The 72,089-nt window shown below is 39.9% G+C and overlaps 1 protein-coding gene, 1 non-coding gene and 2 pseudogenes across 2 annotated transcripts; all 4 read right to left on the bottom strand.

The window, feature by feature from the left end:
- Positions 1-19,811: 19,811 nt before the first annotated feature.
- On the bottom strand, positions 19,812-54,175 carry HPGD (15-hydroxyprostaglandin dehydrogenase). Its single transcript, XM_047761128.1, has 7 exons — positions 54,015-54,175; positions 53,598-53,721; positions 50,218-50,324; positions 42,469-42,565; positions 24,794-24,870; positions 22,178-22,341; positions 19,812-20,927 (listed from the first exon to the last, which is right to left on the bottom strand). Exons 1-7 carry the CDS (start codon positions 54,105-54,107, stop codon positions 20,789-20,791), a joined length of 801 nt encoding a protein of 266 aa, XP_047617084.1. The 5' UTR covers positions 54,108-54,175; the 3' UTR covers positions 19,812-20,788.
- Positions 34,657-37,099, bottom strand: LOC125116144 (E3 ubiquitin-protein ligase RNF168-like; annotated as a pseudogene).
- A 12,814-nt stretch (positions 54,176-66,989) lies between the features above and the next one.
- Positions 66,990-67,096, bottom strand: LOC125117160 (U6 spliceosomal RNA). Its single transcript, XR_007132518.1, has one exon. It is a non-coding gene; the product is annotated as a U6 spliceosomal RNA (small nuclear RNA).
- Positions 67,097-68,762: 1,666 nt separating this feature from the next.
- Positions 68,763-69,103, bottom strand: LOC125116545 (40S ribosomal protein S26-like; annotated as a pseudogene).
- Between the last annotated feature and the right edge of the window lie 2,986 nt (positions 69,104-72,089).

Genomic DNA, 72,089 nt, shown 5'->3' with positions numbered 1-72,089 from the left:
TTGAACACTTTTGCTTTAGTATCTTCAAGTCTGCCACCAAGGTGTTAACTGGGCCTGCTGTCTCATTTGGAGGCTCAACTTGGTGATGGGGTGGGGGTGGGGGGACCTGCTTCTAAGTTTATTCACCTAATGTTGGCAAGATTCAGTTTTTCGTAGTTTGTGGACCTGAGTGCCTAAATTCCTCTTTTGCTGTTACCTGAAGGCCTCCCTTGGTTCTCTGCCACGTGGATCTTCCATGGGGAAGCTCACGACATGGCAGCTGGCAACCCTAGAACAAGCAATCCAAAGAGGGAGAGGGGTCACCAAAGACAGAGGTCAGTGTTTTCATAACTTAATTTTGGAAATAACAGAGCATCACTTCTCATGCATTCTCTCCACTGGAAGTCCCTCCATACTAGCCCTCCAAGGGGAGGGTGTTACACAAGAAGGTGAATCCTAGGAGGAGAGGGCCATGGGCCATCCTGGAGGTTGCCTGCCATATTTAGCTTGTTGGAGAATCAGACAGTTGAGCTTCTTTTTCTTTTTTTTTATTCTAATTAAAAATTAGAATTAAAGAATTGATTTGGAGAGTTCCCATTGTGGCTTAGCAGGTTACTAACCTGACTAGTATCCATGAGGATGCGGGGTTCGTTTCCAGGCCTCAATCAGTTGGTTAAGGATCTGGTGCCTCAATCAGTTGGTTAAGGATCTGGTGCGACCATGAACTGTGGTGCAGGTTGCAGACATGGCTGGGATATCCTGTTGCTATGGCTGTTGTGTAGACTGGCGGCTAAGTTCCTATTTGACCCCTAGCCTGGGAACTTCCATATGCAAAGTATGCATCCCTTAAAGAAAAAAAAGAATTGATTTGAACTTGTGGTTTATTTATGCTACAAAAAAGGATAGGCTTTTTTTCTAAGGTTGCACTGAGGGGCTTGAGGAAACTTCCATTTCATCATATTTATGAATTTAATATATGGGGTTTACTAGCATAGTTTAAATACTTGAGAAAGTACCTGGGAAAATTTCACCTGTAAGGCCAGGTCAGATCAGGCAACAAATACTTGAATCTTAAGAATGCGGTCTAAAATGTTAAAGACAATTCAATGAACCACTTTGTAAGAAGACTGGTTAGTGAGTTCTGCAACTTGATTTACTCAAATGGGGTTCAAAGACCAATTTGAAAGTGACTGCTAAACTTCACTAGATGTATAAATACAAGTATATGAGATAAATACAATAAAACCAAGGGCCTAAGGGAAACCAAATTCTAGACTTTTTTTTTTACTTTAATTAATTGAACATCTATCTAAGAGAATCCCAGAGGTTACAACGTGTCCTTTCTTTGAAATGAAAAATGAATACCCTCAGAGAAAATAAGACCTGACATTGACAACAGCAAGTCTTCAGAGAGGCAAAGAGGGAGAAGATTTAAACGGATAAGAAGGGGACAGGCTGATATATTGGGAGATCCCAATCCCAGTGTTCCTGCCAGCAGCTGCCTTCCCGCCCTTGAGTTCTGTAAGGCACCTTGAGTCCATACACTTTTTCTCTTGAAACCAAGAGCCTGAACTCATGTCATTGCCTAGAATCTCTTCTGCAGAAATGCATCTTGTGAAAGGCACACTAAAGACACCCCCTTTCCTAGAACAGTAACTACGACGGTCCGCAAAGCTCTCCACCACAGGAATGGTAAGACACAGAATTTCATTCCTGACCTGTCCTCTTTTTTTTCCCCCCAAATCTATCAATTTATTTATTAAAATTAAGTAGATGTAATATTTGAGCCCTGCCTCATGTGGCTATGGAGGAAATAAATAATAAATTTCAAAATGTGTTGAAAAGAATGATTCTGATCCCAAGTTGCTGATATTACAGTTGCACTTCAGTGATCCCCTGGTCAGTTTATTTTCTAGTATTGGGATAATGCTGGCATTCTTTTATAAGGTTCTTACAAGGCTTGGACTGAAGTGCTTGGCACAGTGTCTGGAACAGAGTGAGCCCTCAGTAAATATTATCGATGATGCTGAGGATGCTTTTTTAAACTTTGTGGTTTTTTAAACTTTGAGCTGTCCTCCTTGTCACCCCTCATTTCCTGTGTGGCACTGCTGATTCTGATTCCCAGCTGTGTTCCTGTCTGAGTTTACCTCTTCATCTCCGTGGTTACCGCACGTGCTCAGGTCGCTATCATCTTTCCTATGGAATTTTGTGATTTTTTTCCCACTCAGTTACCCAGGCTTTCAGGTCAGCTTTTATCTCTTCCAATCTGAACCTACCCCAGCAGCATCTTCTCAGACATAAATACATCCATATCACTTCCTCTTAACATCCGTGAAAGGTGCCCTATTGCCAACATAAATGACACACATGATGCCTCCTACCAGCTTTCAGCTCTACATTTTATGCGAAATTCATAAGGAACTGGTTATAGTTTGTTGAACCAATTATGCACTTTCCCTCTCCCTGGAACACCTTCCTCCAGTTTTGTAAAAAGCTGTCAAGGCTGGCCTCCAGTGTCTCCTTTTTATAAAGTCTCTTCTTCCCTGACCCACTCAAGCACAGTGTCCATTATAATTCTCCCATCCTCCTTGTACGTAAGTCTTAGTCTTTGTAATATGGAATTCTAACTTTTTCCTCCACATGTTTTTTCCCCTAAATATGACTGTGAGCTCTGTGAAGGCAGATGTTTCTAGGATTTCTAGGTTTCTAGGGTTGTGCTTGAAACAAGGAGGTTATTCAATAAATGCATGTGAATGGAAGATAGATCTATTAATATTCTTGGAATTTACAATATTAAGTGTAGTGTAAATTTATTAAAAAAATTTTTTTTTTTTCTCCACTGCACTTGCCACATATGGAAGTTCTTGGGCCAGGGATTGAATCTGAGCTGCAGCTGTGACCTACCTATGCTGCAGCTGTGGCAATGCTGCTTCCTTTAACCACTGCATCAGGCTGGGGATTGAATCTGTGCCTCAGCAGAGCCACCACAGAGACAATCCTGGAAGTGTTGAGAGACAATGATATGGGGCACCACAGTGGGAACTCCAATTTTTAAAAATGTTTTGATTATGTATATTTTTTTAATTAAGATGTGGTTGATTTATAATGTTACATTGGGTTTTGATTCAGTGATATATATATATTTATACTTTTCAGATTATTTTCCTTTATGGGTTATTACAATATATTGAGTATAGTTCCCTGTTGCTATACAGTAAGTCCTTGTTGGTTATCTATTTTATATACAGGAGTGTGTATATGTTAATTCCAGCCTCCTAATTTATCACTTCCCCCTTCCCCTTTCGTAACTGTAAGTTTCTTTTCTATGTCTGTAAGACTATTTTGTTTTGTTAATAAGTTCTTTTGTATCACTTTTTTTTTGTTTTTTGTTTTTTTGTCTTTTTAGGGCTACACCCGAGGCATGTGGAGGTTCCCAGGCTAGGAGTCTAACTGGAGTTACAGCTGCTGGCCTACAACGCAGCCACAACAATGGCAGATCCGAGCCAGGTAGACCTACACCACAGCTCATGGCAACGCTAGATCCTTAACCCACTGATAAAGGCTAGGGATCCAATCTGAAACCTCACGGTTCCTAGTCAGATTCAGTTCCCCTGCACCATTACGGGAACTCCTATATCATTGTTTTAGATTCCAAAATAAGTGATATCGTATATTTATTTGTCTTTGTCTGACTTCACTTAGTATGATAATCTCTAGGTCCATCCATGTTGCTGCAAAAAATATTATTTCATTCTTTTCTATGACTGAGTAGTATTCTGTTGTATACATAATACATTTCCTTTATCCATTCATCTGTTGATGGACACTTATGTTGCTTCCAGGTCTGGGTTATTGTGAATACTGCTGCTATGAACATTGGAGGGCATGTATCTTTTTGAATTCAAGTTTTCTCCATATAGATACCCAGGAGTGGGATTGCTGGATCATATGATAGTTCTATTTTTATTTTTTACTTATTGTTAATTTTTTTTTATTTGCTTTTCAGGGCCGCACCTGCAGCACATGGAGCTTCCCAGGCTAGGGGTCTAATCAGAGCTACAGCTGCTGGCCACAGCCACAGCCACAGCAACTCGGGATCCGAGCCGCATCTGCAACCCATACCACAGCTCACGACAACAGCAGATCCTTAACCCACTGAGCAAGGCCAGGGATCAGACCTGCAACCTCATGGTTCCTAGTCGCATTCATTTCTGTTGGCTATGATGGGAACTCCTTTATTTTTAGTATGTATGTATGTATGTATTTATTTATTTTGTCTTTTTGCCATTTTCTAGGGCCGTTCCCGTGGCATATGGAGGTTCCCAGGCTAGGGGTTGAATCGGTGCCATAGCCGCCAGCCTACACCATAGCCACAGCAATGCCAGATCCGAGCCATGTCTGCAACCTGCACCACAGCTCAGGGCAACGCCGGATCCTTAACCCGCTGAGCAAGGCCAGGGATCGAACCTGCAACCTCATGGTTCCTAGTCAGATTCGTTAACCACTGCGCCACGACAGGAACTCCCTATTTTTAGTTTTTAAAGGGACTTCCATTCTGTTCTCCATAGGGGCTGCACCAATTTACATTGCCACTAACAGTGTAGGAGGGTTCCTTAGTATAGATTTTAAATTAATTTAAATTTAAAAATTCACTCAGTAAATATCCTACTTCAGAGCTCTAAGAAAATTATTTAACTTTCCTTACAAATTTCTGGAGAAAGGGTTGTTTTAGACTGTATCTGAGCACTAAATTAAAGAAAAGCAAGTTTGTCTCTTTATTTAGATAGAGGGACAGGGAAGAAGAGAAAAGTATTTTGTTGTTTTAGTTGTTTACATGCAGGTTGAAACATTAACGTAAGATTTGTCACAAATAAGTTGAAACACAACAAGGTTGATTGACTGTGTTTAGGTTAAACAAAGGTAAGATTATGAGGGGCTAGTTTTCCCCTTTATTTACCTTTTGCTTTGGTGTAAGGGGGGAAACACTAGCAGGGATGGATTCAGGGATGCTGACCATTGAGAATTACTATGGGGCTGACTCAGCCTCTTCTCTGTTCTCTAAAATGCTTACGGAGCCAAGAGGAGGTAAATGAAACAAGATACTATCATTTGCCTTAGAAACATCTAAAAATGAGTCGCTTTGTAAAAGAGAAAGTTGTATTGAAAATCGTCATTTCCCTCCTTTCTGGCTTTCTACCCAGTCTGCTTACACATGTCAGTGTGTGAAGACCTCGCCCAAAAGCGCTATTTTGCTTTTTTTTTTTTTAAACGTTTGAATATTTTACAGCAATAACAAAAAAAAAAAAAAGGCATTGCTTGGAGTTTGGCAGTCCTCATGAGTTTACTGACCACAACTTGTAATAAGATGAAAAAGATAATGGGAAGCAGAGATCAACCAGGGTTCTTCCTGTGTGTGAAGCGATGCTGAGAGACGGAGCAACTGAGCAGTCCAGGCCCCTGATACCTTTTAGATGTTTTAGAACATGGGAAGAAGGAATTCTCAGGGATAAGGTCCTGTGGTGGCAATGGGACTCTTTGCATTATGACCGATATCCCCCCACCACTAGACAGCTCCAATGAACCAGCAAGTAATGAGCACTTAATAACATGATAACCACTTAACCAGCAAGGAATTGGGAGCCACAGAAAAGCGAGCTTTTCTGTCTTAGGCACTGTGATTCTATTACGAAAAACTTATTCATTGTTCAATGGAATCTGGATCAACAATGATTATAAGCATCTGTGTGCAGACAATTAGACTCAGAAATTTATTCCTTATGTTTTTCTACTAGGCTAAATATGGGAAACATACTTCTCTGAAATGCATCCAGATTTTTTTCCTAGTGTCTTTGCCCTAAAACTTCCATCATGTCTTCCCCCAACCCCCATTTTAATTTTCTTCCACTTAACAGGCATTCTCTTTGAAGCCTCTCCCCTCCCCCCACCCCCATTCTCCTAGTCCCTTCAATATGGAGGCGATTTACAGATCAGGATGAATGGGAAAGAGAAGAAGCAAAAGCTGGGGTGGGTGGGGTGGACTTGGGGACGCCTGTAATTTGATAAGGATGAGCCAGATAAGGCAGGACTGGTGAGGGGTGTCCTGATTGGGAAAGGTCTGGAACGTCCAGATGGAGACTGGACTTCACGCCTCTGGAAACAGGAGGCAGAAGCTTCTGAGCTGGGGAGTGATCTGGTTAGAGCGTGTGTTAGGTTACACTGACTCAGTAGTTAGGGTTAATTGACCAGGGCAGACACTAGAGGCTTGGAAGCAGTTACGAGAAAAATAAAAATACATTAGCACATGTAATTTGTTATGAGAACTTGATGTGCGGCAGTGGAAGTGGATAAGAGAAAAAAGGGTGGAAAAAATAAAAGATCAGAGACTAGAAAAATCCAACTTTCTGATTCAATTTCATAAAAGGTAGCATGTTCACCGCCTTAAAACCCTAAATATCTGCTTGTGTTAATCCCACAAATTTACAAGATCTGCTCACTGATAAGATACAGGAAGAGGAAGCAACTGAAAAAGATCATTTTTACCATAATACTTCAGCTGCCATCAGATTAGGATGATAAGATTTACTTAAGAAAACTCGGAGTTCAAGTTGTGGCTCAGTGGTTTATGAACCCAACTAGTATATGTGAGGATGTGGGTTCAATCCCTGGCCTCGCTCAATGGGTTAAGGATCTGGTGTTTTGGTGAGCTGTGGTGTGGGTCTCAGATATGGCTCAGATCTGGCTTTGCTGTAGCTATGGTGTAGTCTGGCAGCTGCAGCTATGATATGACCCCTAGCCTTGGAATTTCCATGTGCCACAAGTGTGGCCCTAAAAAGAAAAAAAAAAAAAAAAAAGAAAAGAAAAAAAAATTACTTAAGAAAACGGATGTTCAAAACATCCTCCTTGCCAAGGAAACATTCTCACTCCCATCCCCATGGGCAAGAAGAATGGGGTAGGCCACTAATCCACTAACATTTGTGTAAGACTTTTGTCACAAAACCTGAATAAAATAACCATTGGATTTGTCCAATTTAGGTTTAAATAATTCATTTAAAAAGGTCCGTGCCAGAGGCTAGAAGCAGGCACCTGGCCACATGATGGATGCAGAAGCAGCAAATTCAGGTCACACAATTCTGACAAGCCTCCTCCCGAAATACTTCCTGTATTGAACAGAGAGGGGAAGCCAGACATTTTAAAAAGTTAGAAAGGAAGCAAAACAGCACAGGAATACCCTTATGACCTTTTGTGACTAGGAAGAGTATTATCATGGATGATATTTACTTTGTATAAGACCATCATTATATAGTGCATGGGATAGAAACAAACATCAAAGAGATGTAAAGTTCTTTTGGTCCAGTTTCCCACTTAGCTTGAAATTCTGTGTACAATACTGGCCTCAGCCTCAATGGGCCTCAATGAGCAATGAAATTTCTGCTTCCACAGCAAATGTATTTCCTTTGACATATCCTAATTGTGATGGTACCTTATACCGTATCCCTTCCACTCCCACTTCTTCACAGGTATATTCCCTGGAGAAAACTTTGTCTCTTCTATCCTCCTTGCAATAACTCATGAGAATTTTGTCCTGACTGAATGGGAAGTCGATAGTGGTTGTAAAGAGAAGTGCAGGGTGACAGTTTATGATTTGCTCACTTAAGCATCTGTTTGTGTTTTGTTGGGTCCCATCATTATATGTATTGTTTTTTCTTTTTTCCTTTGGACTCATCAGCTAATTATTATTATTCAAATTTCTTCTCAATTAGCTTATATATGATTTATATATCACCCTTGATTTATTGATATTTAATGCTAATTCATGGTTCTTAACCAAATTTTAGAAAACATAAATACCTTTGAACACTTTAAGTCTCTTTACTCCCTCTTTAACTTTCATATATTTTAAATCCTGGAAGTCATTATTTTCATTGCTTAATAAAATAAATACTTATTTCACTTTCCTCACTTTATTGTCCTTTTCCATTATCCATCATACCTCCCCGCATTTTGCTTCAGCCATCTGGGGATATTTTGTGTGCCTGAAAAAAGTCCTTGCTTTTATTTCTTTGAGTGTAGATCTGTTGTGATAAATTCTCCCAGTCCCCCCCCCCCCCGGAAATATCTTTATTGCACCTTCAATTTTGAAAGTTTTTTTAAACTGTGCAAAGGAAGCTGCCCTCATGGTGCAGTGGTTAACGAATCCAATTCGGAACCATGAGGTTTCGGGTTTGATCCCTAGCCTCCCTCGGTGGGTTAAGGATGTGGTGTTGCCGTGAGCTGTGGTGTAGGTTGCAGACATGGCTCAGATCCCACGTTGCTGTGGCCCTGGCATAGGCCTGTGGCAACAGCTCCGATTAGACCCCTAGCCCTAGAAAAGACTAAATAAACAAATAAATAAAAATAAACTGCACAAAGAACTCTAGGGGTTTTTTTATTTATTTGTTTTTAAAAATTTAAAACATAATTTCACACTGTCTTCTGACTTAGTTTCTGTTAAGAAGTCAGTGGCCAATTTTATTTTGGTTCTTGCTTCTTTTTATCTGATTTTAAGATTTCTTCTGGTCACTGCTTTTCAGTGGGTTTTACTATCATTTTAGTGGGTTTCACTTTACAAATCAAGGTGTGGGTTGTTGTGTTTTTTTTTTTTTTTGCTTTTTAGGGCTTATAAAATTTCCCAGGTTAAGGGTCAAATCAGAGCTGCAGAAGCTGGCCTAGGCCACAGCCATAGCAACTCGGGATCCTAGGCCACAGCTCACAGCAATTCCAGATTCCCAACCCACTGAGCAAGGCCAGGGATCTCACCCATATCCTCATGACTACTAGTCAGCTTTGTTTCTGCTGCAACACAGCAGGAACTCCCTGAAAGTTTTATCTTTTAATTTCAACATTAATGCACTGTTTTGATGGATACTTTCTATGAGACTAAGAAACCACACTTTTATTATTAGTTTTTTATGTATTTTTGTTGTCATAATTAAGAATGTATGTTGGATTTTATCAACATATATTGAGATGATCCAACGCTGGATCCCCAACTCACTGAGCAAGGCCATGAATGGAACCTGAATCCTCATGGATCCTAGTTGAGCGGGTTAACTGCTGAGCCACTAAGGGAACTCCCTACAATAGGTTTTTGTGCCTGTAAATTTTTTGTTTGTTTTTTAGGGCCTCATCCACAGTATATGGAGGTTCCCAGACGAGGGGCTGAATCAGAGCTGCATCCCCTAGCCTACACTACAGCCACAGCAATGCCAGCTCCAAGCTGCTTCTGCGAACTGCACCACAGCTCATGGCAATGCCGGATCCCTAACCCGATGAACGAGGCCAGGAATTGAACCTGTGTCCTCATGGATACTAGTCAGATTTTGTTTCTGCTGAGGCACAATGGGAATGCCTATGCCTGTAAATTTTTAATTGAAATGCTAGACATCATGCATGGAAAAAATTATAGAAGCTTTAACTGATAATTGTTCTCCAGAGAAGGTTTTTATTAGCTTATATGGCAGACAAGGAGAAAAGCAATATATTAGTTAAATCTAATAAGATGATTTCAGTCTGGATTTTAGTCCCTGTAATGCCTGGCCTCTATTTCTGGTTTACCCTTACTTATAAAACGTAAACTTTTAGGGGCATCAATAAAAGACTGGGCTATTTTCCATTCCCTAACCAGCATAATGGGAACTGACTCTTATTTTTCTCTCCCTTACCTGTGATATCGATGAAAGCAATGCATAGCTTTTTACTGTGTGTCTGCCTCTCAAAGCAAGCTGCTTCTGGATTGTTGAATGGTTTGGAAGGAAACTGCTCAGGGCTTTGGGCATTCTCTCCTGTATATCCTTTCTCTCCACAATCTTTTCCTCTCAAATTCGGTCTGTTTACTAGACCTAAACTCCATTCTCCCCCTTCTCCCCACCCCATGTAATGCTTTACCTCTGTTCTACTCTACTTCTCTGTAACTTGGCAGCCACACTCTGCTCACTTTCTCAGAATCTCTGTGTTTTACAAATGGGTGGTACCTCAGCAGAAAAGGAGCACAAACACCACCCTCCTTTCTGTGGGTTTTACTTCTCTTCCAGCATTTAAATTGTGATTGCCCTGGGGCAGCTTTCCTGTGGTATCAGTGAGATGTTTTTTTGTATTCAATCAATCTTTTTTGTTTCTTCCCTCCCTTCCTTCCTTCCTTTCTCCTTCCCTTCTTCCTTTCTTCCTATCCCCCACTCCATTCCTGTTTTTTTCTCCTCCCTCTCCTCTCCCATGCCTCCTCCTCCCCTCCTCCTCTTCCTTCTTCTTCTTTTCCTTCTTTCTTTCTTCCTTTCTTTTTTTTTTAGGGGCACACCTGCAGCATATGGAGGTTCCCAGGCTAGGTGTTGAATCAGAGCTGCAGCTGCCAACCTACACCATAGCCACAGCAATACCAGATCCTTAACCCTCTGAGCGAGGTCAGGGATCAAACCCACATCTTCATGGATACTAGTCGGGTTCTTAACCCATGGAGGCACGATGGGAACTCCTCTCCTTTCTTTCTTAAAGCCCATCAAAGCCAGAGGCTGCTTGGCAAATTTTATGGTATTGAACATCCTATATTTATCTTTTTTCTGTTTTAGGAATTTCTCATATTTTTCTATGATTTTTTTTCAGAGCCTTCCTGCATTAGTTAGTATTTGTTGCATAATAAAGGACCCATACATTAGTGGATTAAAATAATAATTTATTCGTCTCACAATTCTGTGGGTTGGCAATTTGGGCTGGGCTCAGCTGAGTGGTTCTGCCGCTTTGGGTCAAGCTTGGCTCATCTTCAGTGGGGCTCACTCCTGTACCTGCTGCCAGCTTTGGGTGGCTGGGAACTGGCTAAATGGAATGCTTTGGTTCTTCTCTATGTGATGTCTCATCCACCATCAGGTTATCCTTGGGCTTGTCCACGAAATGGCAGGATTCTATGCACAAAAGCAGAAGCAGGCAAAGACCTTTTCAGAACTCACCCAGCACTGGTTTTCCTGCATTGTTCTGACAAAGGAGCTTACAAGGCCAACCTGCGGTCAAGGGTTTGAGAAATAGACTCCATCTCCTGTTGGCAGAAGTGACAAAGAATTTGGGCCATTTTTTTGTAGTCTACAACACTAACTGAAGTCATCATGAATTCTAATAATCTAAATTTCTTGGGCTTTGGTACATTGATAGTCACATCCATTGTAATGATAGCTTTATCTTTTCCTTTCCAGTTGACACTCTGCTGTTTCCTTTCATCACCTGATTGCACTGGATAGACCATTTAGTACAATTTCAAATAAAACCAGACAGTGGCCTTCCTTGATTTGTTCCCAACTGCAGAAGGAAAGATTTTTTTTTTTTTTTTTTTGCTTTTGCTTTTAGGGCCACATCCAAGGCATATGGAAGTTCCCCGGGCTAGGGGTCAAATTGGAGTTACAGCTGCTGGGCTTCACTACAGCCACAGCAACACTGGATCCTAGCTGCATCTGTGACCTACACCACAGCTCACAGCAATTCCAGATTCCCAACCCACTGAGCAAGGCCAGGGATCTCACCCATATCCTCATGACTACTAGTCAGCTTTGTTTCTGCTGCAACACAGCAGGAACTCCCTGAAAGTTTTATCTTTTAATTTCAACATTAATGCACTGTTTTGATGGATACTTTCTATGAGACTAAGAAACCACACTTTTATTATTAGTTTTTTATGTATTTTTGTTGTCATAATTAAGAATGTATGTTGGGTTTTATCAACATATATTGAGATGATCATGTAATTTTTATTATTTTGTTACTATCATAATTTCACTGATTCAGTTTGAATATTAGACCAAATTTAATTACTATGATAACCAACTTTATTTCTACTGTTTTTGATGTGTAATAATTTTTGCTGATTTATTCAGAATTTTTATGTTTATTATGGCAAAAGTGTTATTGGTCTACACTTTTTAAAGTAATGTCTTTGGCATGTTTTGGTGAAAATTAATAAAGAAAAACCTCACTAAAATGGAGTTGAGAGGCCAGAAGGGGGAGCTCTCAGGCAATACCACCTGATGTCAATTACAGGAAGAATTGTCAATTACAGACCCCAACTGAGGAGTCATCCACAGGAAAGAATCATCAGTTACACTCCCAACAGGAAAAGATGCACATGGCTTGCCTACAGGAAATCTGCTATCCCAGCAACTCAGTAGGTGAGAAACGGTTATCACCCTGAACTCTCACTTTTCTCCAATGGCCTTTTGTTCAAAACAACCCCTCCCGACTTGCTTTTTTCTCTATAAAATAACATACCTCTCCATGGTGTGTTGGACTTGCTTATGACTTTTTACATAGCTTGCCTGTCCTAAATTGCAATTCCTCTGCTATTCCCCAATTTTTAAGGTCAGTATTTTGAAATCAAGGTGATAAGTTGGGAGTTATTGTTCTCTCTTTCTGTATTCTGGGAGAGTGGATGTAATGTTGGAATTGCTTTCTCCTTAAATATTTGGGAGAATTAGCCAGTGAACCCATCTGGGCAAAGACTTTTCTTTATGGGAAGGGGATTTAATTATAGATTAAATAAACTGGCTAGTTTGCCATCTCTTTAAAAGTCATCTGACCAATCCAATTTTCTTTGTTTTCTGATCCATTTTAGTAAGTTGTGTATCTCTAGGTATTTGTCCATTTATTGTAAATATACAAATTTACAATTGGAACTTGTTAATAATACCCTATACCATCTCTTCATTTTCTACAAAAGCTGTTTTTATTCCCCAAAGTGTTATTCATGAATTCTCCCTTTATTTGCCCAGTGTTACCCCAAGATTCATCTAATTTAAACTCCATCAACAGGGTGCTACTGAATAAAAGAGTAACGGCTATAGTTAATAGCTGTTTGATAAGTTTAGGTTTATTAGTTATGGTTCTGGCAGGAAATAAATGGCACTTTCAAGCTGGGCAAACTGAAGAAAGTTTAGTAAAATAATTACTTATCAATTTATCTGCAGGGGTCAGGGAAACAGCAAGGGGTAGTGTAGGACCTTGGGGCAGAAACTGCAGGAGTTGTTTCCACGCCTGGACCTGGAGGAGCAAAGGAAAGAATGATTACTAGGGTTGTGCTGTGAGAAGCTCTAGGGAAAGGACTCCCTGACAGATGCTGAAACCAGCATCTCAGGAATGAAGCTGAGGAAAAATACCCTGACCTCACTTGCTCTGGTCCTCCCCTCTCTTTTGAGAGCCTCTTATTTTCTGAACCAAATTGGGTGCTGACAAGCAAAGGAGTAGTTAGTCTTAATATATCAGCAAGCTGGGAGGGCAACTGCAAGATAGTCAACACATTTTGGAAAGTCATTTTATTATACTTCTCAGCAACTGAGAGACTCAGACTGCAAGTGAAAAATAACAAATACTTTTGCAAGAAAGCTGACCTTTCTCTGCTTTCAAAAAAATTGAAGGAGGAAATAACAGAGTTGTCACATAATAGATTAAAAAAAAAAAAAAACATTTTTTTGAGGACAGGTTTCTGTATGCTTTTGGAATATAATTCAGAGGTAGTTCAAAGAAGACTTTTATTCCCAGTTAGTCATTTCTGTGAACAGTTTCTTTAATGTTATGATCAGAATAGATTTAATACAGACACATTTTATCAAGTAATATCTATATTTATCCCTGAATACATGAATAATTTGGGGGAAAGCTCTCTCTCTCTATATTTTTTTTTTCTGGTGCATTGTACTTTTTATTTAAAAATAATTATTTATTAAAAATTAATATACTTGTTATTTTGATCAACTATATATTAATAATTTTGATATTACCAAATCCAAAGGAATTTTTTTTTAGCATTTAGAGTCTTGCAGGCAAACCAAAAATTAACTTTTAAATTTGTGTGTGTGTGTATATGTCTCTATATTCACACTCGTTGCAGAGAGTGATGGTCATACAGTAATTCCCAGGAAAACATTCTTTAGGATAAAATTCTGTAGAGGATGTGAATTAGTGAGTTAAACATTAAAGTAAATAAAGAAATAAAAATTCTGACTGTTAAAAAAAACTTGTTCTTGAATTTTTTTTATTTTTGACATTTTAAAAATTTTTGGCTGCACCCAGGGCATATGGATTCAGTTCCTGGCCCAGGGACTGAATCCAAGCCCCAGCTGCGACCTATGTGGCTGCTGCGGCAGTGCCGGATCCTTTAATATCAGCCAGGAATTGAATCCACACCTCCAAAGTGACCTGAGCCACTGCAGTCAGATTCTTAACGCACTGAGCCACAGCAGGCAGCCCCTTGTTCCTGAATTTTAGAGCAGATGATATGTATAAAATGCTTGTGGTATTTGGTTTTCCCACTGATATTTTTAAAAGCCCATATTTAAAATATGCAAAAATAGGAGTTCCCATTGTGGCCCAGAGGAAACAAATTCAACTAGTATCCATGAGGATGCAGGTCCAATCCCTAGCCTTGCTCAGTGGATTAAGGATCCGGCATTGCTGTTGTGTAGGTCACAGACATAGCTTGGATCCCGTGTTGCTATGGCTGCAGCTCCAATTTGACCCTAGCCTGGGAAATTCCATACCCCTTGGGTGTGGCCCTAAAAAGCAAAAAGAAAAAAAAATGCTTTATAATGATTTACACTTTCACACAATATATTTTAACTTAGAAGTCTGAGAGTGGTGTGGCAAAAATGGCTAGCTCTTCACTGAAGATTTACACTCCGTTTCCAGAGAGTAAAGATATTTCCAGAGAGTTGGTTCTCAGGAAGGGGTTATATTTCCCAGCACGGCACCCCTGTCACTTGCATCTAGGGTGGCATTAGAGCAGGTTTCCAAATGGTTTGTGAGTTGGAGTGGATGAGAAGCAGGTGCACCTGTCCACTCTGTGAGTAGATTCTGAGGCTCTGAAAGATGGAGGAGGGGTAAGACAGGAGGAGCCTGAATCCTTAGCTCCTCCCCTGGATTACTGCCCACTCTACACCTGCATTGAACTCTTGTGTCTGAGAGGAATTCTATTTTGTCAAGCCCCTGCAATTGGGAGATTTATCTCTTACAGCACAGAACATGACCTTGGCTAATTCCCTTGGTACCAGAAGTAGAGCTGCCAAATGCAACAGCAACAAACCAACCTGAAACATGTGCCAATGGCTTAGTAGGTGGATACTTAGTGAGGCTACGAAAACTGAGGGCCCCACAAAGCAAAGATAAAAACTTTGACAAGTATATTGCCGTCCATGACTACTCAGGCTGATTTCTAGATGAAGAGGCTGGAAGACAGAATGCTGGTAGTATTTTCTGGTTACATTTAGCAAGGAATAGAACTAAGAGGTAAGCTCAGGCTGATACTGGCTAGTTTGCAATACAATTGGAAAGAAAAGGAGAAGAGAGAATCCAGAAATTTGGAGCCTTTTGGGGTTGGAAACACAACTGGTTTTAGACTCCAAATATGAAAAGGTAAGATTCAGAAATGTTTTCTGCATTAAAGAGCCAACAAAGCATAGTTCTGCTAAAAATTACAAGGGTAGAGCGAGTTCCAAGCTGGCTGACATCAGTGTAACGTCCCCTGTGTTGAAAGAAGACAAGAATGGCTTAAGGTGACATCCCTGCCAGTGGCTGCCTCCTTCAGGGTTCTAACTTCCATGGGACAGTCCTGCTCTCGAGTCCCAGCTTTGCGTGGCAGCCTCCCCAGTAGTTCCTCTGCTGCTGACACTGAGTCCCACCAGTTCTAGAGGTAGTGGCACCTTCCTGCTGGCCTGGCTTGCTTCATCATCTCTTTTTTGGCTCTTCAATTCTTCCTGTGCCTTTGTAATGAGCTCCCCATATTAGATTCCTTCAGACTTGAATGCTGTTCTCCAGATGGGACCTTAATTAATACATTTGTGTACTAATGGCAACATAGAACACAATGTACAATATAACTTATGTATATAAATTTACCAACAGGAGTTCCCGTTGTGGCGAAGTGGAAACGAATCCGACTAGGAACCAGGAGGTGGCGGGTTTGATCCCTGGCCTCGCTCAGTGGGTTAAGGATCCAGCGTTGCTGTGAGCTGTGGTGTAGGTCACAGATGTGGGTCAGATCTGGCATTGCTATGGCTCTGGCTTAGGCCGGCAGCAATAGCTCCGAATAGACCCCTAGCCTGGGACCCTCCATATGCCTCGGGTGTGACCCTAAAAAGACAAAAGACAAAAAATAAAAATAAAAAAATAAACTTACCAATAAAGTTATTGTTCAGTAATTATTTGTTGAATGAGTGAATATAGGTATAGAAATGTTACTTGAAAACTGAGGGGAAGGACAAATATTTTAATGTTTCAAAGTTAAACCTAGAAATCTATTTCAAAATTTAGTGTAACTGTCACAGAGTCCAAGCTAGCCCTGCTTGCCACACCACAGGAAATGAAGGAAATCTTGGAGTTCCCGTTGTGGCTCAGTGGAAACAAATCTGACTAGCATCCTTGAGGATGCAGGTTTGATCCCTGGCCTTGCTCAGTGGGTTAAAAATCTGGCATTGGCATGAACTGTGGTGTAGGTTGCAGACACGATTCAGATCCTGCATGGCTATGGCTGTGGTATAGGCCAGCAGCTACAGCTCTGATTTGAACCCTAGCCTGGGAACATTCATATGCCATGAGTGGTGCCCTAAACAGACAAAAAAAAAAAAAAGGCAATCTAGAGGCAAGGATTGCAGGCAATATTAAAGCAAGTAGCTTCTGAACCCTGTTTCACTTGGATTCACAATGAGAAATATATTTTAAATTGAAAAACGAGTGCAATCATATATGTGTGAGATGCCTGCTGTATTTTCTATTCATTTTTTCTTCTATCACATCTGCCCAGTTGACACAGTTTGAAAAACATGGGTCTCGGCATGTTACAGGAGCCATGATGGTCTTTGAAACTGTATCCAAAGGATTAAGACATAAATCATCCTTTGTTCCCTCTCTCTCTCTCTGTCTTCCTCTATAATCACTAGCTATTATTTTTTGTTAGGTCAGCATGAGTTCACCTCCTTTTTCCTTGGAAACTAGCCCTCTCCTTAGAGGGTTCAGGTCAGCCTCCTGCCCACCTCTCCTGCCCTCTACCTCTCTCCAACTTGACCAGCTCTGGGGGGGGGGGCATGTCATCTGGTTTTGGCATCTCTCTGATGACAAGGACTGTCTCAGTAGTTGGCACATAAGCCAGGAAAGGCCAATGAGCTCTGTCGCCAAAAAACAAGGTCTTGTTTTGGCCAGACTGGAGCTGGTGAGAATTATTCTGTGGATCCTGGGACCATCACCTGGAAAGAGCTGCCTGGAAGGGCAGCTGATGAGAGGGATGGGATGGAGAGATGATGACCATGTTGTGACCCTGCATCCAGTCACTTTTCCTGAGCACCAGTAATTTGAGCCTTGAAATTCTAATGTAAGAAAAGCTACTTATAAATTATATATATTGGAGTTCCCATCGTGACTCAGTGGCTAACGAATCCAACTAGGAACCATGAGGTTGCAGGTTCGATCCCTGACCTTCCTCAGTGGGTTAAGGATCCCACATTGCTGTGGCTGTGGCGTAGGCCGGTGGCTATAGCTCTGATTAGACCTGGGAACCTCCATATGCTGTGGGAGCGGCCCCAGAAAAAAAGGCAAAAAGACAAAAATAAAATAAAATAACATAAAATAAAATAAATTATATGTGTGTGTGTGTGTATTTTTTTTTTTTTCTATTTAAGGCCACACCCATGGCATGTGGAATTTCCCAGGCTAGGAGTTGAATCGGAGCTAGAGCTGCCAGCTTATACCACAGCCACAGCCACTCAGGCTCCAAGCTGTGTCTGCAACCTACACCACAGCTCAGGGCAATGCAGGATCCCCAACCCACTGAATGAGGCCAGGGATCAAACCCGTATCCTCATGGATACTAGTCAGATTTGTTTCTGCAGCACCACAATGGGAATTCCCTATAAATGATATGTAACTTGTGAAATGACTTAAATTAAAAATGTACACTTTCAAAGGCTGGGGGGAAAAATGTAATTGTAATGTATACATGTAAGGATAACCTGACCCCCTTGCTGTACAGTGGGAAAAAAAAAAAAAAATGTACACTTTCAGATCTCTCCAGGATCCTAACTTTATAAACAGGGCAAAATTAGACAAATCATCACATAATCACTAGTATTTTAAATTGTATTACAATATCTAAAATTATGTTTGTATGGGAAAATTAAGTGTGTTGGATATTTCAATCTCATTATTCAATCTCTAAATCTTTTTTCAGTGCTCGCATATTTTTAGTTTTGCTGCATTGGGGCCCTACTTCATTTATTAACAAAAAAATTATTTACTTTAGGGTTTCATTGAGAAATCGAATTGAGAAAATGAAGGCTTTCCTCCCCTTCCAAATTTAATAATTTATTTTTTTCTCAACCAGTATATAGAGATATAACATTATAGGTTTATTTGAAGCTATTTATAGAAGACACATAAAACAACTTTTAATGACTTATGTTTTTTTAAGTTCTATTCAGTATTTGGTTTAATTTTGGCCAGTCTGATTAGCATGTGTCTCGAGGTCTTCCTCCTTGGGTTTATTTTATGCGGTACTCATGCTTCCTGGATTTGAGTGAGTGATTCCTTTCCCATGTTATCTCTTCAAATATTTTCTCCGGCCCTTTCTCTCTTCTCCTTCTGGCACCCCTATAATATGGATGTTAGTGCATTTAACATTGTCCCAGAGTTCTCTTAGCCTGTCTTCATATCTTCTTTCTCTTTTCTATTCCGTGTCAGTGAATTCCACTAGTCTGTCTTTCACCTCACGGATTCATTACTCTGCCTCCTGTATTCTGCTGTTGGTTCCCTCTGGCGAATTTTTTATTTCAGTTATTTTATTTTGCATCTCTGCTTGATTAATCCTTAAACCTTCAATTTCTTTGCCTAACGTTTCTGGTAATTTATCAATCTTTGCTTCCAGTTTATTTCCAAGATTTTGAAGCATCTCTACTATCATTCACCTTTTTTGTGGAGGTTGGCAATCTCCAGATCACTTATCTGTTTTTCTGTTTTTTGTTTGTTTGCTTGCTTTTTCTTGTTCCCTTATCTGCGTCATAATTCTCTGCCTTTTCATTTTGTATAGATTTTCAGTGTGGTCTCCTTTTTGCAGACAATAGGGTTGTAGCCTCTCTTGCTTCTGATGTCTGTCTCCCTTGTGGCCGAAGTTAGTACGGGGGTTTGCTACAGGCTTCCTGACGGGAGAGACTGGTGCCTCCAATATTTGGGTTAAATGTCTGCACAGTTTGATTCAAAAACAATTCAAAGCACAAAGGACACTAAAGGCTGCCAGTGAAAAGACTTATCCATAAATGAAAAGTTTCAGCTATAGTTTTGAACATTATAGTGGGAAAAAGACCAAGATAAATGATATTCCTCATACCTCTATCATTGACTGGTTAGTTACTGCTACAGGGCATGAACAAGTTTGTGCCTAATTATACAACTTATTTCTCTTAGATGTTCACTTCTCGGTGCTTTGAAATACATTATGTGAAAATCTAGACAACAGTTATTCATATTCAATTTACTCCTTAAAAGTGAGGGCAATAGTTTTCTATGGTAGAATTAAAACAGTAAAACATGACAACCCTCTGGTATCTCTATGACATTGTTATGAACCTCACATGGATGGATTTTGCTCCCACCTGGGAGCTCTGGAGTTAGCAGACAGAGTGAGTGACTTGTACAATATTTCTAAGAAGAAACGATTGATTTGGAAATCTTGTGCTTTCACTATTATTAGCATTAATTATTGCTTGCAAATAGTGTTACCCAAAGCAGGTGCATTTAATGAGTCTATCTTAAAATACCTGACAGGGAAAATGGCAAAACATCACAGCTATTTTTACCACTTTTTATTATGGGTTTGAGCACAAAGAAATATCTACAGTATGTTTCTACAAAACTGCTTTCTTCTCCTCAACAGCTATACATAGAACACTAAATAACTCCTGGAGATTAGAAAAAAAAAATTATAGAAAAGTAGGCACTTTTGAAATTGGCACAAATCAACAAAAAATAACCTGAAAAAAATTACATTTGTATTTATTTCTTAACATGCATGTCCTAATATGATATTTTAGGAGCACTAACTACCCTTTTTGCTGTAACTATTAGAAGCTTCATTCCTGAGATTTTTCGAGTTAAAATTCTTAAAGTTAGCAAAGAAGAAAGAAATGTTTTCACCAGATGGGAGGCTGAGCTGTGGATCAACATCTCAGCCAGTTAATTTCTGTCACTTTTCCATACATTAGGTTTTTCATTTGGGATATATTCACACTGTAATTTATTCTTTACCTACTGGCCCCCCAAAGATGCTACATCTTTCAAGGGCTGAAATATTCAGCTGAAAGATGGTATTTAAGTTATTGTTATGAAATATTTGCCATTGTAGGTAGCTTCTTTCTTTTAAAGTGAGAACATAGAAACAAAATGAGTTTTTTTACACCTGGTTGAGTTAAATAACAATTCAAGTATCTCCTTTAATATGATGCTCTGAAAAACATTAACATTTGTGAATCACAAATTTACATATATTTTCTGAAAGGCAGAATATTCCTGGAATATCCTTTGTTTTAATTATTGTGCAGACTATAAAGATCAAAACCTAGCTTTGGTCCAGGTCATATTTTTGATAGTTTCTAAGTTTTTTAAATCTATATACTTAATTAATCGTTCAGAAAAAAAAATTAACATCAAATGCATGAAGGGAAGCTTCAAATGATAACATTTCATTTTAAAAAGCTACATTCAAATGAAGACATGGTCTGAATATGTCATTTGTTCTTATTTTCATTAAGGCTGACACAGAGGCTGTTCATTGAGTTTTTGTGTGAAATGGGGTTGTATCATAATCCTGAAAATGAATTCCTTTAGAAGTTGTGATCTTCATAATAGCGCCATTTAAAGCATCATCTTCAATGAGTGTTATTAATCCATTGGCGATCATTGATGGGCTAAAAATAAAAGAAACATCAGTGTTTTAAAACTAAAGAATGAGGCAAAACTATCACTTAGTTTTGAGTTATTTCTGAAGCATCTATCGCCTTGACTGTGTAACAGGGAAACATATATCATGAAGCTATTGGTACCTGCATTTTTTTTTTGTCGTCTTTTTGCTATTTCTTGGGCCGCTCCCTCGGCATATGGAGGTTCCCAGGCTAGGGGTCGAATCGGAGCCACCGGCCTACACCAGAGCCACAGCACCTCGGGATCCGAGCCACATCTGCGACCTACACCACAGCTCATGGCAATGCCAGATCGTTAACCCACTGAGCATGGGAAGGGACCGAACCCACAACCTCATGGTTCCTAGTCGGATTCGTTAACCACTGTGCCACGACGGGAACTCCCTCCATTTTTTGTATTCAATTAGATATTAACTACATTATAAATTTAGTGCTGGATTTCCAGATCTAACCTTCTGTTACGTTGACAGGAAGGATCCATAAATTTATATTTATTATTTACATTAAGTACATGGCTAATATTTATTATTTACATTAAGTACATGGCTATTTTCCCATCTTTATCCTGTCTGCAGAATTTAGACTTGTCAGATAGAACTATTATTAGAGTAGAAATGTGAAGAATGGTAGTTAACCTTTACTGAATATCTATTATTTATCTGCTTCTGTTTTAAGTAACTTACATGTATCAACTTATTTCTGGACTTTCCAAAGTCCCCTAAATTTGTCCTAGTATTATCCCCATTTTACATGTGAGAAAATCGAGGTATGGAGAAGTTGATGGATAAGTTCATGGTCAGTGGTAGAACCAGGACCTGTCCCAGATGACTCCGTCCTCTGAAATTCTATCAGCTCTAACTCAGACATGGCTCCCCAAATAGTTGAAGTTAGAGGGCCATGTGAAATTTTGCAAAGGCTATCTTTGGATATTGTTTGGAATGTAGGCAGATAAGGTATCACTGCTTCCAAAGACAACTAAACCTCATCTTTTAAAAACATGACTATAGTTGAAGGATTAATGATGCAATCTCTATACCTCAAAGCAAAATTCATGATGTATAAACAAATGCTATTCCGATGCCCAGAAAAAATTTTTTTCAGAGATGTTGCCCAACCTAAACTTTGAAGCTTGCATTCATTTCTGAAATTTAAAAGATAATTTTTCCCCTCTTTGTTGCTTATGTCTAGATAGCACTTTGCTTCATCATGTAAAGAAAGATAGGTATCTTTTTACTTACTCCAAAACTCCATAGTATTTCATCATATCCTTGATATGGTCCGTGTACTCTATGTATTGTCCCATGTTTTCTTCTTTTTCAATGGACTTGAGGATGGGTGTATTAACAAAGCCTGGGCAAATGGCATTCAGTCTCACACCACTGTTCATGAGATTAGCAGCCATCTGGCAATTGGAAGTAGAGGTTGCAGGTTTCAGGAGTTTTATGAATATATAATATAGGACAAACTGATAATTAAAGCTGGTTAAAAGACCGATGTGAAAAGTATTGGTCAACTATCCTTCTAACTATAGAACAATAACAATAGTAAGGCTGACTACTGGTGGAAAAAGAAGACATTCCTAAAGTGCTGAACTAATTCCGAAAGCCTCATCTAATTACTTTATCTACTGACCACTACAAGAAACTGAAGGCTTCAGTTAAGACGCTGAGGCTTAGAACTGATATCTCAGGTTTTCTTTCCAATTAGGGTTGCATTACAGAGAATGTATAATTAAAAATAATGTTAGTAGAAAAGTTTAAGACTTTGACTGATTCTAGAGACAGTCGATAATCTGCACTATCTGGAAGACAGTTTCGAATATTTTCAGATGAACATTCTTTAGCTTAATATTCAACCTACGGATTTTATTTGAACTATTCATAAAGCAAAATGGAAGCCAGTTATTTGTGGATTCCATTTGCTCTCTCGCTAAACTTTATTCATAACCCCCCCTCCCCCAGCAAAGCACACAGTAGTAAAAATGGGAGTTGCCTGATGCAGACACTCCAGTTAAGATAAAATGAAACACTCTGTTTTCTTGTTTCAGCTCTAACACCAAAAAACAAGCATTCTTTTTGTGCTACTTGGCCATATTTTTCTCATTTTTGTGCTGTTTGTTAGTAATTCTGCCATCCGAAATGCCTCCCAGGAATAGTGCAGCCTATAGTATAATAGTTTAGTGTTTCTAAGTGCAAGAATGCTCTAATGTGCCTTTTGGAGAAAGTCAGTGTGTTAGAGGAGCTTCCTTCTGGCTTGAGGGTATAAATGCTATTGACCATGTTAATACAATACATATTAAACACAGTATGTATTAAATAAGGTATCTCTAAATAGAAATATACACAAAACTAGGCTACGTGCTTGATCAGGTGATCAAAATGTGACCAGAGGCTCACAGGAACTTAATCCTGAATTTCCCCTAGGAGCATTCTCCAATTCAGTATTTTTGGATGATTTTATAGAATGTAATTAACAAATAATGAGCATCAACTCTACAGGTTTCCAGCCTTGTAATTATAAACACAAAATTTCTAGTCTTTAAGATTTACTTTGCTTTGCAGTCGTGTCATGTGTTAATTAGAGTTGAACTAAGATTAAGTCTTTGCAAATTAAATGAAAATTTCCAATCTAAATTTAGAGTGTGAGAGCTGCTTCTCTTGCTTTTTGACTGAACATTCACCATTCACCATCTGCTTTCTCCGTCCCTGGTGCTGCTTGTTACTAATAATGAGTTCCTCCTCATCGGGTCCCTCTCTCTGTCTCACCTAGACTAACCACTGCAGAGGTCTCCCAACTGTCCTTTCCTCTTTTGCACTCATCCTCTCTCAGACATTTTGTAAATAGCAGCCGGAATCCATTTTCAAATGGAAATAGGACCTTGTCACCCTGTGCAGAAAAGAACCACTGATGGTTGCACTTCAAATAAAATTCAAGCTCAGGACCATAAGCTGCCCTTGGTCTGGCTCCTCCTTACATCCCAGTCATTCTTCATTCTACTTTCCCCTGGCTCGGCAGGCTCCATTCAAGCTTCCCTTTATTTTTGGATTTATTCTCACTTCATGCTATCAACACATGTGGTAAATGAGGCCTAAAACATTTTCATAAGCTCTGGACACTTTCACCCTAGGCTTCCATGGAGACAGCATTCTTGTCACCCTATCAGGTAAATGCCAGCCCCATCCCTCCTGCCATCCTCCATGCTCTCACTCATTTTTCTTTTCCTTTTTTTTTTATCGTATCTTCAGTGACAAGTAACACCTGGAACATATTGCATATTCCATTTTTTTTTTAAGCTTGCACTTGTGGCATATGGAAGTTCCCAGGCTAGAGGTCGAATTGGAGCTGCAGCTGCTGGCCTACGCCACAGCCACAGCAATGCCAGATTCGAGCTGCCTCTGTGACCTACACTATAGCTCACTGAAATGCTGGATCCTTAACCCACTAAGTGAGGCCAGGGACTGAACCTGGTCTTCATGGATACCAGTCAGGTTCATTACTGCTGAGCCATAACGGGAACTCCAGTGTTAATAACTTTTAAATCTAAAGTCCAATTAAAAAAATATATATATATATATACATATATATATATATCTTCCATTATCTATCCTTAAGGGTATTTTTTTCAGTAACCTCTCTGTATTATCTACTTCAGTTTTAAAATAATCTATTCTACATTCGGTCCTTTACATGATGTTCAAATTATTTTTAATAATCAGTATTGAAGGATAATTTATTTCTCTGTCTCTAATCCAGATGTATGAAATTCTGACTCTGTTCCCCACTACTTTACAGAACTCCTGTTTCACAGATAGACAGAGAGAGGAGAAGGGCTACTGTTGTTGTTGCATCCTTACCGCCGCTGAGCGCGTGAACCCAATTATGCCGTGTTTTGAAGCACAATAAACAGGCTGTTGTGCAACAGGCATGAGCCCTGAAACAAATAGAAAACAAAAACAATTTTGCTAAAAATAAGCAGAGACCCCAACAATTGCTACAAAAATGAGTGATTTGTGCCTGTTCCATTTTAAGATTAGTTAGAACATACACCAAGATAATCACCAGACAACTCTGTAAAACTCACTAGTCTAGCAGAGTTTATTCCTCCTTTGACCTCTACTATACTGTCTAGAATTTACACTCAGTACGTTACAGCCTAGGGATGCAGCCAAGGGTGATAAGTAAGGTTTTCTGCCTCCCTGACAAAGTCAAGAGAAATTGATGTTACCTAAAATACGGAAAAAAAAAAAAAAAAATCTTGCAATCCAGGAAGTTACCACCTAATTTTCAGTTTTTAAGTCTGGAGTTTAAACAGTGTATATTCTACATTTTTAAAGGCTTCCAAATAGCTGAAGGAGTTTAAATTGCTTAAGCACGATTTAAAGAGGATTAATCCTCTTCCCATAAATTGGCAAGCATTCATCTGTCACCAATTGCACTGAATGATGCCTCTGAGTGTTTAAGAAAATGGAAAGTTAACTTCTTTTGATTCTGATCTGCCTTAGAGGCCTAGATCTTCTCATCCCATGACTGCGGAAAAGAAAACCAGAAGTAAAAACGTATGATCTTATTTTACCTCAAATCATATACTCAACAACAGAATTCAAGTAATTGTAGAACTGGCTTAATTTTCCATATGTACGTAATAGTAACTGTTCAAAAATATGATTAAATTCATGATCTGAAGAAAAAGTCATACTGCACCATGCATAGTAGCATCTTTTCCCCTCTATCTCTTGGCCCAATGCCACCTTCCTTCCCCACCAACCCAAAGAAAGAAAACAAGAAAAACAAATTTTATGGTAGTCATGAATACTTTCCAGCTTATTTCTCCTGACTGATTGATTCTATATCTCAATCAACAGTGAAAAAAAAATTTTTTTTTTGTCTTTTTAGGGCCACATGTGCAGCATAAGGAGGTTCCCAGGCTAGGGGTTTAATTGGAGCTGCAGCTGTTGGCCTATACCACAGCCACAGCAATGCAGCATCCGGGCCACATCTGCTACATACACTGTAGCTCATGACAACGCCAGGTCCTTAACCCCCTGAGCGAGGCCAGGGATGAAACTCGGGTTCATGACCACTGAGCCGCAATGGGAACTCCATGTTCTGCTTTTTTTTTTTTTTTTTTTAATGTATGGTTTCTCTCTGTCAAGGAAGAGGCGATCCCTAATTATTATAATATTAATAATATCAAATGTCATGCTAATAATAGTAAATGATTCTGCTGAGATGTACTCATCTCCGCCCAGCTAGCCAGTCGCAGAACACGCCGACTGTGAGTAAGCCTATTGTACCAAAGTTCAGCGATAAAGGCAAACCTGCACCACCCCCCTGGGTGCCTGCCAGGTCTCCATTTATGAAGTATGTTTGCTCAAGAGCCGTCAAATCCCTGAGGAAGGTAGATCACACACAGTGCGTCCACTCACGGATCTCAAAGTACTGTAACGTGTGGTTGTGTTGTTTCGTTTTTGCTTTTTTTCGGTTAAGTAAAATGTATACGTTAATTAAGTTCATCAGTGTCAGTCAACAAGAATTCATGGTGCCTCACTACAGTATACAGGTGTATTAGGAGGTCCGGATAAAGACAATAAACAGGTGCAGTCATTGTTCTCCCCTCTCCGTCAGTGTTTATGAGACCAGAGTGGTGACTGTCGATGGTGTTCACAGGCTGCAGGAAATGCAGAGTGAACCTTAATCCGAGGTGAGTTCGTTGACAGCGACCAAACACACGAGGCCCCTGTTCACAGATGCTGTCAAACATGAAGGTGGAAAGTATCTTTGTTACCTCTGTGAAGGCACTGAACTTCTGAACCCCAGTGAGTTCAAAGTGTCCCAGCGGTGAAATAAATCAAATAATGTTGGGTTCATTCTGTGAGCGCAAAACACAGAACTTTCCTTTAAAGGTAGAACTGCAAGTGCAATCAGAATGCAAAGGGATTTGTCTGCATTTTTTAAGGCGGCACTTAGTTTTATGAATCTTGCAGCACGCCAAGGACATTTTCTCTGCTCTCCTGCAAAACGGTTCCTTCTGCTTTTACTTTCTGACATTCAATCAAGGGCTGCATACAACAGTTTCGGATATTCAGAAATCAAACACTCTTTTCAAAACTGTTTTTTACAGCTTTGTGGTATAACTGGCGCACAGTAAACTGCATATATTTAAAGTGTGCGGTTTGATAAGATTTGACATATATCTACACCCAAGAAACCATGACCACAATCAAGATACGAACACATCCACCCTCAAAGTTTCTTCGTGCCTCTGTGTCATCCCTTCTTCTGCCTTTCCCTCCCCACCAGGCAACCAGTGATGTGCTCTGTGCCACTATAGACCAGTTTGCCTTTTCTGGAAGTTTATGTAAATGTCATCACACAGGAGAAACTTTTCTGTCTGACTTCTTTCACTCAGGATAATTCTTATGGGGTTCATCCACGTTGCAATGTGTATCAACATCTCACTCTCTTTCTTCCTTTTTCTGAATAGTATTACACTGTAAAGATCGACCTATCAACTGCATATACATTTCTCTTTTGATAGACAGGTTCAGTTTGGGGGTATTATAAATAAAGATATTTCTATTTTTCAATTATTTCATTTAGGCAAGTTGTAGTTAGTTTAGTTAAATAGAATTTTTCTTTATTTCCCCACTACATGTACATTTTAATTGCTGTTTCTTATGTTTTGAACAGGTGAAGGTCTGCAATGTTTTTTTCCCCAATTTGCTAGGTGACTTTCAATGTAGAAACTTGCTATCTCACCTTCAGTTTGCTGCTTTGAAAAGGGAGGCTAAAGGGAGAGAGGAAAGCTTTTTTTTTTTTTGTCTTTTTGTCTTTTTTTAGGGCTGCACCCACGGCTCATGGAGGTTCCCAGGCTAGGGTCGAATTGGAGCTGTAGCCTCCAGCTTACACCACAGCCACAACAACGCTGCATCTTTAACCCCCTGAGTGAGGCCAAGGATTGAGCCTGCAACCTCATGGTTCCTGGTTGGATTCTTTTCCACTGCGCCACGATGGGAACTCCTGTTTTTCTTTTTGACAATGACTTTCAATGGGGTAGAAATGTTTTGCAAAGCCAACATTTTCTACTGGGTCTCATGACCCATTTTACCCTTATAACGGTGTGGCTATTGTGATCAACTTCAGTGCTGGTTAGCCATACTTCTGTTCCCAGTCTTAGACTCACAGCACCAACATATAATGTTTCCATGTGCTTCAAATAAAAATCTGTTTTGAGGCAAGTAATCAGGGTCAGCACAGAGAACGGCACAGGGTGTATCTGGCATGACTCTGGAGACACTGTTTGTGTCTTGACCCAAAGATCCTGCAGTTTACATCCGGCACCAACTATACATGGCAGCCCTCTGTGGTAGAGGATGACCAAGCAAAAGATGGAGAAGGGTGAATCCATGGAGGTAGGGAGAAAAGCTAATCATCATGTCATAGAAATTAAAGTTGGAAGTATTTTAGGGAGCCTAGCGTGGTCACTGTCACCAAGTGTAGAATCAAAGGAGAAGCACTTCTCTTTGAGATATTATCCTGTCTCGAAATCAGTTTCTAATCTCATGTCTTTCTCCAGCTGCCTCTCCATTGATCCATGGCTCACCCTCACCAGACTTTCATCTGACCAGTTCAGTCAAACAGATCTTGTGGAGGCTGCCAATAACTGATGTCTTCTAAGGCTAAATCTCTCGTCTTCATCTTGCTTGATACTTTCCTCAGTAGCAACCAACACTCTTAATTATGCTCTCCTGAAACACTTCCTTCTTGACGCTGGGGTCCGTCTCCCTCACACACCTGGCAGCTCCTCCTCCATGTCCTTTGCTGGCTCCTCCTCTCCTTGACCAGACCCAGAAATACCCAGAAATAGACTGGGGGACTTGACAGCTAGCCCTTGACATCTCTGCTTTTCCTTTCTCCTCCCCTCCCCTCCCCTCCTCTCTTTCTTTCTTTGTCTTTTTACGGCTGCACCCTCAGCATATGGAGGTTCCCAGGCTAGGGTTTCAACCAGAGCTGTAGGTACCAGCCTACACCAGAGCCACAGCAACTCGGAATCCGAGCTATGTCTATTACCTACACCACAGCTCAGGGCAACGCCAGATCCTTAACCCACTGAGCGAGGCCAGGGATCGAACCCACATCCTCAGGGATGCTAGCTGGGTTTGTTAACCTCTGAGCCATGAAGGGAACTCCTCTCTCTGCTTTTGTATGCATACTCTTGCCCTGGATGACCTTACCCACTCCTGTGGATGAAATGCATCCTCTCAATATCTCTCTAATTCTCATTCTCTCTCTTTCTCACACGCACACACAAACACACATGATTTTCAAATTTAAATTCCAGATCTGCAGCCAATATCTCAAGATTTCCCATTAGTTTTCTTCCCTTAAAATGCAGTGTGTGCTAATTCAAAAGGTTTTATAGGAGTAAATTCATTTTAGAAATATGTGTTTGGTACCAATTAAGTGACAAATATAATGAAAACATGTTTTAAAAAAAGTTAGTTGAAATGTATAAAACCAAGGGGAAGGATCATCATTTGACCAGAATGTTATTTTTCTCTTTGATTTTTTATTTTCTTTTCTGGCCACACCCACGGCCTATGGAAGTTCCTGGGTCTGGGATCAAATCAAACCTGCATGTGTGGCTTGTGCCACAGTTGTAGCAACTCCGGATACTTTACCCACTGCACCACAGTGGGAACTCCGAGAATGTTATTTTTTATACTCTTTAACCATTTAAAAAGTCCTTTTCATTGAATTTGTCCAGAGGCTTTACAGGCCAGGAGTTTGTTTGGACTTTGGGCACCAGACAGCCTGAATGCAAATCCTGAAGCCACCACAGTAAGCTCTGCTACCTTTGGGAGGATTACTGCCATGGCACCATGATGCTTGTCTTCTTGAACTAGAGTGGTGGCAGGAGGTATCGTGAGTCTTAAATGAGCAAATTTACATAAAACACTTAAAACTGTGCCCAGAACACAGTGAGCATTGCTACTAACCATTATTTTTATATAAATATAAGTTAAACATTTTTCCTTAAGATGAAACATCTCCAAGTGCTGTTTTATTGATTTATTGATCTGTTTATCCACTTCGTACCATTTAAGGAAATCGTTATCTTCTGCACTACAATGCCACAGACGTGGTACAGTAGTCTAACGTGGTGAGACTTCTAAACCTCAGCAAGCTGTGGACTGTTGCTACTCCTAATTCAAAAGTATTTAGAGAATCGCATTCATTTAAGAACTATGTATTTAGTAACTTTAAGTACAAAGGATAATGAAGTATTTTAAATATGTGCTATTGAAATGTGTCAACCAGATGGGAGAGCCCCTGGTGCAGGAGTAAGAACGTAGAACTTTGCTGGGTGACCAGACACATTACCCCATCTGACCTCACACGGAGAGCTGCCAGTATAATGACTGCAGGCCTGGTTGCTAGCAAAAAAAAAAAAAAAAAAAACCTGGATTTTTAAAAATCTTTCAAATTATTTCCTACATACACAGTTAAATTATTTTGTTTTCACGTTAAAGGATTTAAGAATAACAAAACAAAGGATTGTGACAAGGAGAGAACAGTCTCCAAAGAAACATCATTTTGTTTGATGTTGAAAAGAACTCTTACTGGTCCTTAAAAATAGACACCTTATATTTAAAAAGTGAGGAACAGATTTTAGTACTTACTTAACTCAACCGCAATAAAAGGAGTAAGAAAAAAGCAATTACATGGAGATTGAACATCATGCTACTAAAAAAACCCAAAGGGTCAATGATGGAATCAAAGAAAAGAACAAACACCTTGAGGCAAATGACAATGAAAACAACCGCTAAACAACCCTACAGAATCTATGGGATGCAGTGAAAGCAGATCTTAGAGGGAAGTTCACAGGAATACAGGCATTCTTTAAGAAATAAGAAAAATCTCAAATAAATAACCTAACTCATCACCTAAAAGAATTGGAAAAAGAGGAACAAACAAAATTTAAAGTCAACAGAAGGAAGGAGATAAAAAAGATTAGGGGGAAATAAATAAAACAGAGATTAAAAAATAGAAAAAAATCAGTAACATCAATACTTGTTATTCTAGGCCCAGCACTGTGCAAGTTTACTTAAAGAATTGCAAAACAGCTCTCTTCAAAATATAACACATCTAACTAGTAGCAGGTCTATGTTAGTCAAACTGTAGATTAAGAAGAATAACATCAATAGAGGGAGAAATTGCACCCACGAAACAGAGAAATATTTTCTAAAACCACTCAGGATAATCAGACCCAATGGCACTGGCTGATGAGATTAAAAAAAAAAAAATTAAATAGCTGAAAATGACACACAATTATAGAACAAGAAGTCATTTAGAAAAATAAAACATAATTTCCACTTCCACATTAGCTCTTTTGCCTTTCATATTCTTTCCACCTTTATTTACAAAAGATAATTTTAATATTTACATCTCACAGGAGGTAAAAAGCCCCAAAAGTTTTTGTGCAAAAAACTAAAACCTGCTCAGACAACAATTGTACTGAATCCTTGAACATATTTTCTTTGAAATGGATATAAACCTCATAAAAAAGACTCCCCAGAAGTCCTAGAGAAGTTCAACTTAGAAAATAAATTGAGAATCTAAGGATATTGAACTTTGCATGATAAACTTGGGCTCAGCAGCTGTGCCAAAAAGCAGGAACTGAATTCCTCACATTTTCTTTACAACCAAAGAATAAATTGTCTACCCATTTTTCTTTTTTAAAAGAATTTTAAAATTATTTTAATTTTCAGATACTCAACTTCTACGCAATTTTAGCACTCCCTAAGAAATTAAACACTCTCATATCCCGTCCATAAAATGGAAGGAAAAGTATCAGTACATTCTAATGATCAACAGAAAACATTTACTGGTTTCTCACAAAAATGCATTCATTGTAGGAGTATCATAAAGACTAACTGAGACATTAAAAATTTAACTTGAAACCAACTTTAGGCGGGAAGACTTCTTCCCAAATAAGTGGTTATACATGTAAATGCTAAATACATTACACTATTTGCCCACCTTTTGTTATGGATTATTTCAGGAAGATTTAGTTATATAACCCTTAATTTGAGGGGTTCTAACAGTGTCTACCATAAAATGTAAACCAAAATTGGTCTTAAAAAATATTGCTTTGATGAAATGACAGATTTCAGTCTATTTTAGACATATCTGGTTAGTTTTTAACTACACTTCATTTCAACACAATCATTACTCAGAGATTGAGAAAGAGCAAAATAAACTTTAAATTAGCATCAGAATTCTACCCATAACTACCCAATCAATACTGAAGTAGATCCCATCAAGTATGCAAAGATTACAGAATTTCAGTTATAAAATTTGGAGGAAAAAATCTTAATGCATAAAAATACTGACAAATTTAAGCTAAAATTACTAGCCCTAGGACATTTTATTGTATAATTTCCTTAAAAAGATGGTTAACAAGACATCAGCAGAAATGCTGTTAAAACTGTTGTTTGTTTGCTCAAGGTTGTTCACATTAATGAAACAAAAGATTAGCAGTCTCGGAGTTCCCACTGTGGTGCAGCAGAAACAAATCCAACTAGGAGCCATGAGGTTTCGGGTTTGATCCCTGGCCTTGCTCAGTGGGTTAAGGATCTGGCGTTGCCACGAGCTGTGGTGTAGGTCACAGTCACAGCTCAGATCCTGCGTTGCTGTGGCTGTCCTATAGGCCAGCAGCTGTCCTATAGCTCCGATTCGATTCGACCCCTAGCCTGGGAACCTCCATGTGCTGAGGGTGCAGCCTTAAAAAAAGGAAGAAAGAGAAAAGATTAACAGTCTCTAAGTTAAATTTCACAAAATGAAATTGCCACCTTCTGACTTAACTTTCAGGGGTAAGATAGGGCAAACCCCAAGTATCACACCTCCTACTTTTAAGTATAAACACAAATAAAAGTCAGTATCAATACAAATGATAGCTTGAGGAAATAAACACTTGGTTAGCCAGGTTCTATAACCTAGAATACTGAGATATAATTCTCCTATAGCAATTCCTTTTTTTTTTTTTTCTTTTCCTGGAATAGCAGATTATATACTATGGTATGAAAAGCTGTAAAACCCAAATGTTTTCTGTGTTATTTAGCAAAGAAAGGACGAAGCAGAATTCTTTACCAAACTACATTTGCCACTCCATCCTGGAACCCAGTTGTCTGATTACCCACTCAGTTCCAATATTTCCAAATTGTCAGTCCACCCCACTCCTCCTCATCCCAACTCTTAGCTCCTTTTGCACAGAGTCTAGTTTCCTTTCTGTCAACTAATTCCTGATTTCCAGAAAACTCTCATTCTTCTGATTTCATATTGATCCTAATCCATTTGAAGTCAAAGAAAAAGCTTTAATACTTAAAGTAATTAAAGTAGAAATGGAAATTAGATGACTTCGGTGTAATGGAAGGTGCATTTCAAGTGCTTTGCAAACATATGGGAGAGTTGCAATAAAATTTAGATTTTAAACCCTGCCTGGATTCCTTAACTTACTGTTATATTATAGTGTTGCTTTGATTACCAGTCAGGACAAAAAGGTGAGCAAAGACATTAAATATGCATTTTTTTGGACACACATGAAAATGAAGAGAGTTGGCCAAGGGATTTCTTTTTTTAAAATAGGTTTTCTTTCTTTCTTTTTTTTTGGGGCAATGCCTGCAGCATGCAGAAGTTCCCTGGTCAGGGATCGAACTCCCGCCACAGCAGTGACAATGTCAGATCCTTAACCACTAGGGCATCAGGGAACTCCCTGGCTAAGGCATTTTTATCCATAAGGACTGTCAACTTAATACACCACGGTTACTAAAAAAAGAAAAGATTGGGACCCTTGCTTAAACTGAGTTTGGCACGAACACATTTGTACATTCTTCCCTTATAATCACACAGTCCTTTAAGGATAAAGAATATGCCCACCGAGCAGAATTATGAAAAATTTATAAAGAATCTATGATAGAGAGCTTCACAACCCAGCTTCCCTAGATTATAAAATACTCCCTTTACCTATGCATTACATTGTGTATCTCTGAAACATCTGAAAAATACTTTTCTGTGACCTACTAGGCTGTAGGGAATGAGCAGTTTTAGGTACACTGCAATTATCTTTAATAGAATTTGGTAGCTTTCTTCCATTGAGTGATTCAACTGGATCTTAAAAGAAGTTTGCCAATTTTCATTTTTTGAGCCTCTCTGAGGTTCTGGATGCTCTAGATCAGTTTGTCTTTTTAAGTTCCTATCTTTGGAACTCCTCCTCTGTCCATTTAGCAATTTGTCTGGAGGTGAGGAAGTAGCCGTAGCTGATAATTCATCTGGGGATCCTTTTTGCCAGTTTGGCCTCGTGTGTTCTTGATTCACCTCTTTCTGAAGCTGTAATGCTTAATAAACTGTTCTGTTCTTCTTGTTTATGTCTCTTGAAAAGTAGATGCTCCAAATCTATCAGTTGTTTGTTTTTTTCTGTTTTTTTGTTTTTTTGTTTGTTTGTTTGTTTGCTTTTTAGGGCCGCACCCACGGCATATGGAAGTTCCCAGGCTAGGGGTCGAATCAGAGCTCCAGCTGCCGGCCTATACCACAGGAACAGCAATGCCAGATTCGAGCCGTGTGTGTGACCTACACCACAGCTCACAGCAATGCCAGATCCTTAACCCACTGAGCGAGGCCAGGGATCGAACCTGCAGCCTCACAGTTCCTAGTCGGATTTGTTTCTACTGCGCCATGATGGCAGCTCCCAAATCTATCAGCTTTTGAGTAAAGTTGATTTCCATTTCCTCTTGATCTGAGGAAGCTGTGGGGAACATTTTTCTTCTTTTTGCAGAAGAGCATGGGTCCCTGACGGCTTCAAACAAAGATTTCCTGATTTTTTTCTTTTGGAGATATCTTCATTGATCAGTAGGTGAGACTCTTCATTTGCTATCTCTGGCTTTAGGTCCTTCATGACTTATGACACATAACACTTTCTCATGACTGTTTTTGTTTTGATTTTTCCTTTATGGCACCATTCTCTACCACTGGCACATAACTGAGGCATGGGTGACTCCATTGAAGATTTTGTACCCTGCTCTTGAACTTCAAGGCATATCTGTGGAGAAAGTATTGGCATATCGTCCTCAATTTCCATGTCTTGCCATGTAGAGTTCTTTACATTACTGCCGTCAGCTTCCTTAGACATGGAGCTTTTCCTGTCTTCCTGCACAACTTCAGACTGTGATGCCGACCCAAGTTGAGATTTAGGTGACAAACACATTTGAATAGCTCCAGTGTCTGTTGGCTTGTTCTTACTTTTCTTTTGCGACTTTGTTGTGACTGGATCAGATTTTTTGGAATTCAAGGGTGATGCCAAGACATTTCCCTCACAGAAGTTGTTAATATGAAGGCTTAGCTTTCTTGCCAGCCCTTCATCACTTTTCAGTTGTTCTTCTAACTCCCTTTGCCTATTTTCTGCCTGTCTTTTTTTTTTTTTTTTTCCTCTTCTTTCTCCTCTGCCAGGAACCTCTGTATGTATTCTTCACTGGCTTTGTTTTCTTCTTCCTCATTGGCTCCTCGCTCTGCCTCCACCTTGTTTAGCTCCTCTTCATATTCTCTTCTTAATTCCCCAGGTTTACTTAATAGGCAGACTGGTTGATAGTCAGCAACAATTTCCTCTGATTCTTGCCCAGAGGCTCTAAGCTTGCCTTCTTTTGGATAGTGTTTTTGAACTATCTTCCATAGTTCCATATTGACAAGAGAATTTGTTCGGGCATGGTGCTGAGTCCACAAAGAGACCCAGCGGCAACAGAAGGGACAGAACAAATTTGCCTTTTCGACAGTCCACTGGAAGCATGGTTTACAGAGTGTGTGGTTACAAGGGAGTGTCACAGGCTCAAGTAGAATTTCCGCAAGATCTGGCATTGGCATTCCGACAGGTACAGCTATTTTAATATGCTAAAAAGGCACATTCAGCATCAATACCAGATTGGAAACATCAAATAAACGTCTTGAAGCAAAAAAAGTTTTCTGCAGGCCAGGTACACGGTACAACCCTGGAAGGTGGTTGTGTTTGTCCATGTTTAAGACAAACGTCCGAAAGGAAAACAAAGGAACCCTGGCTGCTCTCAGCAAGAACAGCCTTGCGGCAGGGCTAAGGGTTGACTCCGGCTCTCTGGTGCTGCAGGAGGCACGCGCCAGGTTCCCCTCCTTCCTCTTACCAGGCAAGGATGCTCCCTAGCGCTGCTTCCACCCGGACGCGGAGCTTCTGCAGGAGCTGCACTTCCGTTACCATTGCTGTGGGGCCCCCTGCAAGAGCCCTTCTGGGCACTCGGAGCCTGCCCCTTCCTCTCTTCGGGTCAACCCACCCATTTTTTCTGTTTTTAGCCATCACTTCTCTAATATGAGGGAAAAAAGAGAACTAGTGAGAATCTATTTATCTATGTGTGTGCGCAGAAAGCTGACCAGAGTAACTGGTGGACTTCCTCATGTGATTTTCCACACAGTAAAGCACATTATCTGATGCTGTTTTGTCCCACAGTCTCATGTTTCCATTAACCAGTCTCATGTTTGCTTTTCAAGTGTGACATGACATAAAAAGTGGCATAAACTTCCACAAAACAACATCTTCTATAATAAAGATCTTTCCAGAAAGGTAACTCCAATGCACTCCACTAACACTTTCCAGGGATTGTTAATTCCCAGAAAGCTGCCCCCAATGTTCCATCAAAATCCCCCTTTCTGAAAGTTCTTGTCATTGCTTACGCTGTGAGTAAAGGAAACTGAGATGAGCTTTCTCGGCCACTCCAAGAACGTCCCTGAGCAAACTAGAGGCTGGATCCTTCAAGGGGGGGCCAAGGAGCGGCATCAGAAGTGCTGGACCTACCCTATTACTGAGTCAGACTCTGCCTCGAAACAAAGTCCGTAGGTGACGTCCCTCATGTTGAATTCTAGAAGGTTATTCATTTTCCTAACAGTCTTTTGACCCCCATGGCTAAGAAAGCCTTCATCTTTCATCCTTTCCTCAAAAGGCCAATTTATCAGTATTTACTCTTTCCTATTGATACCCTCTAATGTGTGTCTTCTTAATAATTTTAAGCCATAAAGCAGCAAAAAAACAGACGCCATGAGGACTCTTGTCAGTACTAAATGAGAGGTGGCCCATGTTCTCATAGCCTTTGACATCTGACCAACTAAGACCCATCCATTCTACACGATATACACTAAAATACAGCAACACAGAATTGCTTTTATTACCACTGCTAAGTCTCACCCAATTTCCCAAGTTATGCAGCCTGCTGGAGGTGAGATGCTCAACTATACAATGGAGATAATTAAACTGACTTCTGTTGTAGGGATCTGTAAATGTTCAGTGTGCTAACATAGAGCCAACAGTTTCTCACAATGCCTAGAACTGGCACTTGCTCGTCCTCCTGTCTTAGAGCAAGAATAGCTGCAGAGAGTTGTACCACATGATTTCCTTTCCTTTTCTTTCTCTCTTTCACTTTCTTTTTTTTTTTGGCTTGGAGATGAAGGAAGGGCATCACCTGAAATTTCTGGTCTGTTGTGCTGCTCTTCAGGCAGTGTGAGTCCCTTGCACTTCGCATCATGTCTCTGCTTAGTCTATGCTATGCCAACTATTCAGTTCTGCCATATGACAACAGACACTGACATATGTAGCTCTTGAGGTGGAAACCCTGCCAGTTACTTTCATAGCCCCATTTCCCTTCTGGAAACGTTCAACTTGTTTGGTTAATTTGAATGTGTTACTTAACGTGGTAACTTGAGCCCTTCCACTGTGATGCAAACAGCAGGCCAGTTACACCGTTCTACATGCGACTTAGAGCTCTAGTGAGTGTGTCCCTGGGGGGTATTTGAAACACATTAAAAACTATTAGGATTTTCAAGTATTTTCTTGATATGCTAATGTTTTCAATTCAGACCTCCCTGATGTCACTCACACAATGCCACTTATTTCTGAGGCACAGAGAATGCCCCCTCTTTCTCCCCCCCCTCCCCCAACACCAAGACCTCAGGAGTCCAGCAGGTGGGAGCAGGGCTGGTGAGCAGACTCCTTTTCCTATGACAATTGCCCTTCCTTTCCAGCCATTTGAAGTAACTAACTATATAAAAAGCATCGTTGGAGTTCCCGTTGTGGTGCAGTGGAAACGAATCCACCTAGGAACCCTGAGGTTTCAGGTTTGATCCCTGGCCTCGCTCAGCGGGTCAAGGATCCGGCGTTGCCGTGAGCTGTGGTGTAGGTTGCAGATGCAGCTCGGATGCTGCATTGCTGTGGCTGTGGTGTAGGCCAGCAGCTGTAGCTCCGATTAGGCCCCTAGCCTGGCAACCTCCATATGCCATGCACGCGGCCCTTAAAAAAAAAAAAAAAAAAACGGCATCCTTGATTCCTGTGGGATGTCTTACGGGAACACAGCTGTTTGATTATCTGCATTAAATCAGACCTCACTCCTCCCTGTAGTTCAACTTTCTGTTTTTCAGTAGTTAAGGATGGGTTCAGCAACATGAGTGCAGGTTTGCATATGATGTTTAAAGACAAAAACTTGTACAGAAGAGTCTGTGTGGTTAAGAGGGCTCCAGACCAGAGCATACCTGCCCTCCACACACTTAGGAATCACTCTCCACTTTAACTCCTTTCTGTTTGTGAACCTTATTAATTGCATCTGATACTCGGTCTGCGTCAGTGGTCATTACTCATTAACTTCTCTGCCCAAACCAGTGTGTCAACTTAAGGTTTTACTATGACAGTAAATGATTCCACGCAATCCGTGCAAAAGATCATGAGGATGGACTCTGGCTGGGTTGAATATTACCCACTATTCCTCCAACAGAGGGAGAAAAGAGGAAACATCTGTGAGCAAGGAACCTTTGGAAAACACAGAAGCAGCAAGCACTAGGAATACTTCAGCTACAATTTTACTTGTCCATTATACTTCATATAAGCGGAGGCATTTTTTTAATTAAGAAAGAAAGCAATGACTTCCTCTGGTAACTCCGCACAGACATTTTGGGTCCTCTGACCTCTGCCAACACGCTGTGACTTCAAGGGTATAAAACTGCCGACAGTATTTGAGAGCAAAGTGCGAAGGTTTGAGATGTCCGCATTTATCTTCCACTATTACAAAATCCCCAAATGTTTATCAAACTGATTTCATCATGGGAAGGATAGAAGCCCTTGGTGCGTGGATAAAATACAAGACAAGATGTTTTAATACTTTTTTTTTTCTGAGATGAGGGCACCACAGTGTCAAAGCCCAGGGTGGAAAGAGGAGAGCAGGGTCTGTTCAGATGGGCCAGTGGCCACAAGGAAACGGTGTTGATGTCACAGGTAGGGAAGACGGGCGTTATGAAGTCAAATCGAGTATAATGGACAGAGACAAACGACTCAACTATTATCAATGGCGTCACGCTCTGTCAGGAGGAATTTATACCCATTCATTTATATCCATTCATTGTTTTAGCTGCACCATTAGAGAAAGAGCCACACAGCCTTCCAGTTATGGTCTCTGAGATAGGGGAGAAGAAAATTCACATCCAGGGCTGGGCCATGTGACCAAGAAAGCTCTTAGCCAAGAAAGTCCCAGTGGACGTCTAACTGTCAACCCTAAATTGCTCTTGTCCATGGCCTGTTTTGACTTGCGATGTTGGTAAGTTCCCCAAAGGTTTCCAGGGCTTTACTCTGTGTGTGTCAAATGAGGCAAAAGCTGAAGGTTTAGTACGTCTAGTAAGTAGTCCTGAGATGAAAGTGGTGCCTGGCAGGCCTGAAGATACTAGCAAATCGTGCTGGCTGCATCAAGCTACAGGAATTCAGTTCCTCTTTACAGTTAGGCTAAGTTAGACACAGAAAGAGAGACAGACAAAGCAGATTGGCAAACGAAACCATAGAAGAGAGAGATACAATCCCCTAAGACATAGGGGATCTCATCTCAGGCTGCTGGCATGAGAATTCTAGCACCACTGCTCCCTTGCTGTGTAAGCTCAGGCAAGATACTTAAGCTCTCCTGCCTTGGTCCCCTTATCTGCAAGCTAGAGATGACATAATCTACTTCCCAGGGTGGTTGAGCGTAGTAAGTGAGATATCGCAGACTGGGTGTTTAAAACAGCATCATGAACATCATGAGCTCAATGAACGTTAATTGTTACTACATATTTAAGTATTTTTATTGGATAAAAGGCAGTACTACATTGTATTTCTCTTTTCATGCTCTTTGGGGCAAGTAAGCCTCTTTTGGTATAGTATCTCTCCCAGGGAGTCTGGAAGCCATCTAGCCTTCCTGAGATTGAAATCAGTGCTTCTACTGATAGAAGGTCAAGGGGATCCTTGTACAATGTTCATGGTTCTTCAAGTCTTACCAGCCTTCTTCAATTTCAGAGAGAATTCACGAAACTATCTTTTGATCACCACAGTCTCTTTTTCACATTTGTGTGCTTAATAAACTATTACATATTTCTTAATTCCCTCATCGCTTCTATATTTTTCTTAGGATTTCATTTCAAAATAGTGTAGATTTTGCCTTGACACTGTGTCTTTAGGGTTTCAGCCTCCCAGAATCTAAACTTTGGCCCTCTCTGGGGCCAAATATCTCGTTTTATTATTGCCTATGCTACCACTTTTTAATGCACTCTTACACTTGCAATGCTATCATTTATAAGTAGATGTCATGTTAGAAAGATTACCAGACACCCCTGAACAATCTATAGAGACAGGTCTATAATAACTCTAGGCATGACATTTTGTCTCGAAGCAACCCAGAAAAATGAGATGCTAGTATATTTTTGAAAACTCCTCAAGAGGGAGCTGTCCAAATTTCCATCTGTGCTAGGATCACAGTGGCTTAAGGACCATCTGACAATGATTCACAGAAAGATGAGAAAAAATGCTGAGCTTCAGACACTAATGTGGTCACAGGTATCTTCCAACAGACCAACCCCCCCCCCCCCCCCGCCCGCAATTGCTGCTAGACCTGGAGGGTGGGTGTGGGGCAGGGGGAGGAGGTGACACCTATTCTGCTGTTTTCACAGTAACTGAAACCAACCAGATAACTGAAGAAAGCCTCACACTGTTTTGACTTTAGACTTGCTGTCAGCATTGCTCAGGCATCTAAAGCTTCATGATTTCACTCCAGATACTCGAGAACCATTAATAATTTTTTTCCCTATTGCTGTCAGCATTGCTCAGGCATCTAAAGCTTCATGATTTCACTCCAGATACTCGAGAACCATTAATAATTTTTTTCCCTAGAATTTTCAAAGTAAAGTCTTCTGCTTCATAAGTTCCTGCCAAGGGTTTAGAGCAACTACTTACTGAGTAATAAGATACCAGATGATCATAAATCACGCTGCCCTGAATCCAGCACGGTCTGAATTGCATGTCTCGGCAAGGATCTTCAGCTCTCCGCTGAAATCCATCCTTAGGCACCCAGCTAGACTGCATTTCCCAGACTCCCCCTGTCATTAGGTGAGGCTTGAGGTCAAAGCCCATAGGAAGGTGAGCTGAATGAGGTTTGCTGTTATGCTGACACTTAGGAGAGAAGTTATACCTCCCCCACCCCAGTGTTCTCTTGCTCTTTCTTGTGGAGAGAAAGGAAACCCCTTCCAAGGTTCTGTGTTGACAGAACCTTGGAAGCTCCAGGTTGAAGAGCTTTTGCTAGCCTGGGCGTGAGAGCCACTTTGAGCGAAAGGCACTTGTAAAAGAGCAGGTGCAAGAAGAACAGTCTGATCTCCCTGTTTCTTCCTGAAAGCAGGACGCAAAACTCCCATATAAAAGATGCTGTCCCCACACCAGGAGGAGAGAGACATTCTTATCACCAGAGACGGGAATCCGGGCCAAGCAAAATCTGTTCAAACCTTGTGAGAGTCACTCTTTACCTTCCTTTAGTCTCCCTGCATTTTCAGTGACTTTCCCACAAGGTCTCTTGCTTTGTTCAACCTAGTTTGCACACACTGAGGCCTTGCCATTTCTCTGGGTCTTCATTTTACTATGGGGACTCTCATGGACATGCAGATACCTGTATGCTGGGCTCCAGTGAATCAATCTTATGACTATTTAATTTTCAGGCTGGGCCAGAGACGCTGAGAAAGTAGAGATACAGTTTGGCTTCCTACAGCATATCCCAACACACTCAATATGCTCTGTTTTAAAATTACACACTCTTCCTAAAATTACACAGGAGAGTAGAGATGACTCAACTTCATTTTAGAACTTTTTAGTTTGTCAAAGATGCTTTACTGCTTAGGAATCTCACAATAACCTCTGACAAAGAGAAACACAGGGAAAATACATCCACGTGCTTTAAAAACTAGTACTGCGGTAAGAAAACGTAAAGAGTCACAATTTAAAATACCAGAAGTAAAACTGTAGTTCAAACTTTTTATGTTATGCAAAGGAAAACTGCATAGAATGAGTCGAAAAAAATTAAACCAAGTCTCCATTTCAAACCTGAGTTGATAATCACTGCATTTTGAGGCGTTTCTCTTATGTTCCAAATTACCAATAAGAAATCATTATTGCCATGATAACTGTCCTTACCTGCTAAAGAGGACATGTTGATGATGATGCCACCTTCACCTCCATTTTGCTTACTCATGTAATCCAAACCCAGGTACGTTCCACTGATTACAGAAACCTAAACCAGGGGCACAAGTGGGGAGAGCAATTTTACTTAGAGGCACACACCAAAGTTTTTATTGCTATCCCCGACACCGAGGAAGATTCCTGCAAATATAGCCAATGAAAGGTTCTGAAGTGATATATTTTTTTAAGCCAGGCATTGATTGGATTCTCTTTCATTTGCCTAAACTTGTGGAAGTGATCACATTGCTGCAAAACTTCACTTCGCTGTCTGACCTGAGATTTTATGATAAAGGTTAGACTCCAACAGTGCCTTGAGACTTTCGCTAAATTCTCAGCACCTCCGAGAATCTACATCTTCTTTTCCTCTTCTAAATACCGGACACAAGAGTTATTCACCCGTCTTAGCATGTGGTTCTCCTGTCCAGGTGTTCCACCTTAATCAGTTGCTTAAGTCCCTTAGTTCTTGGAATATGTAAGCAGTGAATATCCTTGATTTCTACACAGTTTTCATTTCCTTCTTCTCTTCTGCATTTGTGTCGACTTCTCCACGGAAAAAAGAGGAAGGTCATCTCTCCAGCTTTAGTGCAGGCACTGGTTAGTCTAATTCAGTCACAGAAATCCCCTTCCCTTTGCCCATGACAGATTTAGGGGTTGTATATGACCCGTTTCTGGCCAGTGAGACCTGAGATGCAGCCAAGAGGTGGAGTGTGGGTTGGAGAGGGTGATGGAAGAGGACGCTACGGAGAAAATTTTCATTGCTCTTAAGAAAATCAGGAAATGACTGCATTACTCCTTTTTCATTGCTTTGTACAGGTGCAATGGGAGGAAGGAAGACATACTGCTAGCATCTTTAAGGCAGAAACCATCGTGAAGGATGGCAGATGGGAGAGGAAAAGAAACTGGTCCCGATGAGATAAAAAGCTGCACTGTCAAGCAATCCCGAACTTCATGTCTTGTGAGATCACATAGCTGTTTTAATCAGTTTCTGTTCCTGGGCATATGGTCTTTGTAATGCAATCACTACAATTTGTCCACCACTCCTGCAGCTGTCCTTCTGATAGCTTACTCTGCCTTACGACTCATCTCCACATCTAGGCACTTTCTCGGTTTTATTCTAACATTTAAGAACTAGCCACTGAAAACAGCTTGTGACATGAGAGGTATTTGAAACCTGACATTCCCTTTTAGATGTAAGAACTCCTCTCTAGTCCACCTCATACTTTTAAAAGGCGAAAATTTTCTTTTGGCATCTTAATTCTGGCAATACTTAACTTCTTACAATAAAGCAAAGAAAATGATACAACAAATAACATGATAACGAGCCTGCACCTGAGAGCGTAGATTGGTGGTTACCTTCTTTTTATTTTCAAAAGTCCTCTTGGAGTTTTCTTGACAAGCATTCAGTTACCTCTCTACCTCACAGTAGCTCTCGCACAAAAAAGTAAACTGAAGGGTCTATTCACTTAAGCCATGGGGCAGCCTGATATTAAGTGGGTTTACGGGGAAGGAGTAAATCTGCACAGGAGTCCATTTAAAAAGGAAAAACAAAATATTCATGGTTTATATAAGAAGGAAAACATGTAGGTGGCAGGAATGACTGAAGTCAGTTCGATTCAGTGTGTCTGTCCAAGTCTCCAGCATGTCTGAACAGCATTTTAGTTTGTGTGCCGGTGCTATGCTTCTGGTCTCAGGTATTCTGATACCTGCTTTTGTTTTCAACATCCACAAGATGCAGCCAGATAGAAAATTTGGGAATGTTTGTTTTTAAATTTTTTTTTTTTTTGAGCCAGATTTATTTCCTGGTCTTTGATGGAAGAGGATAAGAGATTATCCTGCCATCTGTCATCAGGTTAAGAACTGAGTAACTTTTCAAATGAAAGTGTTCTTAGGATAAACCTACAAGACAGGCCTAAGGCTTTGGCTGTATATAGATGATTATTTTCACCTCTCTTCCTTTACTGTGACAACCTCTTCCATATCCCAGATTGCAGATTAAAGCAATTGTTAGAATACCACAGAATGAAAATGTTTCCTAAATGTATTTGTTGCCTTTGGGCAACGTTTACACATTTTATAGATTGAGCCATTGCAATATCAAGCATCTAGGAGAAAAAAAGAAAATGAACATTACATGTATCTTCTAGTTACAAACCCCAAAAAGCTGGACTCTATAGTATTATTTTAGTTCATTTTGTAAAGGTAGTTAACATTTTATATTTGACTCTCAAAAAAAAAAAAAAAGGAAATCCAATATCTAAGTTTACATAGTGAGAAGAAATAAAAATTCAATGAAGACAAAATGGCCTAATTAACACATGCTTACTCAATAGTTTTGGTTACGAAGAAACAATTTATATGTAATACTGAAGTTGTGACTATGTTCTTAAAATGGTTTGTTTTTTTTTTTCCATGAATTAAAGCATTCTAAAACTTAAAACCACTCTCATAAATTCCCCTATCCTGGAGCTAATTCTCTAGTAATAAAGATAAATGGACAAATGAATTCATTTAACTCCTCTTATCAGGCATCACGTCTTCCTGTTACACACATATAGCATACATGTTCCTATAATATTTATGCATCACATTTGTGTGTGTGTGTGTGTGTGTGTGTGTGTGTGTGTGGAGATGATCTACTGAAATTTCCTAATTTGTCATTTCCTTTATCTTATCTTTCTCTGCTCTGGAGTTCCTTTTAGTTTATTTATGGTTTTTGTACTATCCAGGAATCTTTTTTTTTTTTTTTTTTTTTTAAGCAAAGCTAGTGTTTATTTAAAGGGAGAAGAGAGAGAAGGTAGGTGTGGAGAAAGCCCAGGCACAGGCTGGGGGTGGGGGAGGGGGAGAGGGAAAGTCAGAGACAGAGAAGAAGAGCCAGAGAGAAAGGCAGTAATTAAATTTTTTTTAATTCTGTCATCTAAATCATGAAACTCTTATTTTTCCTCCAGCCAAGTTCTCAAGGAATACTAATACAGATCACCTTTCTTCTTCTGTAATCTTTTCACATCTTTTATTCTTCAATGTTCAATCTTTTTAAAGTTTTGCTTGTTCAGGGGGTAAATGGGATTGTCTTTCTCCTTGCAGAAGCTACTTGTAACTTAACAAGCTTTGTCTACCTATCATAAATCAATGGGATCTTTAGATATCACAGAGTAAGGATAACAGCACTGAGTTACTAACTTAGGTTGTAATCAACATCCTTGGGAGCCAAGAAAAAGGAATACATATGACAACAGTGTTTCTATCCATTTCCTCAGCTCTTCCTTAGGAATACAGGGCACAGAGAAATGAGAGGATGAATGAAGAAAATGCATCAGTATCTGGGCAAGAAATGCAATTTATTGAGTGAACCCTAGGTAATGGCACTGTGCCTGATGCTTCATGCAAATTATTCCACTGAAGCTTAACCAGCAGCTTTCAAGGGGAGAGGATTGTCTTCATCCTTTTACAAACTGGGAACTTCAAGATCAGAGAAATGAAATAGAACAAGTCCATGAATTTTAAATTCAGGTCAGAAACAAATCTTGTAAAAAATCACCAGCAACAGCCATCTCTTTTGTTTAATTTTTATTTGAATATACTAAGAACGTCAATGTAAGTCAGTCACAAAGTCAGTCACATATCCAGATTCTGTTATAAATCCCACGTGAATGGGAACGGACTATTTAGGTTTATGAAAAATTTCAAAAAGTAAAAGAAATACATTACCAAACTGACTTGTCAACAGTCAAAGTTAAATCTACTTCCTCCCAATGGCCAGACATAAGAGTTTGAGTCTTTGATGGTTATGCCAAGACTCATTCCTTCCTAAATATTCCACGTGAGCATGAGCAACTATAAATAAGGCAGCGACCAGCTAGTTTCAGACTGAGGAGGAAGCACGGAAGGTCTTAATGGAAACAAAAGCCTGGGAAGAGGTTTAATGTAGCTCTTGTGCAGGAAGGAGTGAAAATGGAAGGACACACTATACTGTTTGCAACACTGATGAATTAGGAAACCCTTAGAACAGGGTACTGAAACACGGAAGTGAATATCCATGTATGCAAAATATCAGAGAGCGGAAGTTTACTTTTCCCATACATTTTAACTGAACAGCTCCTCTGTCTACAAAACAATCTTGAGAGAACTTACAGTATACTAGCATCAGTGGTACACGTATAGCAAGAATGCTAATAAAATTTTTTAAATGGAGAAGCCCCCTATGGAGGGTATAAATTTTGTGGTATAAGATTTCAGAAGATGGACAGATGTGTGATGAAGTCCTTTAACTAAGGACTGACATGAACAAGGACGTGAAAAAACATGTAAAAGAACACACATGGAATTGTACAAGAAGGCAACTTACATCCAGCGCAGAGTTGAAAAAAATATTATACAAACCACACACAAATATTTGCATTATACTAAGAGAGATAACCAAGTTAGAAAGACAATGATTGGTCAGACTCTAATCTACTTTTGCAATGGGTGTTTTAGGTAGGAGGGGAAGTAACTTGTTTTTAAGTTATATGTGGGTAACAAAGGTTAGGTCTTGTTCTCTATGTAATATTAAGTAAATGCCATCAGTCTCTGGAGTTAAGCTAAGGAGTGGCCTTTGTCAGCAGAGTGCAAAGAAAAATAAAGGCCAGCTATATTTCAATGTGGAAGAATCCAGAAGAGTGTGTTGTAACCAAAAGGGACAAATAAAATTCCTGTCTTCCAGAATTTTCTATCTGCAGATAATGTAAGAACTTTCCAGCTTGAAGCAGGTGTTTATTCACTTATATATTTATTACATTAAAGCAAACATGCCCTCTCTGCTGGACGAAGACAGATAATTCGAATCCCATTGCCTTGTGGTAATCTCTTCACTATTTTCATGTTTCTTTGTATGAACTTGAATCATGTTTTCTGACAGCTGATTTCTCAGAGAAAAGACACAGTAGGGGCCCATTAGGTAGGCACTGAACACAGGAACTTTACACCCTAGCGACCTTTATCTACAAAATATCTGTAGCTCTACTGATAAAACTAAAAACAGCATGAGGCTCAAAGGAGAGAGCTACTCTGTGATTTTGTGCTTTTTTACTGGCACAAAAAATTCTTGTCACTTTACGTGGTTTTGGAGAGTGGCATAAATTCACAAAAACGTATTCTTAAAAATTCCTGCAGTTGCCAATTGGGGGCATATTAAAACAAATTTTTTTTTTTAATCTGACAACCAAAGGGTGTAATGAAGTATGATTCATAACAAGTCAAAGGTAGCCACTAAAGATTAAATATAAAATGTACAGTTTTCTTATCAGCTAAAGAAAATTAAAGCTGTCCAATGGAATTTAAGACAAGAATGGAAAAAGAACATAAACAAAAAGAAAACCTAGTAAACATAAAGAATGAACAAAAGTGGAAGAAATAGATCCTAACAGAAGAGGAAGAATAAATATGAGTGGCTTACATTCACAAATATAAAAAGCAGATGTTTCTAGATGTGATTTAAAAAATAAATCTCACATTGTTAGCGAGAGACAAAATTAACATTAAAAGTTACTTACACTTTCAAAATAAATAGAAATACACAGGCCTAGGTAAATGTGAGTCAAAAGAATACACAGGAAAACAATTTTATATCTGAAAATATAAAATGAATCAAAGATCACAGGTTGAAAATGGGGCTACAATTTAAAAAAAAAAACCAAAGTCAACAAATTATAATCACCATCAATTTATGTTTTGAATATTATAGGTTTATACTATAGAGTTCACACTGACAGAATTGATCCAAGAGGTAGGCAAACTGACACTTGTCATTTGAAATATGATATTCTATTCAGAAATGGACAGATCCAGAAGATAAAAGTAAGCAAATAAGTAACTGACATCCAAACCAAATGGAAATATTTTAAGAAAAAATTATAAGCTCCTATTATTTATAACAGAGAGATACAAATATAAACTTAAATTGGGTATTAACGAGGAACTTCAATGCTATCTTAGACATTGTTATACCATTATAAAGTAAGATTTAGCCAAGAAGTATATGGTTCACAGTAGGAAACTATTTCATTTTATTTCAAGTTGCTAGCCTAAAGTGGAAGAAAATCAGAGTTGTCTCAACTAAGGTCTCTAAAACACACACACGAAAGATTCTGAGAGACACTTGACAAATAGGTTTTAAAGTTATTATGAAATATAATAATATCCAGAAACACTTGAGACAAATTTTAGAAAGACCTAGAAGGAGGGTATTTAAACTTTAAAACAGTACCTTTTGTTCTGGGTCAAAGGATTTCAGGCATCTATCAAGTATGGGAAGCAACTCTACCTTGTCAAAGTGGTACTGATTGATTCACCTTTTTTGTGTGTGAGTGAGTGTAATTCTCATTACTCCTATCAAGTTATTACAGTTAAGTCATTACTCAATATTTCCTGACCAAGCATTATCTTCAAGATATTGTGTTGACCACCGAAGGGAGAATGAGGAAAAACATAACGTGGTTCCTGTTTTTAAAGAGTTTGTCATCTCATAGGAGCACCTCACGAAGGAGGGACCACTCCCTCTAAACTTACACACACACCATGCCCCCCTGTCCTTTACACATGCCTGCTTTGTATGACTACTAAATGACCTCACCGAAGCCAGGGTGACCCCATGCCCAGCCCAGCTCTGACATTTGGCTTTTAGTTAAAGTGAGTTCTGCTCATCCTCAATATCTTCTATCAAGTATGTTTATAAAATAGGATAACCATCAAACTTGTGATGCAATGAATAAAACAAAGTTTATTTCCTAATTCTCCATTTTTACAATTCAAATAAGAGCTAAATAATCATCAAACATTGTGGAAATTATACACACACGTGCACGTGCATGCACACACACCCCCCCCTGGTATTCAGGATAAAAATCTGAATAATTACAAAGTCCCATGGTCACTTTATCTTTGTTTGCTCCTACAGTCCTGGAATTAAATTAAGATTTATTTTTTAAGAAATAAAAAATATTATTGGCATATTTTTTCTATAAGGGATCAGATGGTAAACATTTTAGGCACTGCACATCATAAGATTTCTGTCACAATTATTCAACTCTACCGTTGTGGCATCAAAATAGCCAGAGATCGCATGTAAATAAATCACCATGGCTGTGCTCCAATAAAACTTTTTTTCTGGTCACACCCACAGCACGTGGAAGTTCCCAGGCCAGGGGTCAAACCCACGCCACAGCAGCAACCCAAGCTGCTGTGGTGACAAAGCTGGATCCTTAACATGCTGTGCTACAAGGGAACTCCCCAATAAAACTTTATAGACGCTGAAATTTGAATGTCTCATGTAATATATTTCATTTTTTCTTTTCTTTTTTTTTAAATTATTTCCAACTGTTAAAACATGTAAAGCCCATTTTTAGCTTGCAGGTCATACAAAAAGAGGTAGCAGGCTAGTTTGGCCTGAGGGCCATGGCTGGCCAACGCCTAAGTTATGCAATAAACTATGTTTTTTCCCCCTCATATTTCCTTTTAACATTTTAAGAAACATTTTCATAATGAAAAACCTCAAATGTCTTCCTATTTGAAAAAGGAAATGCTTTTTTTTCTAGCTTTTTGTAACTTCCCTTTCTCTATATTGTAGGTCATTGTACTGTTTCCATGAGAGAAAAAAAAAAAACCCTTTTCCTCTTAAAACATCATCTTATTAAATAATTGTAGAAAATAAACATGTCTAAGACAGCTTACCAAGTTAATCTGCAGCGTTTTTTCCCAGTTTTTCTCATTATTCACTCCAGCATTATTGACCAAAATGTCCAGTCTTCCAAAGTGATCTACAACTTTCCTAAATGTATCTAATGAAAAAGAAAAAGTCACTATAGATATGTTCTTACTTTCCATAGATACATTTATCACAGTCTATGCCCAGAAATGATCTAATTTAGCCACCTTCTTCATGAAAGGTACACTTTTTTTTTTTCTTTTTAGGGCCACGCCCACAGCATATGAAGGTTCCCAGGCCAGGGGTCTAATCAAAGCTACAGCTGCCAGCCTATGCCAGAGCCACAGCAATGCCAGATCCAAGCTGCATCTGCAACCTATACCACAGCTCACGGCAACGCCAGATCTTTAACCCACTGAGTAAGGCCAGGGATCAAACCTGCAACCTCATGGTTCCTAGCAGGATTCGTTTCTACTGCGCCACGACAGGAACTCCCAAGGTACACTTTTAGACTGTGGCCTACTGCCTCATTTCTCCAGTGAGTCAGCAGCGTTACCTGTGAACCTGTTAGAAATGAAGAATCTGCGGCCACCACAGACCAACAGAGCAGAATCTTAACTTTAGTAAGCTCTGTAGATGATGTGTCTACACTTTAAAGTTTTGGAAGTAGCAACTCATTACAGTAAACTTGAGAGAACTATGTTAAGAGCTCTTGGCAGTCAGCTTGGACAGCCAGAAACAGTGTCCCTAGGAAGTTACTGAAATTCTGTGGCTAAGACTATGACAAGCATCCTTTTAAAAGTAAGCCATGTTATGTTCATGATGTGTTATATTACATGCCTGGGAATTGAGAGCCATTATGGTCATTTCAGTGTATTTTGATATCCTAGTAAGTAAAAGTTTACTTTTCATTCAGTTGATTTTATTTGGTTATTGCAACTTTGATGTTTGCCATTTCTTTGTATGTGATTTATTTGTATGCCATTTCTATGTATGTGATGATGGTTTGTATTGCTAGTTTGTATAAAAACTATGTTCAGCCAAGGTAAAGTCTGAATAGATTCTGAGGTCTGAAGTTCCACACAGGAGTTCTCTACTGGCTCAGTGGGTTAAGGATCTGGCATTGTCACTGTGGCAGCTAGGGTTGCTGGTGTGGTGTGGGTTTGATCCCTGGCCCAGAAACTTCCACATGCCACAGGTGTGGCCAAAAAGAAAAAAAAAAATAGATCCACACAAACTTTATTTTGATTGAAATAAAATTAAAGAATTATTAACAATCACTAGATATAAAGGAGGGCATGGATTAATCGGCTGCCAAATGAATAAATTACTATGCAAATTAACTGTGAAAAATATTGCCAAGACTTTCTAACATGTACCCTTTACTGTACGGGAGGGGAAAACAACAAACTAAAAACTATTTACTTTTTCAAAGAATGTTTCAAATGCTTCTTTAGATCTCAAATTGAGTCCAGCAAAGGTCCTCGAGTAGAAAACATCTAAGGAATATTCTTGTTCTTAACTCTTAATTTTTACTTTCCATCCTAAGTATGTTCTACTCTTCAGAACTCCACATCCACCTTATAGGAAATTAGCTTGTTAAATACGGACATCTAATCGCCTCTTTACTTTTCTTTACACTGGTGCCCGTTGTATTCCTTACACTCTGCCTTTAACGATCTATAACATTAACATACCAAGTTATCCATCGGCGTATTCTTCTTTTTGATATAAGACTGAATTTGGGGCTCAAGCAACTTAACAATCCATGCTCTTGCTGACATCTGTAGGTGATGGTACTCTTTATAATTTGCCTAAACTCTTTGTGGTACATTTTTTTCATTTGTAAGTGGTCTCCCAAAACTTTTTTACCCCTTTATTTTTAAGATTTCAATGAAGTCTCCTTGGCCACATGTCTAAACAGTTTTAAAAGTTGCAGGCAGCACTAAATCCCGAAACTGGAAGTGCCAACACCATGTGTTCCTAAAATGCAAATAAACATTGATGTCCAGACAATATGTGGATTTCTCATGACCAACAAGCCTTCTCCCAGTCACTCATTATGTGTCTGGTTTCCTCCTCCACAATCACTTATCCTTAAGGAATGTGTTTACAGCCAAGGTACTAATTTTAAATACTGGGAGGCAAAACAATTAAGGTTAAATGTCACATGCGAAACTACATAAATTCAGACAGAAATAGCTTTCGGATACTCTATACTGTTTCCTATTCCATCAGCACTGGCTGATGGGACTTGCCATGACTTTATCCCTAATCCAAAATATGCATGATCAGCAAAATTTATCCTCTGGCAAAACACATTCCCCTAAACGCACTGTGTTTATGGATCTCTTCTACTTAGGCTTGTAATCCCCGTTATAGGTCTTTATAAAATTTTCAGATTTTGATTGCATAAGTTCCTTTAAAACAACTTCCCTTAACGGTAACTTGTTCCCTTCTGACATATCGATCTATTTTCACTCTTATAGAACAGCCCAACATTTTCAAAGAAATGCAAACATCCGTGTGTTAAGAACAGAAGTACTGTAGTGACTTCTATGAAAGTGTTTTGGTCCTGTCGTTAAAGATGTACCTAACCTTTTACTTAGTTTTTCCAAGAACCTTTGTGAAATACCAAGATTTTACTTGCCTATTTTTCCACAGAAAAGTATTATTCTTCATACAAATCTGCTTCTGTATGACCAAATCTGTTTATCGACTATGCCGATTGATACTGTCCCTGATATTTCACAACTAGGTGGGTCTCTTTCAGACAGTAGATGGAAACCAGAAAGCATTGAGGAAAGTCTAGTAGAAACTCTTCTTTTGCATTTCTAACACTGCAGCACAACTATTATTATTTTTAAAGTATCATTTCATAGAGGAAAAACCAGAGAACATCTGGTTAAAAGCACCCAGCACGTCTGTGGTGACAACCCTTGACCTCGCATTCTAGTATGTTCCAAAGAGAAACACTGCCACATTTGATTGTCATTGGGCTCTGTGTCTTCCAGCTTTCTGGGAGAAGCTGTTTGCCATACTCACCCAGCCGACTTTATCTCTCCTAGTTCCATCTGCAAGTTCAATCACTTAATAATTAATGTAGCAGCACTGTCTTGGAATACACCAAGGAATTTTGATTACATTATGTGCTGCCAAATGACTAAAATAAAAGGATTTCTCAAGCATTCTTGGTTTCCCTCCCCCCCCCCCCTTAGTTTTTTATGGCTGTTGGGCTGTCAGAGGAAACCTAACAGTCCTTGCTGTCTCCTGCAGCTCAGAGGTAGCTGCCCTCCAGGAGGAAGCCTGCCATCCGCCCCAGGGTGGTTCTCTGGCCAGGGATGCCTTCAGGTTGCTGCTTGCTCAAGGCGCGCTTGGCGCAGATGGATTGATTCCCTCCTCTTACCTCTAAGTTGTGCCTGGTCCGCCACATCGCACTGGATGAAAAGAGTCTTCTGAGGTTCAAACTGCTCATCCAGGGCAGCTTTACACTTTACACCTGCTTCAAAATTCCAGTCGACAAGCGCTACCTACAGACAAGGGGAGAGGAATCGGAGTCCCGCGCGGCTCGTGAAAAAGACGGACAGATCGACAGGAAATCGACCACAGGAGGTTCCTCTTTTGGACCTGAGATCGATCGGGCAGTTCAAGTTCGGGTTCTCTCTCAGCGCGTTCGAGGTCCGCTCGAGCGCGCCAGCCGGGGCAGCTGTGCAGGCGGCAAGGCAGGCGCTGGGGGCGCAGCCTCGGACCCCGCTCCTGGCGGCCCGTCTGGCGGGCGGGTCTCGGGTGGGCAGGAGAGGTTCTCGCGCCGCGCGCTGCTTACCTTGGCGCCCTTGAGCAGCAGCGCCTCCGCAGAGGCTCGGCCGATGCCCTGCGCCGCGCCGGTCACCAGCGCCACTTTGCCGTTCACGTGCATGTTGCTGCGTGCGCGCGGTGGGCAAACTCGGCGTCTCCGCGCTGCAGCGGCTTTTAAGGACCCTGCGCGCGCGCGTGCGGCCGGAGGCGCTCCCCTGCCAGTGGGCGGGGATGAAGCTGTCAAGCCAGCGCCGGGCACCCACGATTGTGTCACCTGGTCCTGAGCGCTCCGTGACGCCCGGTTCGGCGATCTTTGCCTTCCTGACTTGCAGCCAAGCCCAGGTGGGAGCCTCCCCTCCTCCTGTGGCTGCCTGGCTGGGGATGGGGGAAACAAAGCAGAAAGGTTATTTACTCCCCAAGGAGCATTCCCTTCAGTTCACTGAAGACCCCCTACCTGTAAAAGGAGGATAGAGGAGAGGTTTGGAAGCTTGGACTCCTCCCTTGCGCCCAGGTCCTCCCCCTAACCCCAGCATCCCTCAAAAACAAAAACAAACAAACAGGAAAGCACAATTTTAGGGATGTTGCTCTTTTGTCTTGGTATAATTTTTTTGTCTGAATGCCCATCTCCTGGCCCATGGGGCGGGGTTGGAGGGAGCAGAGGTAACTAACATCTTTGTTTTGTTTTGTTCCCCCTCTTAACTGTGCTTTGGACAATACTGTGTAGATATTGGAGATGAAAAGCACACTATGCTCTGAACAGAAAGCTCCGGAATTTGAGGAGTCTCGTTGGCACTGATGTTTCAGATCAGTGTCAACTATGGGTCATCCTGAGAGAACCCAGCAAGAACTGTCATCACTGCCAGCAGAGGACTTCCAGAGTTGTTGCCAGCCTGGTGAGCTGCTGGTTCAATGGAATGCTTGTTCGTTGAGTCATACTAGTTCTGGAGGCTCCGAGCTCAGTATGGGACAGAGGTTCCCGGTCATCCAGGAACTTGAGCTTGAGCTGTGCACTGAGATGCGTTTAGCTGACCTAGTCTCTCCGTCTCTCATGTTAACACCGGCTGGCTTCAATTTTAAGTCTGTAAATTTAATGCCTGCTTGGCATTTATTTTCATGATCAAAAAAGTCTAAGCACTTGCAGAGATGGGGGTCAGGCAAAAAGCTTAAAGAGCAGAATGAACCCTTTGTGTACTGCTTTGCCGCTCACAGTGGGCAGCAGATGAGGAAACTGGCTTGGCAGTGCAGGCATTTTCCATGTTCCAGGAGGCTGTGTGAAATACATGTTGTCAGTAAACCACTGAAGCAAAAGACTTCATATTGAAAGAAAACAGCAAAGATTGAGAAAAAAAAAAAAGGAAGCAAACAAAAACCTGACCTCTAGGGGCATGCACGGAACATAGAAGAAGAAAGGGAACCGTTTTTCTTTATCAGGAAAGAACTAACATAAGAGCCAGAGAAGGAGCTGCTAGAGGGACAGAGGGACCTGTTGGGAAAGCAAAGTGTTGCAGTGCACATGAGGACAAAAGTTTCAAGAATAAAGGAGTAGTTAGTAATACAAAGGACCCTGATGAGCACAGGGAAAGAAGGATCAAGAAATACTTTGACTAATTCAGAACAGTAATCCCTGTCAGTAAATTTGGATGGTGCAGAAACCAAATGACTGAAATTGAACCAGCTATAATGGAAAAAATAAAAATTATTATTTAAAAAAAAGAAATTGAAGGAAAAATATACAGTGAGAAAACAAGTATTGCAGGGGTTCAAGACCAACATGACACGGAAAGCAATAGACTCGATGGCAGTTGGAAAGATTAGCAGGCAAATAAGGATTTTCTTTTAAGAAAGGAGGGATAATGATTCAGGTTCAAAGTCAATGATCATGAGAAGGGGAGATCAGGAAATAGTAAGAGGGTGGGTGGGTGACAGGTGAGGCATCCGCTGTGGATTCAGACAAAGCAGGTTTGGATCTCCTTTCTCTGCTCTGCCTTGGGTAAGTTGCTTCAACCCTGGGCTTCAGATTCCTTATAGCAGTTCTCATAAAGACTTTGGTGACATTAAAATTATGTAATGCACATGAAGTACTATGACAGTGCCAGGCACAAAGTAATAACAATATCAGTTCTAACTAATTACTTCTGGATTATTACTAAATAATGCGTATGAGATAGAGAAAAATGTGAGAAACAGTTTTCTTAGTAAAAAAGAAGCCCTGGGATCTAGGACGCAGTTGGAAGCCCTAATCCCTTTCCTTCCCCTTGGTTTCCATGGTCACTCCCTTTGTTCAGACTCTTCTACTTTCTCCTGTGACAATAGTAGTTAGACTCCGAAATTACTTCTTTGCCCCTAGATTTCTTAATCCAGAGCAGTTTCCATCCTCCTCCCAGTAAAAGTTCTAAAACACAGTTCTGATCATGTTTATAGACACTCTTATGTTTAAAACCCTTAATATGCTTCAGCTCCATGGCATGGCATTGGAGGCATTCTGTACCCTGTATCTTTCTTGTAGTCCTGCTTTACAGTTAGAACCTACCCCACTGAGATTCTGACTTTACAGGTCTACTGTTTAATCTGCTTTCCCTGTGTTTCCGATGTGCCCTCAAGTTCAGGAACATCTGCTTAATGCTGAAAAGACATGGTTGCTTCCCTCAGACAGCCCTGCGTCAAGTAGTCTGTAGGTAAGTATCTTCCCTCACATACAGAAAGATGTGTGTATATATGCACCGGAATATTACTCAGCTATAAAAAAGAGTGAAATAATGCCATCTGCAGCGACATGGTATGGGCCTAGAGATTATCATACTAAGTGAAGTAAGTCAGACAGACAAATATCATATGATATCATATATACAGAATCTAAAAAATACAGGAGTTCCCATTGTAGCTTAGCAGGTTAAGAATCCAACTAATATCTATGAGGATATGGTTTCCATCCCTGGCCTCACTCAGTGAGTTAAGGCTGCAAGCTGTTGTGTAGGTCGCTGCAAGCTGTGGTGTAGGTCGAAGATGCAACTTGGATCTGGCATTGCTGTGGCTGTGGCGTAGGCAGCAGCTGCAGCTCCAATTGGACCCTTTGCCTGGGAACTTCCGTATGCCACGGGTGCGGCCCTAAAAATAAATAAATAAATAAATAAATAAATAAATAAATAAATAAATAAAAATAATAAATGAACATGTTTACAAAACAGAAGCAGACCCATAGACGTAGAAAACAAACTCATAGCTACCAAAGGGGTAACGTGGTGAGGCATAAATTAGAAGTCTGGGATTAATAGATGCACACTAGTGTATGTAAAATAAAAAATCAACAAGGACCTATTGTACAGCACAGGGAACTATAGTCAATACCTTTTTACAACCTAAATCCTAAATTCTAAAAAGAATATAACTGGATCACCGTGATGTACACCTGAAACTAAGACATTATAAATCAACTATACTTCAATGAAATTAATTAATTAATTAAAAAACTACCCCCCCCCGTCCAAGCTCAGGCCTTTGCCATGCAATATCTGCTCACCTGAGTCTAGTTGCCTCCTGTCTTCTTACTCAGCTGGAGAAGTCTACAGTGGAAACTCTACCGCATTATTGTACTTACCTGCCTAACTCTGAGTGTCTTCAAGGAGAGCTGTGTCATTTGCATCTAGTTCAGGGTCACCCAAAGGGTGTGCTTAAAACACATTGAATGCAGAAAAGTGCAGATAAATATGAGCCATGTGTTTGAGAGAACAAGGAAAATTTGAACTAGATGGTGAGAATTCCCATCTACTGGGATTACCTTGTAACACAAATTTAAAGTAAGATTGGAAAAAAATACATGGGTGTGGTATTTTTGAAAAAGAGTGTTTGTAAATTTTATATTTTATAGTAAACAGGACATTATGTATAGTATATTTGAAAATCAAAAAAGTGCTCTTTAGTAAAAAAGATGTTTATGACATTTGGGGAAACGGGACTATTGACAGTATAGGATAATTTTAAGAAATTACATTCTTGTTAGATGTGCTAATGTAAATGTGTTTATGTAAAAGTGTCTTAGAGTTAAATTAGGAAGTTTATACGCATATGTCTAGAATTACCTTTAAGATGCTCATTCAAAAAAGGAGTTCTCTTGTGGCAGAGTGGATTAAGGACCTGGTGTTGTTACTGTGGCATAGGCGGCAGCTGCAGCTCCAATTGGACCCTTTGCCTGGGAACTTCCATATGCCACAGGTGCGGCCCTAAAAATAAATAAATAAATAAATAATAAATAAATAAGTAAATAAATAAGTAAATGTGGTGGCGTGGATTCAATCCCTGGATGGGAATTTTCCAAAATTATGTTAAGATGAGCCTTGGGTACCTGGTTTTTGCTTGCTCATTTTGCTATTTTCTCTATTCATGTATTTGAAATGTTTCATAACTCTTTTAAAAGATAAAATATGTATGAAATTTTTAAAAAGTGCTCTTTACCCAGTAGGCAAATCCCCCACTCCTCCCTGTTTTTTTTTTTTTTTTTTTTTGATATACCTTTCTCAGCTTCTGTGATCATTAATCATCTAATTTCATTTACACTGACTCTGCAATTCTATCTTTAATGTAACTTGTGTAATTAAAAACAATTCTTAGCTAAAATTAATTAATCTGAAACAAACCATCACTCATGTAATTTTGTGAAAGCATTTATAGGTGTTATTTAGTTTGTTGTCCAAAGTTCTCTTAAAATAAAAAGAAAATGAATTAACAGTCAAATTAAAAGGGATTATTTTTTCTGAATGCAATTGCAGGTATTGGGTATTTACTCAGAGGCGGGTGTCCCACAAAGGCTAAATGCACAACCTCTGGAATCCAGCTCCACCACCTACTGGCTGTGTGACCTTGGGCAACTGACTTAACTTCTCTGAACTCAGCTTCTTCATCAGTATAATGAAGATGATGATAGTAACTATTTCATAAAGTTGTTGTGAAGACTGTACCAAGTTAAATAAATAGAAGTCATGTGTTTAGGCCAGTTACTGGCACATAGCAAATGTTACATACACGCTATTGTCACTAAGCACTGTACATGCATAATTGCATTTATTATTCACAACCAAACGGTGAGGTAGTTATTATTGTGGCCATTTTACAGATGAGGAAAACAGGTTTGGGGAGGTTAGGGAATTTGGCTAAGGTCACTTATCTAGAAAATTGAAGGAGGTGGCTTTGACTCAATGTATGGCTGATTCCTGAGTGGTACTTCTTTTCATTTATTTTAAATTAAACTTTTTATCTTTGAGATAATAGTAGTTGAGCAGTACTTTTTGCTGGGATTGAATAGTGATTTTTTTTTCCTGTTTAGGGCCACACCTGTGGCATATGAAAGTTCCCAGGCTAGGGGTCAAATTGGAGCTGCAGCTGCAGGCCTTCACCACAGCCACAGCAATGCCAGATTCCAGCCACATCTGTGACCTACACTGCAGCTCACAGCAATGCTGGAACCTTAACCCACTGAGTGGGGCCAGGGATCAAACCTGAATCTTCATGGATACTAGTGACATTTGGGGAAATGGGACTATTGACATGAGCTGAGCCACATGGGAACTCCTAGAAACTTTTAAAATATGTGTTAGCCATATTTTGTAAATTATTGGGGTTTTTTAAGGCAGTCAATTTAATAGCCTTTATAAATTAAGGTGGAAAAACATTCATCAGGGAATCTGTTTTTGGTTCTGAGAGTTAGAATATGTAACAGAGGACCAGATTTAAAACCGTCTAGGATCCCTGACTTGAATTCAGGAGAACTTGCCCTCCCCTCATGTGGGCTGATGTGAATGATCGCTGTGGGCATTTGCAAAGCGACTCCTTAAGTTTTCCTTAAGGCTGGGGCTTGAGGAGACGCGAGAGCTCCTCCCCAGCCAGGCCTCCCTCCTCCCCTCCCTCTCTCCTCTCCTCCTCCCATACCGTCTCTAAGCCAGACTTAGAATTCCTTGAAAACAGGAAATGAAGAATGGGAGTAGGGCAGGGAGGAACTGCCTGGCATGGGATCTTCTTCCTCAGTTTGGAGCGTCTGCATGTGTAGGTACAGAGTCCCTTGAGTCCTGGCTAAGGTTGGGGGTGGGAGAAGCCGGGGTGGAGATTGGGACAGAAGAGGGCGGAGCCAGGAACACAGGTTGCAGAGGCTCGCTCCTGACCACCCCTCTTACCACGGGCACTCTGCTCTTGAAATATTGGTGAAGATCAGCGATGCTTTAGAACCTCACAGTCGAAATCATTTGAAGGAAAAAACTAGGAGGGCTGGGTATAGCATTTGCTAATACTTTGAAATTTGCAATGTGTGCCTCTGTCATCTTGGATCAAGAACACTAACAAATAGTGTATGTTAGGCTATGGACTCTGGACTGGCCATCTTTATGACAGAGGTCTATGAACAGACACCTTTATTTCAATGGGGACAACTAGGCTAACTTTAGATTGAAAAAAAAAAAAAAGTACTCAAGTTATTGCCCTTGACCTGGAACTGTCTTATATTTATGAACTGGCTTTCTCCAGATGACTTAAAAATAATAAGTTAAGTGCTTTATAATGTATTGAGTACATTTCATGAACATTCTTTCATTGATCTGGGAACACGCAGGAACTTCTGGAGCTTTATCTGATCAGAGCAGCCCTCTACCCTTGCATTTGCTCTGACTCACAAAAGCCATAAATAATTGAAGTTAGGCAAGTGTCTTTTTCCAGATACCCCTTAAAATGTTGCCGTTTGTTTTATTGTATTTTCAAATATATTTAGACATATCTAGAGAACTCGATTAGACTCTTCAACTGAATACTGACACTGAAGCTGTCTTTTAAGGATGTCAAGTTTTGTGTAAATATGCTAGAGCTTGCTTTCCCTCTACTTTGGAATTGAGTTTTCATTTAAATGAAGCAGAAGTAGGTAAACTAGCTCTCACCTGTCACTGGGTACTGGGGAGATGGCAGTCAGGACTTCACCAGACAGCAGGAAAGGTATCCCTTGTGTTAAAGAGGTAGACGTGAGAGCAGGGACAAGGGGAGTGGACGCTTATAGGCACAGCTGAAATTTTATATGTTACATCCTGCTATCCAGCTTGGGTAAATCGGAAGGTATAGTCAGTTCCACTTAACTAACATTACCGCTCCCACTTGGAGTGAGCATCTGGCACCTGGTGGTGAGGATTTGAAAAAATGAAAAAATGAGCCCTGCCTTTAAACAACCTACTCCCTGGGGGCTGTGAGTAGAGCAGGTAGGCTGCACTGGCACAGAGGGGGAGATTCTGTGAGGATGGGGGTGGCGGATTTTTTTTTTTCCCCAACAGAAAGAGCAAAGCATGTGAAAAATACTTGACTTCGTTGACATTTTGAGTCTCTGAAGAGAGATGAAGCCAAAATGGAAAAGTGCAACTGTGTTGTGTTCTAATCCAAAAGGAAGAACTCATTTGTATACTGAGGCTTTATAATCAATTTGGCGTCTAGTGTGCATGTTGGCCAAAGAAAGAACTGCTGGAATTAGAATTCGTCCTTCCAAAGCCAGATTATGGAAAATTCCGAGAAAATACAAAAAAGTCCCACAACTAGAAATCAAGATAAAGCAATATTATTGGAAATATTTGTGAGGCTTGCAGTAATAAAGTTCTGCTTTACAACTAAAATTGGTGACTCTTACGAGTACTAATTTGAAAAGAAAGATGGCCATCTTTTTAGTTGAATGAGTAAGTGAATCTAAGCTTATGTCGTCTGCCCCCTGTCCAGGAACATCTTACTGCTTTCCTTACTGGCTCCTTAGGAACACTTCAAATTTGGATGTAGGAAATCCTAATAGGATAGTTTTAAAATGAGCTAATTATTAATCCAAACAAATGACATTCTTCAGCTTTGAAGCATTTTCTTTTGCGATTGAATTGCTGCTGAGGATAACCTTGGAGGGAGATGTGACAAGTACCAGAAGACCAGAAAAACACAAACCACTTTTTTTCTTTTTTATGTCTTTTTAGGGCTGCACCTGAGACATATGGAGGTTCCTAAGCTAGGGGGTTGCATCGGAGCTGTAGCTGCTGGCCTACAGCACAGCCACAGCAATGTGGGATCCGAGCTGTGTCTGCAACCTACACCACAGCGCATTGGCAATGCCAGATCCTTAACCAGGGAGGCCAGGGATTGAACCTGAGTCCTCATGGATACTAGTCAGATTCATTTCCACTAAGCCACAACGGTAACTCCAAAAGGCTGGTTTTTTTCAAAGACAAGATGAGGATGAGGGAGTGAGGCTAGGGAAGAGTTAGCATGGTATTTCCAGAATCGTAGTGGGATGACTTTGAGGTCCATCTCCCCAGCACACTTTTATGCTGGACCATTGTGCCAATTATTTTTGAGCTTTTAGGGAGGCAAGACAGTTACCACGAACTAGGAGCCAGCCTGAGTTCCACAGAATTCCTCATGTCAAAATAACCTCATAGAATTTCCAGACCCAACAATCAGGTAGGCAACACAGTTCTAGATTTGAGAAAGGCATGTGAGGTAGAAGTGTGATTTAATAACTTTTTTTTTTAAGTTGTTTTGCAAATTTTTCGAATTTCATTCTGTTTCACCGAATACACAACTACATTAGAAATGGCAAATATATTTGCGAGTGGTAGCATACCATAGACTTTAGTTCTCTCTCACTCTCTTCCATTTTAATGACTTACATTCCCAATAAAATGCGTGAGGTAAATGGCACACATCAACTATTTTTTGGAAACAAATTATCCGTTTTTGTTTTCTAATAAACAACCAACTCCAAATTTGCCTTTGCAGACTAAAGATAGGATAAATCTACTCCCAATGAATATATGGTTGTACCTACATCTGGTGAAATAGCGTTGGACCCTATGAAACACTGAGTTTATTTATTCTTTGAAAGTGGAAAAAAAAATCCCAATGAGCTGTGGCGGTAAATACTATAAGTCCGTCGATTATAAGTACAATTATGTGCAGAGGTATACTCTGTCCATTGTACTAGTAAGCGGCAGTGTTATGCCTATGATTTATAGGTGAGTTCACTTGGTAGGGTTTTTTTTTATTATTATTTCTTCTTTGTTTTATTAAACTTGGTAGAATTTTTATTTTTTTTATTTTTATTTTTTTTTGTCTTTTTGCCATTTCTTGGGCCACTCCCATGGCATGTGGAGGTTCCAAGGCTAGGGGTCGAATCAGAGCTGTAGCTGCCAGCCTACACCAGAGCCACAGCAACGCAGAATCCGAGCTGCGTCTGCGACCTACACCACAGCTCACGGCAATGCCAGATGGTTAACCCACTGAGCCAGGGCAGGGATTGAACCCGCAACCTCATGGTTCCTAATCAGATTCGTTAACCACTGTGCCACGACGGGACCCCCAAACTTGGTAGAATTTTTAAAGTACTCTTTATTTTGGAAGAATGTCAAACTTAGATGTCCAAAAATAGGACAAGGGACTGTTTTTTTTTTTTCCCCAAAACCATTGGCGAGTAAGTCAACACACTGCCCCATCATCCATGACGATTTGGGTCAATAAGTGAGGACATTTCTCCCCATAAGTACAGTATAACCATCATATTGAAAAGGTAACAGGGCCAAGTGGACTCTGATGTAAACTATGGTTTGGGTTGATAATGATGAGTTAATGTAGGTTCACAAAGGTAACAAACATAGCCTCTGGTTGACAGTGAGGGAAGCTATACCTGTTTGGGAACATAGGGTATAAGGGAAAACTCTGGACTTTTGCCTTTTTTTTTTTTTTTTTTTTTTTTGCTATGGACCTAAAACTGCTCTAAAAGACAAAATTTATTTTATTTTATTTTATTTTATTTATTTATTTATTTGTCTTTTGTCTTTCAGGGCCGCACCCAAGGCATATGGAGGTTCCTAGACTAGGGGTCTAATCAGAGCTATACCTGCCTACACCACAGCCCAGCAACGCCAGATCTGAGCCCCATTTATGACCTACACCATAGCTCACGGCAATGCTGGATCCTTAACCCACTTATCGAGGCCAGTGGGAATTGATCTTCGTAGTTGGATTTGTTTCTGCTGCACCAAGACAGGAACTGCAAAAATTTATTTTTTAAGGGTAAACTAAAAAAAGCTCTTTTCCTTGTCTTCCTCTCTCTTTAAGAATGACTGAAGGAGTTCCCATCGTGGCTCAGTGGTTAACGAATCTGACTAGGAACCATGAGGTTGTGGGTTCCATCCCTGACCTCGATCAGTGAGTCAAGGATCTGGCATTGCTGTGAGCTGTGGTGTAGGTCACAGACAAGGCTTGGATCTGGCGTTGCTGTGGCGTAGGCCAGTGGCTACAGCTCCGATTAGATCCCTAGCCTGGGAACCTCCTTATGCTGTGGGTGCAGCCCTAGGGAAAAAAAAAAAGAATGACTGAAGAGTATGAAACCAATCCCCACCCCTGTTAGCACATGTCTGTGCTTCATTTGACTTTGCTCTTGAAGTTCTGCTTTGAATTCTCTGTCCTGACAAATGAACAGAGCCTATGTAATCACCGTGTCCAACCATCTTCCGGCTTTTTCTATAAAACTTCACCTACACCAACAAAGCAAAACTCTGCTTCTAAATCCTTGCTATATTCAGCAAGTCCAAATTAAGCCCACTGCTTTCCTGGTCCCTACCTGAATTTTTTGGCGAATTGATCTTAATAACTCAATAAAACATTAGAAATTTATTTAAGATATGGGTGGAGAGAGTTAAATCAATATTTGTGCAAAATCTGCTATAAAACTGTGTTTCACATGAATAGTCAGATGTTTGCATTTTTGAGCTTTTCCGGTGACTTTGGCTTGCACGATTCAAAATGAATGATTATGGCCTCTTGGAGGCTTTCACACTTGCACCTCCAGATCTTCAGACATTCTCTTTCCTGCCTGTCAGATCCTCTTGCTTTTCTCTCTTCCTCTTCTTTCCTAGAACCCACGACCCATTAGTGCATTAAAGGGCACAACCCCTTCTTGCCAATTATCTCAATGCTGTTGTCCACCTACTGGATCTATGACAGCAAATCTTTCCAGCTTCTCTATTTTCAAGTTCAGGCTGCCAGGTGCTATGACCGAAAATCATAAACTCTAACGACAAGACTTTGTGCTATACTTTCCTTTTCACTGTCAGAAGGTGACCTTTTACTTTTCCTGAAAGTGTGAAGTGGAATTTCCGCTATTCTTCTCCACATACCTGTGACTTGACTTCCTTCCTCCTTGCTTCCAGAGCATGCAAACAAAGTTGCTTCTTTGGCATAATTCTTTTGTTGTTTTTTGTTTGTTTGTTTGTTTGTTTTGTTTTGTTTTGTTTTGTTTTTTGCTTTTTAGGGCCACACCTGTGACATATGGAAGTTCCCAAGCTAGGGGTTGAATCAGAGCTACAGATGTCAGCCTACACCACAGCCACAGCAACGTGGGATCTGAGCCACATCTGGGAACTACACCACAGCTCACAGCAACGCCGGATCCTTAACCCACTGAGTGAAGGCCAGGGATTGAACCTACATCCTCATGGATATTAGTTGGGTTCACTACCGCTGAGCCACAAGGGGAACTCCCTCTTTGGCGTAATTCTATTCTCTTCATCTATACTTTGAAATCTAGTCATTTCCGTCTTCAGGGCAATGCTAGCTCACCATATATCTGCATTCTTTCTGCCTATTTTCAGGTCCTCGTTTCTCTACTAGCATCAATCCCATGAGAACATTTTCCATGTTCTTTTCTGTTGAATTAGAAAAAAAAATTGGCTGTCATGTTTAGTGTAATTTGATATTGGTTTATATTCATTATCTTTTTAAAATCATCTCTTCCCATTCATTCTTCAATCAATTAGAACTTGGCTTCCCCTTCAGTTATTTTTTTAAATAATTTTTTTATTTTCCCACTGTACAGCAAGGGGGTCAGGTTATCCTTACATGTATACATTACAATTACATTTTTTCCCCCACCCTTTCTTCTGTTGCAACATGAGTATCTAGACAAAGTTCTCAATGCTACTCAGCAGGATCTCCTTGTAAATCTCTTCTAAGTTGTGTTTGATAAGCCCAAGCTCCCAATCCCTCCCACTCCCTCCCCCTCCCATCAGGCAGCCACAAGTCTCTTCTCCAAGTCCATGATTTTCTCTTCTGAGGAGATGTTCATTTGTGCTGGATATTAGATTCCAGTTCTAAGTGATATCATATGGTATTTGTCTTTGTCTTTCTGGCTCATTTCACTCAGTATGAGATTCTCTAGCTCCATCCATGTTGCTGCAAATGGCATTATGTCATTCTTTTTTATGGCTGAGTAGTATTCCATTGTGTATATATACCACTTCTTCCGAATCCAATCCTCTGTCAGGGGACATTTGGGTTGTTTCCATGTCCTGGCTATTGTGAATAGTGCTGCAATGAACATGCGGGTGCACGTGTCTCTTTTAAGTAGAGTTTTGTCCGCATAGATGCCCAAGAGTGGGATTGCGGGGTCATATGGAAGTTCTATGTATAGATTTCTAAGGTATCTCCAAACTGTTCTCCATAGTGGCTGTACCAGTTTACATTCCCACCAACAGTGCAGGAGGGTTCCCTTTTCTCCACAGCTCCTCCAGCCCTTGTTATTTGTGGATTTATTAATATGGCCATTCTGACTGATGTGAGGTGGTATCTCATGGTAGTTTTGATTTGCATTTCTCTTATAATCAGCGATGTTGAGCATTTTTTCATGTGTTTGTTGGCCATCTGTATATCTTCTTTGGAGAAATGTCTATTCAGGTCTTTTGCCCATTTTTCCATCGATTGATTGGCTTTTTTGCTGTTGGGTTGTATAAGTTGTTTATATATTCTAGAGATTAAGCCCTTGTCGGTTGCATCATTTGAAACTATTTTCTCCCATTCTGTAAATTGCCTTTTTGTTTTCTTTTGGGTTTCCTTTGCTGTGCAAAAGCTTTTCAGTTTGATGAGGTCCCATGGGTTTATTTTTGCTCTAATTTCTATTGCTTTGGGAGACTGACCTGAGAAAATATTCATGATGTTGATGTCAGAGAGTGTTAAAAATATGGAACGCTTCACGAATTTGCGTGTCATCCTTGCGCAGGGGCCATGCTAATCTTCTCTGTATCGTTCCAATTTTAGTATATGTGCTGCCGAAGCGAGCACCCCTTCAGTTATTTTTTTACTGCCCGTCTTCCCCACTTCTGGAAGGGATGCACCATAAAGGTAGGGGTTTGGGTCTGTTTTGTCTTTGATGTATATCAACCTTTTCTTTGGAAAGAATTCCATCTCTTGGGACATAATCCACCCTCAATAAATATTTTTTGAATGAGCGAATGGATGGTGGACACCAGGCTAGGCACTGAGAGTGCAGATGGGGAACAGGAACATCTTAACTTTCCCTTTACGATGACAACAGTACCCAGAGCACACAGTCTGGGCACACACCCATAGTTTCCTCTTGATCATATTTGCTTCTTTGCCCCACCTGACTCTCTTTATCTCTTCCCTCTTGAAACATTTTCATGCCATGCATTTCCTGAGCTGGCGTGCTACACTTTTCTCTCTCTGATTTTTGAGCCTTTTCAGGGATCTTGGCAAGGTCTTCTTGTGTTAACCTGTTGACATCTACTTCTAAATGTTAATGCCTTCTCTTGTCTTCACACCTTATGCAGACCATGGTTGTACACATTCATTCCCTGGCATCAGTTTTATCTAAATGCAGGCCATCCTCAAATCTAAAGCCCCATTCTTGCACCTGAAATTCCATCTGTTTTCACCACTTGACCCTTCTCACCTCCAACAGGCTCTGGAGTCAGGTCCTGGGCCCAGGTGCCCTGTCTCCACTTCCCCAAGTCAGAGACCATGGTGACATCCTTACTCTTCCTTCATCTTTTCTTTCCTCTTCTAACTATGTTTCTTATCCAGTCTATTTCAACTCAGCAATATCTTCAGACTGATAGCAAAAGCAGTAGGTGTGTGGACAATTTCTCCTCACCCATAATCTTAAACTTACTCATGGCCATAGACATAATTGTACTGTATTATAATTGTCTGTTCATTGCCCCTTTCATACAAGAAAGTGTAAATTCTTTAATGGTAGGAATGTTCTCTGTTATATTCCTCGCACACATTCTGGCACAGTTAGTGTGCACTTAAAAACTTTTGTTGGAAGGATAAGAGATTCTAGATAAATTATAGTTTTAAATAATTTATGTCAGTATCTTTGAGTTTAATAGTATTGAGTACACAATAGCTGAACATATCTATGGGGGCAAACTTTTAAAGATTTATCTTGAGAGAGGAAATAGACAAGGCACTGTCGATTTGAGTCAATACTTTAATAAAAAAATTTTTTTAAATAAAAAAATAAAGAGCTTTCTCATGGTCTATATATATATAAAATATATAAATGTATAATTTGAATATAAACTATTAGTGTAATGCATTCAATATACAAGTTATAAAAACTTTATATAGAATCCTCAAATAAATACTATTTCTACTAAACAGGAAACTCCTTCCTTGTATGCACATGTACTTTAAACATTACCAGATAGAGAGGATGGCTGCTGACAGGTAGAAAAGTATGTTTAGAAGTAGGGGAAGGTTTCCTGAGGAGAGACTTGCTTTGCCAAGTAATGATTATTGGCACTGTGTCAGAAATGTAAAGAATCTGAGACAGTCAAACTGCAGCTTGGCCAAACGAATCTTAATATGCTGACATTAGAGTTTTTTAAATTTATTTTATTTATGTATTTTTTAAATATGGTCTCCATTTTCTTGTCTTTTGAAAGGATAGAATTCCTGCAGTCTCCAAGCACTCCGCTCCTTACATGGGCTTTGGTGGAGGTCATGGTGACGCACCCGCAGGTCTAAATCGGAGTGGAGGTGTTCTATCCTTTTGGGCTTCCCCAGAACGACTCCTGACTACCTTGCTGTGAATGGCACAACTCACGCCACAATGTAGTTTCACATACAGCTTGGGAAGCCCATAGGCATCGAAAATGCTCGCTTCGGAAATGTCCCTGACCTCCTCGTGTGACGAACTTCTTAACGGCCTTAGCCTTGGGCACCCACTGGGCGCAGTTGGTGCAGCGAATAGGCTGCACGTGGCCGCGGCTCTTTTTGGCACGGCCATTATTCCTTCTTTTCTTGGTCATCTTGGAAGCGAAGACGTGAGAGAGCGACATTAGAGTTGTTTAAATGCTCTAATGGCAGTTGTAATGTTCGAGAAAATATTTAATATGGCTTGATAACGTAAAACTAAATCATGACCCCTTTTGCAATCCAATTTTTTTAAGCGGAGTGGACTTCAATTTTTAGAGCAGCGTCAGGTTTATAGAAGCATTGAACAAAAAGTACAGAGTTCTCATGTAGCACAATAGTAAGAAATTATTTGCAGTCGGGGGTAAGTGAAGGATAGTTTAGCTAAGTTTCCCAGAGGAAAAGATTTCTAAGCCGAGTTCTGAGAGAATGAGGTTTTGCCAGAACAAGAGTCATCCATCTTCAGTTGCTTTATTTTGACAATTCCAGGAGCCATTTACACTAAATATATTTTATACATAGAGCCACTTGAAAACCACCCTTCTCCCGTCTACCCTTTATATGGTCTAGGATTGCAGTGGCAACGTAACCTGGGCACATGACCAATAGAAACAGGAAAGCACAATTTAAAAAATTTGCCGTGCAAATGCAAATCATGATATTATTGGCCCAATCTGCTTGTACTTTGACTTGTTTTTCGGTCACTGATGATAAATTTGTGACCAATACAGCTGGAATCCTTTAAGGGTGTTGTCAGAGACTGTAAAAGAAAGTCATCTGTCACACACTGAGGCTAAACATATGACCTTCAGTCCTGTGCCAGAATAAACTGTCAAATGGCTAAATGGTTGTTTGTTCAAATATAAATATATGCATATATATGCACAGTGGATGTCTGCAAATATTGCTGATTTTTTTTCTTTAGGCAAATTTCTACAGAATTACAAAATTCTGTAATTTCTGATAAAATTAACCCACCGATTAGCATTGTAGATTATTTGAAGTATTTTTTAAAAATTTATTTCCATGTCCCTGAGTATGTTTGGGATATCTGTAATTATGAAGGTCAACTGGATGATAACACTCATATAAATATTTGTTGGATGAAAGCCCGAGTATAAAGTTTATAATCCAGAGAATAAAAAATGCGAAACTAAGTATCACAGTGAGATTAAAATATATTTTTTTTAATATTTCTGCTAATTCCATATTTATGCTTCTAAAGTAGAGCCTATAGTCTGGATCACTGCAAATAATTTTGAAGGCATGAGGGGGTCTTATCATCAACCTATTATTTTAGGTAATTGAAGTAATACCTCTTTGCAACGTGCACAGCAATTTCACAGAGAAATTGGGAGATGATGTGCATAGCTTTAATTGGCTATTTGCCTCAGATCTGAAAGACTCAACCTTTAGTCATGCTTTAAATAAAAAGAAATACGGAGTGGCTCAAGTCATTTCCTGTACTTAAAACATTTGGCAAAAATGAGTTCCAGGGTTGTTAAAGCTGGTGTGTTCAATTTTGGCAGCTTCTTTTGTCCTTAGGGTACATTGTAACATCTGCTATTCTGTAATGCATATGCTAAACACAAGAGGCTTGTCTTATTATTGTTTTTTGGTCAATTCTTAAATATATAGGAAAAATAAAACACAACCTTTTTAGGGTGAATGATATAATAAAATTATTTTTGTGGACAACTTTGGGGAAAACATTTTCTCTCTTCACTTAAATTCAAAACATAAGAATTGAACATCTACAAAATAAAATTTATTTTTTCCCATGCAAAAACCTTAATAAAATGAAGAAATACATTTCCTGAATTGCATTATTGAAGACAATTTGTGATGAGCTTGAAGAGTAGCAGACTACGTCACCCCAAAATATGTCCCTTTGGTATAAGGATTATTTTGATCTGAAGGCAATTGGGAAGTAGATACAAGAAAAGCTCATTGCCCTCCCATTAGTTGCTCCAGAACAGGACAAAAATTTGTAAAGGTGTCTCCTCTTGCCTTTCTACCAGGAAGAAGAGAAGTTAATTATCAGAGACAATTTTAGACCCATTTCAGCCCAGAGGTAGCTCCAGAGAATCTCTCTAACAAACTGCTAAAACTGTCTCTGATCTACCATCGTTTTCCCATATACTTTCCTTCCCAGAATTTGCTGTCCTTGGAAGCCCAAAGTCTTTTTCATCTGTTTTGCCATTTCTCTATAACATCATTGTTCTTTTTTCTTTGGTTAAGAGGCTATATAAGCCTGAGCTCCAACCACCCCTTTGAGTTACTCATCACTGGGTGCTTCCTCGTGTCTGTGCAATAAACACATTCATGAACTTCAGCTTTGTTTTCTCTTGGTAATTAGTCTTTGGTCCATCTGATTTACAGAGCTCTAGCCAGTGAGCCTAAAATGAGTAGACGGAAAACCCATTTTTTTTTCTTCCCTTACAACCTTAAGTCTCCTTGATATGCTTAAAATATCAGTTCTTGTGACATTTCTTCCCAGACATGGCCACTTCTCGGTGTCTCTAGTAGGAAAGATATGACAGTGAAGTGCAGAACCCTGTACAACTATTTTTGTCATTATGAAAGACAGCTATTTGTAGTCTCAATGAGCTGTATGTTGAAGAGAAATGACAAACTATTCACTTGTTAACTCAAAATTCTTGGGGTTTAAAAAGCAAGTTCCTGTTGTGGTTCAGTGGATTAAGAACTCCACATATTATCCACGAGGAGGCAGGTTCGATCCCTGGCCTCACTCAGTGGGTTAAGGATCTGGCGTTGCCATGAGCTGTGGGGTAGGTCACAGATGCAGCTTGAATCTGGCGTTGCTATGGCTGCGGCATAGGCCTCAGCTTCAGTACCTGTTCAACCCCTAGCCTGGGAACTTCCACATGCCACAGGTGCAACCTTAAAAAAAAAAAAAAGCACAACTTCTCAAATTCTCTCATGGTCTGAGAAACAAAAAGACTTGCTTTAACCCAACCATCCTGCAGCCCTGCTGTGCTCATATGCATGTGTACGTGTGTGTTACAGGAATTAAACTTCACCTAAGATTTCAGATGCATCGTTTGCTAGAGGGACGTATATGCCTCTACATAATAAACATTTATTTATT

Source organism: Phacochoerus africanus, chromosome 15 (assembly GCF_016906955.1).
Source record: "Phacochoerus africanus isolate WHEZ1 chromosome 15, ROS_Pafr_v1, whole genome shotgun sequence".
Classification (NCBI taxonomy): domain Eukaryota; kingdom Metazoa; phylum Chordata; class Mammalia; order Artiodactyla; family Suidae; genus Phacochoerus; species Phacochoerus africanus.
The sequence above is the reverse complement of the archived record's forward strand: the minus strand, read 5'-3'. Positions and strand labels throughout refer to the sequence as shown.

What these genes read in the sequence shown, in the direction of transcription:
- HPGD (XM_047761128.1), bottom strand. Translation starts at nt 54,107, where the DNA reads ATGCACGTGAACGGCAAAGTGGCGCTGGTGACCGGCGCGGCGCAGGGC. An exon ending in GGACCAGGCACAACTTAGAG is followed by an intron (nt 50,325 to 53,597) that starts GTAAGAGGAGGG and finishes CTTTTTCATTAG; the next exon opens with ATACATTTAGGAAAGTTGTA. An exon ending in AAATACTATGGAGTTTTGGA is followed by an intron (nt 20,928 to 22,177) that starts GTAAGTAAAAAG and finishes TTTTATTTTTAG; the next exon opens with CCCATCAATGATCGCCAATG.